This window comes from Pleurodeles waltl, chromosome 10 (assembly GCF_031143425.1).
Source record: "Pleurodeles waltl isolate 20211129_DDA chromosome 10, aPleWal1.hap1.20221129, whole genome shotgun sequence".
In the NCBI taxonomy this organism is placed as follows: domain Eukaryota; kingdom Metazoa; phylum Chordata; class Amphibia; order Caudata; family Salamandridae; genus Pleurodeles; species Pleurodeles waltl.
In genome coordinates this window covers 603,494,059-603,566,147 of record NC_090449.1, presented here as the reverse complement: position 1 = coordinate 603,566,147, position 72,089 = coordinate 603,494,059, and the positions used below count along the sequence as shown (strand labels likewise).

Sequence of the window (72,089 nt, the reverse complement as noted above, 5' to 3'; positions counted from 1 at the left end):
CCTTCCACTCCGCCGGCTCCATTCGGAGCCGGCATCCTCATGGAAGGGTGTTTCCCGCTGGGCTGGCGGGCGGCCTTCTGGCGGTCGCCCGCCAGCCCAGCGGGAAACCCAGAATACCTGCGGCGGTCTTTTGACCACGCAGCGGTATTCTGGCTGGCCCCGCCAGGCCGGCGGCTACCGCCGCCGGCCGGGGTCAGAATGACCCCCTAAGTCCTTATTCGATCTTAATGTGGATAGGGCATCCTTCTCTGCTTTTGTGATGTTATATTTCACATACCTCCCATTAGAGATCAAATTCACTATATCTCTCATGACCACCTGTTCGAAAGCCAAAATCTTGTGTGACATTACGTGAGCCAGTGGTGTAAAAGTAGAAGGTGTCCTTAAACCCGTCACAGAATAGGGGGAGTGTGACACAGTTCTATTAAAAAAGTACCTCAGTCTGACCTTCCGAAATAATTTATGTAATTCAATTTTCAGATTAAAAGAGTTTGGTAAATTGGTGGGGACAAAAGATAATCCTTTCGATAGTTTCTGTTCCTCTGCCGGTGACAGTTGATAAATTGATAAATTAACCCCCGGATTCGGTGCATTCACACCTGTAATGCTGTCTCCGTGTTTGTATTTCTCCATGTTCTTCCTGCTGGAAGCGCACCTATCTCCTGCCTCTGTAGCGTCCCCTGTTCCAAACCCGTTCTCTGGAAAAACCCTTGTCCCATGGTCGCCATCCTCCTCTGGGTTGGGTCCATTGTGTTGGACCTAAAAAAGGTCCAGAAGTTAAATCTAACTGATGAAACTCCTGATCTCGGGGGGCTGTACTTGTACTAGGTTGCTCATTGTCACTTTCTCCTTCACTGGTACCCGAGGACTCAGAGAAGATTGTGTACCGCCTAGGTCCACCCCACCCTCTCGTAGAGTATCTACCTCTTGAGTCTTGTTTGTAATATTCCTCCATCAGATATGGATAAGTCAGCTTCTCATCATAAAAACTGATATCTCTAGCCAATTTATCAAGCTTGTAAGCTTGAGTATTGATTTCAAAATCCTTCATCGTCCTATCCAGACGATCCAATGCCTCTTTTGCATTAACCAAAGCCTTATTATCTAGAATCTCCTTCATCAGGTCAGCTATTTCCTTCACCAATTTTTGTACCTCTTCTAATGCCGTTTCCACTCCCAATACCATCCAGTGTCGAGAACAATTATTGGCTACAAAAATAAAACTCTGTTTAAATTTTGGATTATCCACAAAGATTGCTTGTTCATTCCTAACTTGCAATCCTAATGGAATGGTATTGGGTTGCAAATGTTTAGAAAATGAATGTCCATGTAAACGGGTTCGTACCAATTTCTTCTCAAGTCTCTCTAGTTTATTAATCATTTCACTCAATGATAGATCAGTAGTTGATAGAGCATTTCTTAAAAATTCTATACCCGTTTCGCCCTGAATCAATCTAATAATATAGTCCTCGCTATATGATAATGTTTCTTTATCAAATGCCATAATGTAGAAACATTTTTTAAACTGTCAGCCATTCATAAATATAAAACAGACCCTTCGCAGATCAGCACATGCTCTGAGAATATAATATAAACCACAGAGGGTAACCCAAATAACCCCAGGGGGCTGGGTAGGAACTCGTTACAAAAACTACAATGCCCTCATAGGAGACCAAGTTAACAACAAAAACATTCCTTCACACTAACAACCAGCATGGGTACATAATCAATTAGAACAATTACTTTATTATTATATATACAAGCAATAAATCTAAATTACATAAACATCACTCCAAAGGAAGCCCCTATCAAAACACCCCAAAACTGAAGGACAGAAAAAAGTGCAAAGATCAAGTGCTTGTGATCAGATGAAGGAAAAAGGATATAATGAATCTCACAACAATCCATATACCATACACTAAAAAGCAGCCTGTTGGTTCATCTTTTTCTGCATTGAACCAATCTTAAATTCAAAAAGCATTAAATTCCCATTTTAGTCCTTCACCAACACTACAAACAGTAACCAAATCCAGGCTGGAGCATCATCGTCGACGTTTCGACCCCCTTTTGCTCTTGGGCCAATTCTGAGATCCTCAATAGGTCTTCTTCAGGACTAACCGATAGGGACCCCTAAAATAATCCTGAAGAATCAATCAATCCAACTAAAAATCACACCACTATGCTACAACGAATCACCATACATACTTACCCATTATTTCAAATCAAATCAAGCAACAACAATCTTCTCCAAATTTACTTCAAATCAAACCAAATCTAAAAATCCAATAAAAAAACAACTCAATTAGTCACCTCATCAACCCCTTCTACAAAATAACCTACAACAATATTTCCCGCAAACTCTTACTCAACATTTATAACATTACCTTTTCGCTCCTTAAATGATACTCACACGAAGTACATCCGATGTATCACTCGTTCAATATTCGTTTTCGCTTTCAAAAAAATCTAAAATAAACTCATTGACTAAATCATGCTTTTCACCAAATAAGTTCACCTCTCCTCTTATGGGTCTCAAAAAAACAAAGCCCTCATCTAAATTCACTATTCATTCCTGTCCATTAAATAGTCTATAGCCTTCAAAGACATTGCATTTAGCACTCACAACTTTCAGATTACCGCTGGACCGCTAATGTCCTCTTCGTATCTTTTCACAGGGCTGCTTTCCCCAAACAAAAGACGTGGCATGTTAAAGACCGCGCTTTTATAATCTACATCAGCGAGTCCTATTTCCGGCATCTCCAGGCATTTTAGGAATGCTGAACATACTGCCTTCGTCAGTTTCGCCTGTCTCAGGTGCCCGTTAGGGGAAACAGCAACCAAAGGGAATCGCTCCACCTTCCGGCACATTAAGTAAATAACACAAATGCGCTGCTCTAGCTCAAATACATTATACTCACTTGAATTACAAACCACAAGCCGGTCATTAAATCAATCCCAACAGACTTCAACAATCCGGAATCCTGTCAAATCCATTGTACAGCTCCCTCGGTACAGTAATTATCAGGTAATGGCTCTCCCCCATTGAGGAATTCTTCATCTCCTAATTAAGAACATAATATCACCAAGTCCATAATTCATTCACAGGGCTATAAGAACAACTAGGGCTATTACATGGGTTCTATAAACCTAATTCTACATTTCTCTATGTTAGTCTTATTCATACCCATCTATCTGACTAATTATTATATTTGTAAACTCGTATTTCTCTCAATTAACCATTAACCAAGCTAGCTGTCTGCCTGACTATTTCCTCATATTCGTTAAGGCCCTCACTGACCGAGTCCAAAAGATGAATCCACTTGCATTCTCTCACATTCAAAACATTTGTCACATTGCCATCTCGTTGATTAGAAACGATCTTATCAATCACCAGCCAGCTTAAGGAGACCACTGGATAGTTCAATGCAGTAAAATGATCCACCAAAGGTGCACCTTGTATTTTACATCTGAAACGGCTACAATGCAGTAAAATCTGTACCTTCGCTTTCTGTTTAGTCTGCCCAACATATATCATTCGTATGTTCTATGAATGTCACAGAAACATTTTTGTACTGAAATGTTTTCATCTCCAAACATTATGTGCATGCTTTGCATGACTCACATTTAAAATGGTACCTAAAAGAGACTTTGATAACCTGACTAGACAAGCTGCTTAACTGGTTTTGACAGATTTCTGCCGAATTTTTAACAAGGAGGATCCTGATGTTGTGAATGAACTTAAAAAAAAAAAAAGAAACAACAATTAGGAGGGATTGAAGATTGAAGCTGAAAGTTGAAGATTTTTGAATTTTTTTTTTTTGTTTGTTCTGTTTTGATTTTAGCTGCATAGCCATATTTTGTTTACTTCTACTTTTTGGTTCTTCACCGACCATGGGAAACTTTAGCAACCAACACACTAAAAATAGTCGTTGTAAATGTATAGGTATTGGTTTGCCAATTGTTTGTGTAATAGTATATGTTTGATATTTATTGTGAGTGTGACTGTTTTTGAGACAAATTAAGTCAACCATACTGCAGAGACACTCACAACTGTTAGTTCTTTAGAGTCAGCTACTATTCCTTCAGAAATAGATAGGTTTAAAATAGATGATAAATACTTACACCAAGAGAAAGAACTTTCTTCTATTGTCTTTTATCGCTTATTGCATGAGTATGTTGATGTGATGGATGCAAAAGAATGTTATGATTCTACACAGATTCCAGCCTCCGTTCAGGAGGAAATTGCTTATCATAGTTTACCTCTTACTTATGCTATAGGTTGTAGTCTTTTACTAACACAATTCTATGACCAATAATATATTCAATATTTTCATTTGAATATGGATGTTGTGTTTTCTTTTGTACATATTGTTAAGGATCTTAGTAAGATAACTAGGGATCACAACACAGAGATAGGGAGGGGTTTCTTTGAACCTGCATTAACATTTGGAACTGCTTTTGATCATCTCAATAATCCCACCTGTTTACTTACACCTGTAGAGAAAAAGTTTCTAGATAACACAGAAGACAGGAGAAAAGTAATCAAAGCTAAAATAGATAAGGGAATAATTCACCGTAGACCTGAGATTGATCATGCTTACACTGACATCACTAAACAAAGGAAGTTAGCATCAGATTTACAACAAGTAGGGAAACTTTGTATATATAGGCTGAAAGTTACTTGGATAGAATATATGTGGGTATGAGTGAATGTAGACATGTGTTTTTGCTTCAGAGTAAATGGAATTTCATGCTGAATAGTTAGGACCCTCCAGTGCCTGGTATATACTATATTTGTGGGGAAAAAATGCTTATTATCGTCTTCCTAGAGGATGGTATGTTATTTGGGAATAGTCTTTCTGGAAATGTATCAGCTGGAAGACTTATGTAAGTTTCCTAAATTTACTGAAATTCAAATGAGACACAAGTGAGAATCAGTTTCTGGCATTGTGGGTGACATATTTGGAGAAATAATTCCTTCAGTGAGAGTTGTTCTGAATTCAATGAAAATACAGAAGTTGTCTAAAGTCGTGGATAACATGTTAATGGATTATTCAGAAGATATTCTCCTCTTAGATACTGAAAGGGCTGCTAGAAGAGCTATGGTTCTTCAGAACTGCCTTGCGTTCGACATCCACTTGGCGAAAGAGGGCAGAGTTTGCAAATTACTTGGTCAGCATCACTGTTGCTCATACATATCGGACAATTCTGAATTAGTTAAAGGTTTGACTAACAATTTAACAAAAGATAAAACAGAACTAAAAGAATTAACTGAAACTAAGGTCTAGGAAAAAGTTGGCAAAGTAATTGCTTCAGTGGGAAATTGGCTTGGCAACCTTGGAGAAGGTATTATATTAAATTAGTCAATTGGATTTCAATTATTGTATTTTGTCTAATTGTAATTTGGGAAATATATAAAATATTTCAAATAATCAGAAGAAAAAGATTTGAAAAGAATCAGAGGAGGGTAGATGTTCAGATGGAGAGATTTTATGGGAAAAATTCAAGAAGAAAGAAAACTTATGAAAGGGTGAAAGAATCAAAATTCTAGATTTTGAAATGAAATAAATACATTTATTTTAGTGTTTGTGTGATGACATATAAAGTCATCAGAGGAGGGATTGTGGAAGGATAAATTATATTGATGAAATGTTGAGTTTTTACGTAATCATATTTACAGACTAATGTGTGGATTAATTTGATAATAATATTACGCTAATGAAAATATGACTAAATCAATGGCCACCATCTTATGTAAGCCTTATATTTTGATCATGCTAACTTAAGGTAATGAAATTAGTCTGTCTTTACAAGAGAGTGTGTTTATTGACTAAAACAAACAATAGAAATAAATGTGTATTTAGTGACCTATGCTGGACTGAAGTTGAAGCAGATGCAAGGTCATTGTGTAATGCAAGCTGTATAAAATGTTTCTAATGTGTTCCATAGCCTAACTGACTTCATTGCTTAGGGATATATTTCTAACTTGTATGTTTTTCCTCAAGGTAAAAGAGGCAATGGGGAAAACAATTTTGTTATCGTTCTTCCTGTGGCTTCGTATTTTTGGTGGAGTGGAAACAAAGGATCCACAGATTAGGTGCGAGAAAAGGAAGTCCAGAATATAAAATGTATTAGTTTAGATTTTGTCAATTGAATAACAGCAAATAGAAAGGCTTGGAGTAAACTAAATGTATAATTTTGATACCTGTTAATGTTCTAATTGGTCATAACTTTCTCACCCTATGCTTTAACCAATCATTTTCATTTAACAATTTTAATTTAATGTTCAGTCGCCATTGTTCAGTGTGCATTTTCCTCATTTATTCCTGAGTTCAGTTCATTTCTTGAAGTGATTTTTTCTATCGCTTATGAAGCAGCTTAACATTTAAATGGTTTAGTGTATCTTATAGTCCAAATTCTAAACCATTACCCCTATCCTTAATCTGTTTTTATTCTGATATTGATGCCTTATACTGTCCCACTGACGTAGTAGATGTTGTTACTGATTTCTGTAGCATTGGGTAAAGTATGTAATGTGAATTATTTGTCTTTTGTTTTTCAGGTACCAGCTGCAAGGGTTTATATACTGCTTCTTATGTATGTATTTTGATAGAACCTTAGCTAAATGTTTTCTAAATTTGTGTTACTAAAACTTTTACATGAAGCCCAACATGTCAATGCTAATTAGTGGTTAGTGAGGGAGACATTTCTCACATGCTCATGATTTGTTTTTGCTATTTCCTTGGCTTATCATAATTCAGATGTCTTCAATTTCTCTTGCTCAAATTCTATTGCTATGGTTTTGTGTTAACTTTTCTGTTTGCACAGATTAAACTCAGATATATACAGAATCAGCTTTGTTATTCCTCTATATGTGTCATTTGTGTTTGAGAATTATTTTCATGACTTTAGCGTTGTTAATATAGGGAAATAAAATTGTTAACTTCTTAGTAAACTGGTGTGGTTATTGAGGTTGAACTGTTTTACATATGTTATTTGCGATGTTAATGACGTATTTCGAATGACATCCCCTCAAAATAAATTCGGTTCAGTTCATTGACCTAGTGTGTGAAACCTACTATGTTGTCTAAAATATAGCTAGGATTTCTCTGTGTCAACAAAAGCAATCTCTTAATAATCTCAAGGGTTGCTCCTGATTTCCAGGAGTAAGTAACACCTGCATCCTTGTGAATCAGTCCCATTGTTTCTCTACAACCCTGACCTCTTGCAAAATCTATCCAGAGATGTTTCCTTATACAACATAAAATAAACACAAGACTTTATAAAAACCCGTAGGTCGGGTGTCAGGAGTACACCCAGACTCCCTTCCCAGTATGTCCATCCCCCATTGGCCAACAATGAGGAGGGCATAAAAGGAACCTCTGATTCTTGCACGTGAGTCTTCCTTTTTTGTGGGGGGCGAAGGAGAAACCCTTCCACTTCAGTCCCTGAGGACCTTCTTGCCTGTGTGCCCCAGTAGGTCAGCAATCCCTACAGGATGCAGTGAGGAGTAACAGGTGAGTGTTCTCCCCTGTTTCTAGTGGGAAGGCTGTAGGCAGCCTCCCCTGTTTTGAGCGAGGCATCTCTGGACAGGAGAAAGTCTCCCCTTTTTAATTTCTTCTCTGAAATTTGAGATGCACCAGAAACGTTTTTCATGAATTTCCCTATCAGGAGACTGCTGGCAGAGCATACTTAGGGGCATATTTATACTCTGTTTGCGCCGCATTTGCGTCGTTTTTTTTTACGCAAATCCGTCGCAAAACTAACTCCATATATATACTTTGGCGTTAGACCCGTCTAGCGCCAAAGATCTTGGAGTTTGCGTCATTTTTTAGCGTGGACACCTTCCTTGCGTTAATGACATGCAAGGTAGGCGTTCCCTTCCAAAAAATGACTCCGAGGCATGTGCACCGTATTTACACTCCTGGGCAAAAATGACGCCCGGGAGTGGGCGGGTAAAAAAAAATGACGTCCAGCCGCTTTTGCGTAATTTTTTAACGCCTGGTCAGGGCAGGCGTTAAGGGACCTGTGGGCTCGGAAGGAGCCCAGAGGTGCCCTCCCATGCCCCCAGGGACACCCCCTGCCACCCTTGCCCACACCAGGAGGACGCCCAAGGATGGAGGGACCCATCCCAGGGAACTTAAGGTAAGTTCAGGTAAGTATTTTTTTTTTTTTTTTGTGGCATAGGGGGGCATGATTTGTGCCCCCCTACATGCCACTATGCCCAATGACCATGCCCAGGGGACATAAGTCCCCTGGGCATGGCCATTGGGCAAGGGGGCATGACTCCTGTCTGTGCAAAGACAGGAGTCATTTCAATGGGGGTTGGGAGTCAAAACAAATGGCGCAAATCGGGTTGAGGCGAAAATTTTGCCTCAGCCTGACTTGCCCCATTTTTTGACGCCCACGCTCCATTTTCCCCTACGCCGGCGCTGCCTGGTGTAAGTCATTTTCTTTTACGCACACCAGTCAGCTCCGCCGGCTAACGTCATTCCATAAATAAGGCGCCCGCATGGCGCTTTGGAATCGCGTTAGCCGGCGTTAAGTTTTTTGACGCACAACTGCGTTGGCGCAGTTGTGCGCCAAAAAGTATAAATACGGCCCTTACTTTCTCTGTGGGAAATTGAGGGAAGCTACCTTTGTAGTAAAAAAACTCCCTGTATGTATGTAGTTGTGTCTACTTTTATAGCATAAACCAAGCTGTATTGCAACACAGCAATACAGAACAGGTGTGAGGTTACAAGAAATGGTGAGCAACTGTCCTCAAGAGGGCTTCCATTGACCTTGCTTTGATCCGTTACTGTGGCAGGCACTTGGCCCAGCAACACAAGTGGGGCAGCATGATTATAGGGACCACTGGGGTAACACTAGGTGGTAGGACGTTTGTGGATTTCTGATGATTCCAGAATATTCCATTACAGAAATTTAAGAAAATGCATGATTTTAGGCATTGTGGCTTGTAGAGCATTGTAGGTAAGGAAACAGTGTGGAATCCACACAAGGAACATCACACTGAAATCCCCGGGTGTCTACTTTTCAAAAAGGTCTGTGTTTTGGTAGGTTTCCTTGGGTGGCAGATGAGCCCGACCCCAAAGACCACAGCTACTCCTATCACTGATGTCTCCATATAGCAATTTAGAGCCTTTTGTGCTGCAATCTCTTGGCCCATTCACACAAGTGAGGTACTGTAGTTAGGGGAATGCTGGGCAGAAGGACATTTATAAATCTCTACTGATTTCAGGACTTTCCAACACAGAAATGTGAGCAAAATATAAGTTTTTACCCAAACTTTGAAGTTTGCAAGGGCATCTGGGTAAGAAAATCTCTTGAGATCCAAGCAAGCAAGCAACACCACTCTGGCCTCCCCTGTTTGTCCTAGTCTTGATAAATGTGCAGGTTGAGTAGGTTGTCCTAGGTGTCTGGTAAGCTAGGTCTCAAAATCCACAGTTAGCCAAATTGCAAAAAAGCATTGGTGTTCAGTGGAAAAGGTTGATGTGTCCATGTTGCCTTTTGGGCCCTTTCCTGTCACCAGCACTAGGCCTACCCCCACAAGTGGGGTACCATTTTTATCAAACGGGCTTGTGGCAACACTGTGCAATAGGCATTTGGTGGCTTCCCACAGATCCCAGAACTTTCCATCCCAGAAATGTGAGGACAATATGTGTTTTTAGCCAAAGTTTAAGGTTTGCAAGGGCTTCTCAATAGGAAAACCAAGTGGAAGCCACTAAAGTCACCCTACCCTGGATTTCCCTGGGTGTCTAGTTTTCAAAAATGTTCAGGTGTGCTAGGTTTCTCTAGGTGTGGGCTGAGCTGGGGTCAAAAATCCATAGCTACCTACATTGCAAAAAAGGGTCAGCGTTCAGTGGAAAAATGTGATATGTCCATGTTGGACCCTTTCCTGTTGTGGGCACTATCCTTTCCCTCACAAGTGAGGTACCATTTTGTGTCAGGAGACATGTGGGAAGACACAGTAGTAGAATATTTGTTATTACCAATTGGAATTTCCTTATTTGTGCTTTCCAAATTCTTGCAAACATGTAAGAAAAAGACATTTTGAAAAAAGCCCTCCGAATTAAATGCTAGTAGGTATACATTTACAAATCATCACTGCTCCTAAACTAAATGTAGTGTACATTTAGAAATACTTAGGTTTCTTTCATACCCATTTTTCACTCTTTATATTTTACCATATGAGTTTCTATAATGGTACACAATGAAGAACCAATGTAAGGTGCATCTCAGTTTTTGGCTCTATGTACCGCGGGCATTTGTACAACCTACAAACTCTATGTATCTCCACAACAAGAAGGGTCTGACAGACGTACTGGTGTATAGTTTTTGTAAATAAGCTTTTGTGACAAGAACTTACAGATGAAAGCATTGTCACAAATGACTTCAGACTGTTGTCTACTTTTCAGAAATCTATAGCTTTCCGGCATCACCCATGGGTTTCACATCTACTACAATCTCGAGTATTTTGAAAGCACAAAAATAGGAAATATGGGTTAAGTCTTACAAAAATGGCAAAACAGTGGTAAACAATTTTTTTTTTTTGATTCAGCTCTACTTGTTCCTGGCAGCTGGGAAGATGATGATTTTAGCCCAGCAAACCTTTTCCTGATGCCATTTTTAGGGAGAACATACTTTTTTAGCAGAGCACGTTTTCCCCCAAAACCCAAATTCAGCTATATTTTGACTATTTCCTTTGTCCCCTCCAGGGGAATCCACAAACCCTGCATCCCTTTAGAATCCCCATGATGTTGAAAGAAAGGACACTTATTTGGCATGGATACCTTGTGTGAAGAAAATGTTATGGAGGCCTAAGCACAGATGTCTCAGCACTGAGGTGAAAAAGACACTGCAGTGCTTGGGTTAATCAACACCACATAATGATCTATGTTCTGCTACACTGTTCATAATGAGTAGTTTACTAATTATAGTAAACAGTGCTGAAACATTTTTTAAATTTTTTGCGGTGGTGTGAACTCCCTGGGCCATTTGAATATTTGCTCCCTCCCTATGAAAGTGACACAATTTAAAGTAACATTTTCATTCTCTATTTACCGTGCTCATTGATTTATCTAACAAAAACCATGGTTAATTACATATTCTTAAGTGATACACAAATATCTGCAGTCTACTAAGATGCTCCTATAAAGGTATATTTTTCTGTCTGAAATATTAATTTGCATCAGTGGTTGGACCCCACACGATAACTTAAAACGTCTCTGAAGTGATGTGGAAAAGTGAAGTACATAGTCAGAAGTTATTGTGCTTTACAGTGAAAAAAATGTATTTGCTTTAAACTGAAAACTGAAAAAATGTTATACAACTTGTAGTCTTTTTATCATGGACTTCAAAATTTCCATAATCTAAGTGGAAATTAATTAGTCCCCGCACAACCACTCTCCTCTAGGAGACCAGTAGCCAGCTAAACAATTTTCTCAAGGTTCTTAAAATTCTGCAGAAGCCCCGAGCACGTTTCCTGGCTTGAGTTTTCATGAAGGGTTTATTGTCAACCCAGAAGACCAGGCTTTTAACTGCTGAGGCGGGTGGGGGATTCTCCCCAAGGTAGTATGGTCACAAACGTTTCATGGCTTCAGATGACTAATGCTTCCGTATTTTTGCCGTTCAGTTTTAGGTTACTACAGGACATCCAGTATGTTACTTGTTTGAGATAGGAGTTCAGTTGGTTGGAGGATTTCCCTATTTCTGGAGCAAGTGGTATTACGATCTGAGTGTCATCTGCATCGGATGCTAGTGCAAGGATGTGTGATCACACAATATCAACTAAGGGGGGCACATAAAGATAAAATAATATGGGGCTAAGAGAAGAAGGGCCATGTGGGACCCCGCATTTTAAGCAGTGACTGACAGAAAACAGGGCTTCTTCGTAGACCTGGAAGCTCCTAGCCATTTTAGTGCAGCCCCAGGGATTCAGACCTCCTTCATCCTCTGAATAAGGGCAGGATGGGAGACCGTATCAGAGGCCGTGCTCTAGTTTAGCATTATCTTAGCTGCTGAGCCACCTTGATTCAAGATTGACCTAAGTTTTTCTGTGGCTGCTAGCAGGGCAGTTTTGGTACTGCTGTCCGGTATGAAGCCTGTTAGGGTGGGATGGAGAATGGCTTGTGTCTCACATATTGTTCTAAAGCTTTGATTGCTATTGGGAGTAAGAAGAAAGGTCTATCATTTTCAGCACATAGTGGGTCTGCTGTGGGCTCTTTAATAAGGGTTTCATGATTATGTGTTTCCACATGTGGGGCATTACCAATATCCAAGGAATGATTGAAAAAAGTCCATTAAGATGGGCAGGACTGCATTGTCCTGTTTCCTCAATATGCATGGGGGTGAAGGATCAAGAGGCATGATTTTATGGCCTTAGAGTTTCTTCAGTGATGTCTTTTCTTATGGCAGGAAACACAGTCAGTTTGGCTAAGGTCAGAGAACCTGCGTGTGGGGACCGACTAGGATCCTGATTTTTTGCCAGGGAGCAAGGAACTCAGCAATTGTATTGTACTTTTTCATAAATCTGGCTCACACCCTAGAAAATGTGGGTATATTTTGCAACATTTGGCTTTCGAACCAAAAACCTGAATGTACTTACATTTTTGGTGTGTGTTCATGTGAGAAAGTGGATTGTTGGTTGGTGGAAGGGGGTGAACTGTGTTCAAGCAACAGCTACAATCCTTGTCAGGGTGAACCAAAAAAAACACTAAATTCACCTGTGTTTAACCCACTAGAGCTTGGCACACAAGTTGTCAGGTTTTACTTAGAGGCAATGTGTAAAGTATTTATGCAGCATACAAGCAGTAGTAAAGTGAAAGAACAATACAAGAAAAATCACCCACCAATTCACCCACAAAAATAGAGTACATTTGAATAAATTATTGACTGCAAAATGACAAAAACCCAACCAATAGACCCGGAGTTATGAATTAAAATTTTCTTTAGTAAAAACTGGCACCTAAAAGATCAGAGGCCAACTGCGGACATCTAGACATGCGAGACCAGCTCAAAGTCAAAGAATATGGACAACCATGATGGAGCACACATCGGATACAAGAAATGGATTGTAAACTGTCATCTTTTATCTTCTGACTTCAAAGACATTTTGAAGAACATTTTCTGAGGAGGTAGAGTTCAGTGGGGCAAGGTTGCAGGCGGTGTCTGAGGAGGAAGTGATGTCATTGGGGAGCCACTGGACGAAGCTGCAGTGAAGATTTCTACATTCAGATTTAGGCCCTCATTTCAAACAAGTTGAAACCGCAACGCGGCCGCCAATGCGGCCGCACTCCCGCGGTGTCTATTTGGAGATCCCCGCTGGGCCGGCGGGCGAAAACCTAGTTTCCGCCCGCCGGCCCAGGGGGGATCTCGGCCGCAACACGGAAGCCGGCTCCAAATGGAGCCGGCGGTGCGACGGGTGCAGTTGCCCTCGTTGCACTTTTCACTGTCTGCCCCACGACTCCCCTTTCCACCAGCCTTTTCATGGCAGTTCATACCGCCATGAAAAGGCTGGCGGGATGGGGACTCGTAATCCCCTGGGCAGCGCTGCCCTGGGGGATTACAACCGCCGGGACCAATGTGGCGGGAAACCGCCGGGACCAATGTGGCGGGAAACCGCCGGTCCCGGCCGTGCGACCGCGGCACTTCCGCCGCGGTCGTAATCCCATGTGAAGCACCACTAGCCTATTGGCAGTGCTTCCTTCAAAACAGCCCTGGCGGTCTTTGACCGCCAGGGTTGTAATGAGGGCCTTAGTCACTTTTTTGTAAGACGAAAACCTTCAGTGGGACGAACATGGATACAATAGCCAACAAGAGTTCCTGGGGGCCAGATATCTGTTCGCCATGGGACCACTGAACAGGATTTTACTGCTGCAGAGAAGGATGTAGCAGGAGCTACCGCAATGTCAGGCCAACAGGCGATGCACCTTTGGCGGATAGACGAGCATGTTGGTTCAGGTCTTCCCCCTCTTCTCAGACCAGTTTTTAGACAATTGTTTTTCAATTCCCAAGTTTTGAATTTTGTCCATCTGGGCACCTTCAACACCACAACCAAGGATCCAGGACTGGAGGAGCATCACTTGAGGGTTCAGGAATCATCCCGGCTGGGTCCAGGTGCGGGTTTAGGATGGTGGGAGCCTGTATGTCCTTGTGGCACTAAACAGGAGGCCAGCAAACTAGCCCTTGGTGTCATTTGGGTAGTTCTGAGTTCAAGTGCTGAAGCAGGGTGCAAGCAGCAGAGAAAGTCTCTGAGTGTTCAAGGCAGATTCCAGGTAGCAAAGCAGTCCTTCCAAGTGCAGCAAAGCACCCTTGTGGAGAACACAGCAGAAACCAGTCCTCTGAGAGTCCTTCTGCAGGTCCAGAAAGTGAACTGAAGAGTGGGTGTGAGGGTCTCTTTTCATACCTGGTGCCTTCTTTGAAATAGTAGAATTTTCTAGAGGTTTCTCTTTGAAGTGCTTGGAATTTTATGACTCTCCTTCCATAGCTTCAAGCTGGTGCTGGGACAATGCAGTGGTGACAAGTCCTGTGTGTGAAGGCAGAGCACAGCCTATTCAGTTACAAGTGCCCAACCCCCCCACCCCCCCCCCCCCCATCATGCCAGCAGATGGCCCATTCAGGCACATCTAATCCCTTTATTGTGTGACTGTTTGGGAGAAATTCACAAAGTCCAGCTGCCAACTACACACATTAATGTGACCTAGGAACGGCTGAAGGCACTGACTAGCAATGGGTAGGAAAATGCCAACTTTTTAAAAGTGGCACTTTCAAAATTGTAACCTAAAATCCAACTTTGCCATTATGGAGGATTTTTAATTCCAGTTTCATAAATACCAAACATGAAATACTTACCTGCTCCCAATCAAAACTTTGTGCTTATTAAAGGTAATCTGGCTACACAATGTAATCCTATGGAACAGGTAGACCTCACATCAGTGGAAATTAAATGTATGTTTTTTTCACTACCAGGACATTTAAGACTTTAAAATACATGTCCAACCTTTTAAGTACAAGGCACCCTGCCCTATTAGTCTGTCTAGGGCCTACCTCAGGGGTGACCTATATGCAATAAAAAGGGAGTTTTGGACGTGGCAAAGTGGTTATTTTGCCAGCTTGAATTGGTTGTTAAAAACTGCATACAGCCTTGCAAAGGCAGACCTGGGACATGTGTTACATTGGTGGAAATGGTGGGATCATAGATACAGTGATGTTTCATAATTACATATAAATAATTCGATACCATAGTCGACATTGCTTTAGCTTCTCCCTGATTGGCTACTCTCTGCTTTCCAAAATTCACTCTCATTCTACCTAACTCTCTGCGCCTGTGTCCCTACCTGCAAGGATTGAGCTGGTGTTCAGTAACCTGGAGAGCTATGCTGCTGCAGAGCGCAGGAAATTCTGCAAGGACAGGGGGCTTCCAGCCAAGAGGCTTCAAGAATGAGGAGCTCCCAAACACCCTCAAAGCCTTTGAGGAGACCCACTAGATCCTAGGTGCATCAGAGGATGAAGAGGAGTCAATGGCTGAGACCACAGACCTGGACACAGGTCTGGAGCTGCAGGACCTAGAGGATAAGAATAACTCACCCCCAGCAGAGGAGCCCTCGTTCACAAAGCTTGTAAATAGACATTTTGGCGCTCATTACAACCCTGGTGGTCGGCTATAAATTGGCAGTAATACCGCCAACAGGCCGGCTGTATTAAATATGAAATCATGACCACGGCGGAAACCGCTCATACAGAAAGCCACTTTATCACAACGACCGACAGGGCAAAACCAATAGGCACCACAGCGGTAACCGCCTACAGCCAGGCGGAAAACAATGTTCTGCCCACTGTATTATGAGACACCAATCCGCCACCTTTTCCGGGGCGGTACCAACAACATCAAAAGCATGGCGGAAACAGATTTCAGAAGTCAAAGGACTCACCTGTGGAGACTCAAGGAACAACCACGCCGCCATGGAGCACAAGTTGCATGTGTTCCCATGCTCTTCTACCTTGTGATCCACTACGAACACCAACACCGGCGAAGACAACCATGGTGAGTACTGCCGCCTAGCACACAAGGGAGGGAGGGAGGAAAAAGAGAATGACACACACACGCAACACCCCCACCCCCAACACCATACACACAAACAGATGCAGTAACACTACATATTCACCCCGTACCCCTCAGAAATAATGCAAGGACAAAAGGAATTGATTAAAGTGAGTGTAATAAGATAAAATGGTATAAATACATGCATCCAAATCAAAAAGTATATACATATTTACAAATGTAGGGACACTGCTCAGTCCTCAATGTCCGTGGGCCACAGGGCCACATCACATAGTCCAAGGCCCCACCTTACTCCTGCAACAACACGGAGAGAACACTGCAGGGGCATCAGGTCGGAAATAGCCAGGCACCTCAGGGGGACGGGGAATGGGGGGGCACCTCAGCCGAAAGATGGTACAACGCCACTGGTCTTGGAGGGGACAACATGCCCTGTGCATGATCCTGGGGAGTACAAGGCCACAGTCCTTCAAGTGGGTGATTTGCCCACTGGCTCTGGAAGGGGCAACATGCCCTGTGCATGATCCTGGGGAGTGCAAGGCCACAGTCTTTCAAGTGGGGGATTTGCCCACTGGCTCTGGAGGGGGCAACATGCCCTGTGCATGATCCTGGGGAGTTCAAGGCCACAGTCTTTCAAGTGGGTGATTTGCCCACTACTTGGTCCTGGGGAGTGCAAGGCCACAGTCTCTCAAGTGGGTGACTTCTTCCGTTGGTTATGGAGGGGGCATTGTGCCCAGTGAGCTTCATCCTATGGAGGATGGGGTTAGTGGATGGCTTCTCCATTGGTTCTGGAGGGGGCATTGTGCCCAGTGAGCTTCATCCTGGGGAGGATGGGGTGAGTGGATGGCTTCTTCACTGGTTCTAGAGGGGGCATTGTGTCTAGTGAGCTTCATCCTGGGGAGAATGGGGTGAGTGGATGGCTTCTCCACTGGTTCTGGAGGGGGCATTGTGCCCAGTGAGCTTCATCCTGGGGAGGATGGGGTGAGTGGATGGCTTCTTCTACTGGTTCTGGAAGGGGCAGCATGGGGGGGAGAGACAAAGGATACACTTGGTCAATGGCTGCAACAACACCACTGTTGACGTACACAACACACTCACACACAGGGAACAGCCCAACGCACTAGGCAATGCACTACCAGTCATAATGCTAGTCACCATGTGCCCAGCGTCTCATGTCCTCCCACTGTTTCCGACAGTGGGTGCTCCGCCTGCCATAGACCCCCAGGGTCCGCACGTCCTAGGCGATGGCATGCCATATACCCTTCTTTTGATGGGCTCTGATCTGCAGGAAAATAGACACAGGGAAAGGTATTAGTCCGACCGTCCTGCCTGTTACACTCATGGTCCACCATGCCCCTTCCCATCCCCATTAGCACAGACATGGCCCACCATACATGCTGCACGCGGCCCAGGGCCCAGCCACCAACCACCCCCACACGAGGCCTTCACACACAGCACTACATGCATTCACGCCCCATGCATTGTACTCATAGTGTACTCACCTTTTGGTCTGGAGGCTCATACAGCAGTCGGTACTGGGGTAGGACCCCATCCACCAGTCGCTGCAACTCCGCCGAGGTGAAGGCAGGGGCCCTTTCCCAAGTCACACAAGCCATGGTTGGTTCCAGACACAGGTCACAGCAGCACTTGCAGTTTAGGTCCTCTCCTGTTAAAGGTCAGGTAGCAAGTGAGTGCACATCTAGAAAATGGCGGTCACGTCCACCGCGGTGCATACCGTCACCGCCGACGTACATCACCATTGGCCACTGTACCCCATAGAGCCCAATGATAACCAATGAGGAGTTTGCACAGCAGTTCTTGACCGCCTCCCGCAACGGCGCACAACGTCAGCGGAATTACCTTATTTCCACCTATCCCTCCATACAGGACAGGCAGACACAATTTCAAGGGGGGTGCAGGCCATGGATCCTAACTGCGTCACAGTACACAAATGTACCATTTGGTCATCTCCAACAAATTACTGTTACAATCACAACATGCATGGAACTTTAGTGGTTGGAATGTAGAGATAATGACTAGCTGCTCACTCTTTTGCCTCCTAGATTGCAACCGCTGCGGATGAATAGGAGATGGAGACATCCCCCAGTGTACAGACCCCTGGTGGACTTGGCAACAATGGAGGACAGGCACATTATCCTCACCTATAGACTTGACAGGGCCACAATCACGGAGCTGTGTGCCCAATTGGAGCCTGACGTAATCTCTGCTATCCGTAATCCCACCGGGATCCCCCCTCTTGTGCAAGTGCTATCAGTGCTCCATTTCCTGGCAACTGACTCCTTCCAAGTGACAGTGGGCTTGGCAGCAGGAATGTCTCAGCCAATGTTCTCAATAGTGCTGACCAGAGTGTTGTTTGCCCCGATTAAATACATGTGCAGCTGCATCGTTTTCCCCCAGGTGGAGGTTTTGGCCACAATGAAAGCTGATTTCTATGCAAAGGGACATATCCCCAACATTATTGGGGCTATTGATGGAACACATATTGCATTTGCCCCCCCCCAGGCAAAATGAAAAGGTGTTCAGAAATCAGAAGAGCTTTCACTCCATTAATGTGCAGATGGTGTACCTGGTGGACCAGTACATCTCCCACGTCAATGCTAAGTATCCTGGGTCTGTGCATGATGCTTTTATTCTGAGGAATAGCAGCATCCCAAATGTGATGGCCCAACTCCGGAGGCACAGGGTGTGGCTAATAGGTGAGCCCTGGTTCCCACCCCGTATATGTTGGTGTATGGGTATGGTGTGGGCCCTAAGGGTTAATGTGTGTCCAACAGTTGTCCCTCGATATTTGCAGGTGACTCTGGTTACCCCAACCTCTCATGGCTAATCACAGGACAAGGGCTGAGGAACGTTACAATGAGGCACATGGACGAACAAGAAGGATTATAGAGAGGACCTTTGGCCTCCTGAAGGCCAGATTTCATTGCCTCCATCTGACAGGTAGATCCCTGTGCTACTCACCCATGAAGGTCTGCCAGATCATTGTGGCATGCTGTATGTTGCACAACCTTGCCTTGTGTCGCCAGGTGCCTTTTCTGCAGGGAGAGGAGGCTGGAGATGGCCGTGTGGCAGCAGTAGATCCCGTGGACAGTAAAGATGAGGAGGCAGAGGATGAGGATGAGGACAACAGAAGTGCAATTATACGTCAATTCTTCCAATGAGACACAGTTAAGACAGTGTTGATACACATATAATTGACAGTTTGATGTGTGACATTATCACTGGCAGACTGTGTATTCCTACTTCTATGCCCACTCACTGTACCTTTTGGCATCTCTTTTTTCAGATGTTGGTTTCCCACTATTGCTCCTGGTGTGTTCAGTGCAGCAAACTACAGGTCTTTCCAATGTAAACATTACTGTACAGTTGAATTGCAATGTTTAAACATTGTTAAACAAATACATACTTGAATCATTTGACATACTCCATACTTGTATTTTTTCAAAGGGTGTTTATTGAGGTGCTAAGAAGGAGAGGGGCAAGTGCAATGGGCCGGGTGATGATGGAGGAAAGTCCAGGTTAGAGTCAGGTCTATTTGTATCACAGGTGCATTGTCCATTGGGCATAGGAAGGGGAGCAATGGCAGTTTAAGGTGGACAGGGTGACAGAGTGGGACACAAGGGTGACACTCAGGAGAGTCTTATTTCCTGGCGGGGGTCTTGGCAATAGTCTCTGGCTTCTGCATGGATCGCAGGGAACGTTTGCAGGGTGGTTCACCTTCTGCAGGGGAAGGGGTGCTGGTGACCTGTTGTTCCTGTGACGGGGCCTCCTGTCCACTAGCGGCAGTGGAGGTGGAGGGCTGTTCGGTGGTTAGGCTAGTGTCAGGGGCCTGGTGGTATGCCACTGCCTCCCTCATAGTTTTGGCCATGTCTGCCAGCACCCCTGCAATGGAGACCAGGGTGGTATAGATGTCCTTCAAGTCCTCCCTGATCCCCAGGTACTGTCCCACCTGCAGCCGCATGTTCTCCTGCAACTTGTCCACTATCTGGCCCAGCGTATCTTGGGAATGTTGGTATGCTCCCAGGATCGCAGTGAGTGCCTCCTGGAGAGTCGGTTCCCTAGGCCTGTCCTCCCCCGTCACATAGCAGTCCTCCCAGCTTCCTTGTTGTCCTGTGCCTCTGTCCCCTGAACTGTGTGCCCACTGACCCCAGGTCCCTGATCGCCCTGTGTTTGTGGGGTGGCCTGGGGTCCCTGTAGTGGTGGACACACTGCTGATTGACGTGTCCTTGGGACAGAGGTATGGGCCCGCTGGGTGGGTGCAGTGGTGGTGTTTGCTGAGGGGGGAGACTCTGTGGTGGTGTGAGAGTGTGCCTGGGTAACCGACTGTCCGGAGATCCCTGATGGGCCAGGTTGGTCATCCAGATCCAGGCGACCAGAGCTGTTGTCATCACTGTGGGCCTCTTAAGTGGGGGGACTGGATGTTGCTGGCACCTCTTCGCCGGTGACATTGGGTAGGTTACCTGTGGGGATGTAAATGCAGTGTTATTGTTTCTGCGTGTGACATATTGTGCATGGGTGTGTTGCCCTCTATGGTTGTTATTGCCCTGACAGCTTTGCCTTGTGTTAGTTGTTATTTGGTGGGCTAGGTGATTGTCTCTAGTGTCCATGCAGGTCTGTGAGGGGTGTCCATGCACTGGTGTTGCATGCAGGGCTTGGCATTGGAATAAGTGAGATGTGATGGTGGGGTGTGTGGGTAGTGGTGGAGTGATGGGAGTGAGGGTGAGGGTATGTGATGGCATGCAGGTAAGGGGGGTGATAGTAGTATAGAGTTGACTTATCAGAGTCCAGTCCTCCTCCTTCTCCGGCCAGGCCCTCAGGATGCATGATTGCCAAAACTTGCTCCTCCCATGTTGTTAGTTGTGGGGGAGGGGGTGGGGGTCCACCGCCAGTCTTCTGTACTGCGAGCTGATGTCTTGCTGCAATGGAACGTACCTTCCCCTGTAGGCCGTTCCACCTCTTCCCGATGTCATCCCTTGTTCTGGGGTGCTGTCCCACGGCGTTGACCCTGTCCCCGATTCTCCGCCATAGCTCCATCTTCCTGGCAATGGATATCTGCTGCACCTTTGATCCAAATAGCTGAGGCTCTACCCGGAGGATTTCCTCCACCATGACCCTCAGCTCCTCCTCAGAGAATCTGGGGTTTCGTTGTGGTGCCATGGGTGTAGTGTGAGTGGGGTGAGGGAAGGTGTGTGGGGTGATATGTTGGGGTGTGTGATGTGAGGTGCTTGTGCGGTGTATAGGTTATGGTGGTAGGTGGGTCTGGTTGTGTGAGTGGTCTTGCTGTCTCTCTCTGGTGGCAGTTGTTTGTATTGGTAAAGGGTTGTGGGTAATGTGGGTGGGTGTTTTATATTGGTGTGGGTGTGTGGGTGTTGTGTGTGTATGTGTGTCAGGTGTGTGTAGTTTGAATTGTCCAATGTGGTGTTGTTTTGTTTGAGTATGTATATTTTGAGCGTGGTGGTATGTACCGCCAATGGTTTACCATCATTAAATGTCCACCGTGGTGATTCATGGGTCATAATGTTGTGGGCATTGTTCTGTTGGCGTAACGGTGTGGGTTTGGATACCGCCACTTTATCACTGACCTTTGGGCTGGCGGACTTGTGTGTGTGGCTGTATAGGGACGGATTGGTATGTGTGTGTCATAATATGGTTGGCGGTTGTACGCCGCTGCGGCGTTATGTTGGCGGCACTCTGCATGGCGGTAAGCGGGATTTACCACCAATGTCATAATGAGGGCCTAAATTCTTTCAATCTTGGTTATGGATGTGACATGGCTGTATCCTTGTCCTAGTTCTTTTTCATTATTCAATTAGAACCTACATTGGGTGCACAATAACAATACATGTAGGCTTGCATCCAATTCAGGCCCTTCTATACACCGTTGACTTGGTCTTTATGGCTCAAACTGCTAATGGTCTTAAAATCTGGTTGATTCGGTTGTTTTGTTAAAGAATCAGCTTGACCACGTGTAAAAATCTTTAAAAATCATTTTCTATGGTGGTTGGTCCCAAATCCACTAAGGGGAGGTGTCTTAAAATTAAGGATATGGTTTTCAAGAGGGTGAATTCTAGTACTTAGCTCAGTTGTATTCATGGTTTCCTGAACTGGAACCATTTAATGTCCAGCAAGAGACAACAATTGTTAAAGTCAATATGCACAGTTTGCGACTTCACCTCCCGATTGGGCTTGAAACAATTCTCAATATTTATAACAGCAAGTGTGTCTTAATTGCCAGCTGTGCAGAAGGTACTGAGTAGCTTTGCTAAAGCTGCTACTATTCAAATAGAGCACAATAGATTATGTACGTGTTTGCATGCCCTCGACCAAAGCAGATCATTTTATATTTGACATGAAGAGCTTGATTTACCCTTTTTGGAAGACATTATAAAATGACGTCCTCTCCTCCCATGGGTTTCTTTATGAGTTAAGTCTGAAACACATCCTAATAGGACTGACTTGCTTTGTCAGGAGTAAATATCATATTATAGTTAAAATATATCAAATCACTCTGCTGTGAACTTGGAAGACCTGAGTTACTTACCCGAGTTCTATAAAAAAACAGACTTCCTATGGTTCAACTCTGCCTTTTCCAACATGTTAATATGTGCTTAAGGACAAAAGAAAACTGTTGAAACCCACTGTCGATTACATGGCCTTGTAAAAATTACACTGGGAGTGAAGCCCTACCTCAACTTTGTATTTAATGTACAGCATAAATTTCAAATTATTCATTTTAGTCTAAGAATTTTTGATTTTATTCTGGCTTTAGGGGATCAAATGAAACACTGCCTGGTGATTGTTCTTCTTTTTAATCTGCCATGCACTTAACCCTGTTATATACATATTATTCATCTAGTCACCAACTTCATTCGATTCCTATTTTTAATGCCTCTCAAGTTCAATCAAGCTAACACTGAATTTGTATATCTCCAAACATTGTTTGATGTATTAGCTTGCTCGGTCTTTTGGTTAGATTTTCAAAAGATGAAAGATGATTTTTATATCTGGCATGCTATTCATGAGTAACCTCATCTGTATTTATTACGCTTTTATCATGTTTTAACGTATTGTATTTAAATTGTTTAAAATTTTAAAAATTTAAAGTCACTTATTTATGTATTTTAATTTTTTACATTTGTGTCTAGGCAATCGTTTTTCTATATGACATTCACTATGCTAAATAAAGATAGACTTAGAGCTCTGAATATTGATAAATCTTCTGGGATTGAAACTTGATCCAACCCCAAAATCAGTTTGTAACATTTGTCAACCCATCTTATATTTGGGTTATCTGCTTTGTCTTTATTTATTCTTGGTGGCTTTTCAATATTTTCCATCCCCTCCGGAACACCCAATATTTGTAAATTTGTTGTTCTTGAACAATTTTCCAGGGCTTCACATTTCCCTTCAAACTGCTTGATTTTTGCCTTGTGCTTAATGTAGCTTTGCACTTGTGACCCGAGTTTGGAAGCCTATTTTTGTGATTATATTTTCTTCTATGCTTTGCTTTTTATATATTCCAAGTTTGCCATATTTCCTCTGATTTTTTTCACCTCTTGGAGTTTATTCTTTAATAGGGTTTTAGCAGAGGGTTCTAATAGCACTTTACTTGCTGTGTTTCTTCAAATTCGGGAGGCCTGCTTTAGTATTGTTTGATGTGTTGATGCAAGCACCAGTGATTGTATGGCTTGTAAATGGATAGGTGATACCAGTTAATGTATATCTAATATTTTATGTTCTTCATATGACTCAAGATCACTGGTACAAATAAAATGAGTCAAATGATTCAAGATCCTGCATCTTGACCTTTGGTTCAGCAGATATGAGGCATAGTTAGTTGGCTAAAGGTTCTTCCTTCCAACATTCCTTCTGCATGTTAGTTGCCTCATTCTATCTCATTAGCTTTTTCTAGCTGAATTTGTGGAGGATCAGTCTGATGTGATTAATCAGGTTCATTTTACAGATTCCTATCCTTATCTCTGCCACTGTGTTTTATGGTACTATACTAACTAATATTTCTGTGATCCCTTTTATGCTCCCTATTTACTTATGGAAAGGAATCTAATATCATTTCATTTTCTTTGTCTCCTAAATCTGAGCCCTTTACCATGTTGTTTATGTTTTCACTTTTTTTTCTGTTTAATGTCTTTAATGTCCTGGTGGTCACCTTCTTTTTAGATGTTGTTTGTTTTATAACAATTAAATGGGCGCTCTCTTTCCTGGGAGTTGCTTATAACTCTGGTCATAGGGTTCACTGGGATCATCAACTAGCTAAAGCTGATTGATAGAATCAGTCTAACATTCTTTCCCCATGTGAGAGGAGGACTTTTTTGCATGGTTAGCCCCCCCACTGTTTACCTGATTTTGATGTTTCCTAGAAGTTGTAGTGCCCAGGGCCCCTGCCAACCAGGTTCCCTGGGCCAGAACTCTTTCCCCAAATCTGTTGTGATGCTTGGCACAATTGAATACATGCTTAAATATCACTGCAAGTTGCTAGTAAATGGGTACCCCAGTACCCAGGGCATGAGATATTAAAAGTAGGCCCCTGAGGGCAGCAGCACTGATTGTGCCACTGTGTAGGGCCCTGCACCCAGATGCACCCAGCATTGCCATTGCAGGCTGAGTGTACTGGGGCAAATCTAAAAAGACAAACTTGACATGGCACAATCGCTGTGTGCCCTGTCCACCCTACACTGCATATGTTATGGGTAAATCACCCCTCTAGCAGGCCTTCAAGCCCTAAGGCAGGGTGCAACATACTGTATGTGAGGGCATAGTTGCCTGAGCAATTTGCCCCAACTCTGTCCTTGCCAAACCTGGGACATAGTGAGTGAACAGAGCAGCCATTTTAAGTACATGTACTGGACACTGGTCAACCACGAGTTCCCCAGCTAAATGATGGCCACTCTGTACCCTGGGTTCTTTGGTATCAAACAACTCAGAATGTTAAATCCAAATTGGTGTCAGTATTGGATTTAACTCTAACAATACCCAGGGGTCACCTTACAGGTGCCCCCTGCAAAAGCTAACCTAACTGACATAGTTGCTGACTGATTTCATCCAGCATGCCACTTCAGACAGCCAATTTACAAACCAGGTGGAGAGCCCTGGCTCTCTGGTTTTTAAAACAATGCCCTTCCTGGGTGGAGGAGCTAACACCCCCTCCCTCAGGAATGTGTACTGTCGGGGCTGTGAGCTTCAAAGAGCTACCACTCTTGAATCTCGAGCCCCCAGGCCAGAGACTAGCAGCAGATGGCTTCCCCTTTGTCAACCCCCAGTTTTGGTGGGAGCAAAGGTGGGAAACCACACAAAAGGGTAGGAGGTGGGGTCTCACTGAGCATGCACCAACCCCTAGGGGCTTGCAGGCGAAGTAGACGTCCCATTCATTTTCTTCCATGTTGGATGGCAGGAAAATAGCCAATGAGGTTTAATGAAGTGACCCTTCCCACAGAAAGTGGTCACTATAGTGAGTGTAGCCGCCCAAGGGTAAGTGTCCCATTGGACACTACCAGGTTCCCCCTAAAACGCCCATTAAATTCAGTAGGGGGATCCCCTAGACCAAGAAACTAGATTCATCAGGAAGAAAAGAAGACATTCAGGTAATATAGTTCTAATGGTTAACGTTCCCAAGTTAACCACATTGACACGCAAGGAAGGGGCAGACTCTATCAAAAACAAGGCAATCCATTGGATTCGCCATGTTAGAGGCTGCCGATCCATAATACGCGAGGACCTAATTAATGTAGTACGACGGCCAGACCCGGGAACTCACTTCGACATCCTAAAACTGACACTCAAGGACGGGACCATGGTGAATAACCTGGTGGCCTTAGATGCAAGAACAAGCCCACCAGCACACTCACGCATCCAGTTTAAATACCCCAGGCCACCTATGCACCACAAGGAGTGCTCGAGTTACCACCCAGCAGAAAACTTATCCACTCTTGGTAAAAATGATTGACTCACCTAAAATCTATGTAGGCAAACCTTGCAACTTTCTAACATCCATCACCCCCAGATCTACCTTTTACCCCACCACTGTTTGTCCATGTATTCTCTCCCCTACCCATGACACTAAGACCACTGCCAGTCCACTGAGCAATCATGACAACGATGCACCTTCCATCTTGCAGGCGCATTGCCCACCAAACCAAGTGCTGCTGGCTAGGCCTGCAAGCACTTCCCGGATCAGGACCAGGTCAGTTCCAACAGAGGAACAACACCAACCACCCCAGGCCCCACGGGTAAACATTGGTATCAACCCACTTCTGCTCACTCAACCACATCTGCCAGACCTACCCCCGACAGCCAACCATGCAAACCCCACGCATTTAGACAGGATAGTTCAGCCACAAACTGGGGTTCGACTTGTTTCATGGAACGTGGCAGGTTTGAAATCTATTCTTCCCCTTCCATCCTTCTCCTCCTTTATTGACGAACATGACATATGTCTCCTCCAAGAGACATGGTCACTCGACCCACTTTTTCGAACAGGCTATACAAACTTCCACATCCCCGCTGTGGCCAGCACGAGAGGCAGGCCCTCAGGGGGTCTGACCATCTGGATCAAAACATCACTTAGCTGCCATATTTCACAGCTACCTACCGACTCTCCCGACCTGTTAGGCCTTCGCCTATCCTTTGGGCCTGACTCTGTGGTGAACATCTTTAATATCTACACTCGAGGGGTGGGGGGGGGTCAAGTCTCCAAAACCCTCTGCGCCCTCGTAGCCCTCTTACAAAACTATCCCCGCCATCACAAAACCATTGTGGCTGGGGACTTCAACGTCACATTCGAACCCCTTGACTGGGACGATCTCAGGTCCACCAACGAGGAGGATCAAGCCTGGTCTATCCCCGCCCTGTCAATCCCACCCATCAAGAGATGGACGCAGGTCGCTATCCAGGTCAAATCACTGACTATGGAGTTCGGGCTCAGGGCGTTAAATGGCAGAACCAAATCAGACACCAATGGCAGTCACACGTTCAACAAAACCAACCACACCAGCAGAATCGACTATTGTCTATTCGATATAAGACTATGGCCTCTAGTCATCGACATGACGATCACTGAAAGGACTGAAAGTGATCACAACCCTCTCTCTGTCCACACATTAGCTCTAGGTAATTTCCCAACCACGTCTAACTCCCCAGCAGTAGCACCCGAGGGTATTAGCCTGGCCAACAATAAACGACACTTAAAATGGGACAAGGTCGTGGCTCGGCCCGCACTCATCAACGCTGCCAATAACGCCCTAAAATCCACACTAATGGGCCTAGAGGCAGGTCCTGCAATTCCCTACCAGGAAATAAGCTTAATTCACACCTCCTGCTTTAGGGATATCGCAGCCCACTTCTCAGTACCCCCAGCCCATTACGACAAACGACCCATAGGTAGGCACCGCTGGTTCAATAAAACGTGTCGGTCCCTAAACAAGCGCTTAGTTCAAACCATTAAATCCAAGGACCCCACCGCCATCCGCGTAGCTAGGAAGTCCTATAAATCTGCAATACGCATAGCCAAGCGTGACCAAGATAAAAAATGGTGGACAGCACTCAGTGACGCTGCGCGCGAGAGGAACCATAGTCTGTTCTGGTCCCTGGCAGCGCGAGGCCCAGAAACCAGTGGTTTGGACATCACAACCAATATTGCCCCGAAAGACTGGGTAGTTCACTTTAGTAGCCTGTACTCCCCTGATCATGATAGCCCCATCCCTGTTTGCACGGGCCCCCACCTAAATCACTCATTAGCACCCACCACCGCAGGACACCTGTTGTTTTCCCAAAGTGACATAACCTATTCTCTAAGCACCTTAAAACGCGGCAGGGCCCCTGGATCAGACTGCGTCCCAGCAGACCTGTTCTCAACAGACCTAGCATCCTGGTCAAGATACCTCACCATTATAGCTAACGCAATAGCATCTGGGGCGCCAATCCCCGAGTCCTGGAAAGCGGCTATTGTTATTCCAATCTTTAAAAAGGGCGACAGATCACTTCCTTGCAACTATAGACCTATTAGCCTAATTGACTGTGTCCAAAAAGTCTTCTGCCACTGCCTCCTAGGAAAGATCGAAGAATGGATGACTGAACGCGATATCCTTAGCCCCCTCCAAGCCGGTTTTCGGAAGAAAATTTCCACCACTGATCAAGCCCTCAGATTCCTAATATTATATTGGAAAACAGTGCTCATTGGTAAATGCAGCCTTTATGTAGCTTTTGTGGACCTCAAATCTGCTTTTGACCTAGTACCTCGCAACAAACTATGGTACACTCTCTTTCGGATGGGAATCCCGGAGCACATTCTTGCCATTTTGATACGACTCCACGAGGACAACTACGCACAAGTTAGGTGGGGCAACAAGGGCCAATTAACTGATAGAATCCACGTTTCCCGGGGTGTGCGGCAAGGGTGCGTACTTGCCCCGACCCTCTTTTCCCTGTATATCAATGAAATCGTCCCCTCCCTCCTCAGACTGCAGGCTGACGCACCTTCACTTGGCACACAAAAAATCCCAGTCTTACTCTTTGCCAATGACACTCTTCTGATATCCAAGACCCCTAGTGGTCTAAGGAAACTCCTTGCGTGCTTCGAGCATTTCTGCTCATCACAGGGACTCGAAATCAACGCCTCGAAAACAAAACTAATGAGTCCCCTATCCCCACAGATCTTTTAAAGGGAAGTTTACTTTAGAGGGCTCCACACTTGAGAAGGTGGGCATTTTCAGCTACCTGGGCATAACATTCACCGACAACATGTCTTGGAAGTCACACATAGGAAAACAAGCCCTAAAACTAAAACAAACAATAGGGGTACTACTAAAAGATTTCCACCTCTCACACACAAAACCAATTCGCCCAGCATTACAGTTATACGAAGCCCAGGCTATTTCCTCAGCGCTCTACGGGGCTGAACTATGGGGCTATACCAAAACCCAAGACTTAACCACTGCTGAAAACAACTTCCTAAGAAACCTTGTGTCCCTTCCGTTAAGCACCCCACTGTTCCTCCTTTTCAAGGACCTCGGTATCAAACGCATTGGACACAAAGCCCGCCTGCGACCTCTGGTGTACTGGCGGCGTCTCTGGACCACTCCGGAGCACGACATCTTCACTGAAGCTCTACAGGTCATCCTAAAAGCCGACCATCTTCACAGAATCCCCTGGCTACGATGCATCAAGGGTTCACTGTACTCACTTGGGCTCGATGATCTCTGGAACTCACCAACCACGTCAGTCTTCCCCTCGAAAAGCGAACTAAAGAAACTATACTGGCAAATGGCAAATTATGAAGACACAAGGGCTGCACTACACACTACACTATCTTGTGACTTTGCCAACCTAAAAGAGTCATGCAAGTACGAAGCTTTTTGGGACCTAATTACGGCCCCAAGGGAAAGGAAACTGTACTTCCAGCTCTGCATTGGAACACTCCCATTAAGACTTTTCACCAGTAGCTGGTCACACAATGAATCAACCGTATGCCCAGCTTGCAAAGCCCCCGTCGAGAATCTCCCTCACGTCCTTTTCGCCTGCCCTGCGTACACCGCCCCCCGAAGGAAATGGCTGGCCCCGGCATGCAGACTACTGGGAGTCTGCAGCTCTGCGCTAGCCCTGCGAATCGTCAGATGAGACACTAGGCCAACGCTAGTGATCGCCGTCGCCAAATTCCTCGGAGCTAGTTGGCTTGTTAGAGGGAAAACCCTTCTGGATAAAGATTCCAAATAAGACTGTCCCATCGTCCTGTGCAGCACATTTTATCCCATTTTTATTCCATTTTATCCCATTTTTAATTTCACTTTTTTCCATTTTCTCTTATCTTTTACTCCCTTTTATCATTATATATTTACTTGTAATTATCATTATGTGAATTTATTTGTATTTATTACTGCTTGCGCTTTTTTGGCTCTTGTAGCCGCAATAAAGCTCTTTTGAAATTGAAAAGAAGACAGCTCCAAAGAACCCAACAGGGTTAGAACAGAGGACCTGCTGTACCAGAAGAGGCTCCAAGACTCCTGCTTGCTGCACCAGTCTGGACAAACGCAGCTGCGGAGGAGATGACCACTGGGCCAAACTCAAAAGACCCGAGAACCTCTAGGCTTTGCAAATAGAGATCTCCCTCCTGAGTGGAGGCACCACTCAAAAAATCAAAGAAACTTACAAGGAACCAGCAAGCCGGTGAGGGTCACTTCACCGACTGGATGAGATCTTCGTAACCAGAAGTTGCAGCCGGACCTAATGATACACCAACTACATCCCGGGCAAGACCTGCAAGTGTGCCAACTTTGGTGGCACAGCACCCTCCCATGGCCGAATTGCGATAATAACCCAGGTACTGGTCACAGCAGCACATCGGACACCACCAAAAACACTTCACCCAGAGCTGAAACTGGACCAGGAGTAAGCCCAAGTCAAGGGACTTCAGTGACACCCTTGACATCCCACCAGACCACCCTCGTCCTCCTGCAAGCACCTCAGAAGAAAACTTACCTCCAGCTCCAAAAGGTTCCATTGTGCACAGCAACAAAGATCTCCAACTCGCACTGCATCCAGCCCCCCAGAACCCTGTATCACAGAATCTGCTGTGTGCCCTGGGTCCCTAACCCCTTGTGACCTCGACAGCCCAAGGGTATCCCAAGGCACCACCTTTACAACTGCAAACCAGTTCCCTTTCCAGGTGGCCCCTCCAAGTGGCCCTGTGCCAAGAGACATTCTAGCTTTGTTCCCGCTGGAACGGGGAGCTGCCGGAGGCTCTCCAGCTGGCACAGTGTGCCCACCAACTGCTTTGACCATACTACAAAAGAAGAATCTGGTAACCCAATTGTACGATTTTTTATGTATTTTTAAAAGTGACTGCTATTGGATTCCCATGGTGTGTAATTATGCACAGAAAGAATACACTTTATGAAAACTTTGAAAAGTCATATCTCAAAAAGTACTTAATGTATCTTAAAAATCTTGGTCTTAAAATGTAGATAAAATTCTGAAGTATGGTTATAAATTCTGGTCTTGAGTTATTCATTGAGTGCGTGTGGTGCATGATTGGATTTCTGAGTACAACAAATGTTTAGCACATCTACTGGATTCGCCTAACTCCTCGACCAGATACCTTGAAAATTGGAGCATTAGGTGTTCTAATTTTTACCTCTGGAAACCACTGTGTGGTTGCCTGGCCCCCCTGCACAGTGTGACTAGTTTTGCACGCTACATAGAGGGCCAGCCTCCTACACCCCATGAGTGACTCAGCCTTTGTTGTGGATATTTCTGATGTATTACTCTGCATGACACTCTATGTAGGTAATTGGGTCTTCATATTAATTTCTGTCTGCTTGCTGAAAGTAGGATCAGCTACTTTAGATGTATATTTGCTCATGTCCACAGATCAGTGTCCTTGTCCTTTCTCTTGTAACATTTGTAAAGGTGAGATGGATGACACTGAGTTCAGGACTGTTGAATGTTTACATTTGGAGGCCTCTGCTTGCTGAACTTTGATATTTTGCTTTATGTTGCTTAACAGTTTTTTCTAGATATAGTTTTTTTTTTTGACCTCACTGATCTAGATCCACTTAATTGTACAGTAACTGCCTTAGTCCCATATGTCAGCTTTCCGAGGGGAGGGGTCCAAAAGCAAGTCTTTTCTCATGCAGCTTTATTTTCTTTAAACACTTTGGGGCATATTTATGATTGCCCTACCGCCACCTTGCACCACATTTGTGTCATTTTTATTTACGCAAATGTGGCGGTTAGTTGGCATTTCCCACACACCATATTTACAAAATGGTGCAATGCAAGCATTGCACCACTTTGTAAACCCTTGCGCCACATTATGCCTGTGCCAGGCATAATGTATGCAAGGGGGGCATTTCCACATAGTAAGCCCAGAAAAATGGAGCAGTGAAATTTACTAGATTTCACTTCGACATTTTTAGCGTCATTATTAATGCCTGCCTCAGGCAGGCGTTAAGATGACGCTCCCATTGAAAACAGTGGGCCTCCCTGTGCTTTGCTACATTAGCGCCATTAATTATGACACTAATATGGACATGACCACCATGGTGCACTGTATTGCAAATACGGTGCACACATTGTGTCGTTAGGGGGGTGCAATGGGTCGCTAGAAAAGTGGCCCATTATGAATGATGCACCAATTTTCCATAAATATGCCCCTTTTTATCTTATCCCCCTCTCTGGATTCATTCCTCCTTTGTTGATTCTTTAGATTGATTGTTTTAGATTCTCCTTATTCCTGTTGGTTGCCTCAAGCTGTCCCCTCACTCCTCAATGTACAGTCTTATGTCAGTTTACACTTTTTGTGAACCCTGTACATGTCAGAAAGTCCAACAATTACTCATATTCTCAGAAATATTCAACAACAGCATTTTTAGTTTGTTGTGGAGGCAGGAAGGCTTGTTACTTATTTGTCCTGCTCCGATACAGAGGCCACAAAATTTCAGATATAATGTCGCAACAGTGTTTCCATAAGCAAAGAGCAGCTGTTTTAAAGTTACTTAGAACTACTGAGAGATGTGGTGGGTGTATATGAAGAATTTAACGTTTCTCCTCATCCCAGATAGGTACAGTAGTCAGGTAGGGATAGAACCACTGTAATCCTGTGCCAGTACTGCTCAGCAGCAGAAGATAATGCTCCCCACACAGCGGGGTTGTTTCTCCAAAGCTGCTAATGGATGACCGCCATCTTGCCTGAGGTGCTGACTGCTGCCGTTATTTGCTTGTGGCTTGGTATTTGCAGTCTTCCAGTCACTAGTCTGCCATTCATTCCCCTTGATAGCTCCAAGCCACCAAATGACCACAGAGACTGCTCATGGCTTTCCATGCCCACTACTGTGCAACACTTGTGCACCTTCTGTCATTCTCAAAGAGAACCCCTTTCTACTCTTGACAGGTCCACTGTACTACAATTCACCAGATGAGTAAGGGCATGCACTCTGCTCCATTAACAGTTCTCTGTTGATAGTTCAGAGTCATTTGGCACTGAGGAGGAGTAAGCAGAAGGCAGGGATTAAGCATCAAGCTGACTAACAGCCATGCTCTCAGCCGCCATCTTGCAACCTGTGTTAACAATACTGTGGATACATATGCAAACGTTTCTTTAAGTAAATGTCCACAAACTTGATCATAGATCTAAATACTGAATATACCCTTGATAATACGGCTGCATCAGTGGATTTGAAGTGAAAGTACTGGTAGGTACTGTTTTTAGTGCACATACAAATAGAGTTCTCTCTACATCATGTTACCAACATCAACTCTGTGATATATGGTGGTGGTGTGGGCCTTTGGAAGCACCCTGCAGCATAAATTACTCACACACTGATAGTTAGTCATTGACCATGAGGACAACCTCTTCAGCCTTTTATTAACTCCCTTATTTCATCATGGGGCATACTATATGCTACAAAACCACAGGGAAATTTACTGACAAGCCCCTCCCTGATCATATATCATGGGCTAGCCAGTGATGAACTTAACATTCCTACCCAAACAAAAACAAAAAAATGCACACATAATACAGCAAAAAAAAACACTGCTGGGCAGCACAAAAAAACCCAGAAAAATTACAAAACTTAGCAGTTAGGCCACCACAAATTCCTGCAGTCAAGTTGAGCATAGTGGTCGAGGACGTCAATTATATTTCTCCATTCCTCATCGTGGTGGCAGAGGAACATTCATCCGTGATTCAGGCACCTCCTGAACAAGTGCTCCAGATTGCCCAGAGTCCTGCATTTCCAATGCGGCCAGAGGCGATGACTGACAGTCAGTTACATTCAAAGGTAGACCCAGAGATGGGGGTCGAACATCAGGATGATCTGCAATGATTTCTCCATCAGTTTTAAACCGAACTCACTAGCCTCTTCCTGGTCATGACAAGGCGCACAAAATAACTTAACAAATGATATGTTCCTCGTAATGGTTTCCTGACCTTTAACAGTTTTCACCATTGTGCCCTTTATGGCGCTCACCACCCATGGGTCTTTTTCAAAAAGCAGCATAAACTTGCTCCCACATGTCTGTTTTCCACAAGAATAGAGTCCCCAACATGGATCTTTCTCCTCTTTGCCCTCCTTTTCCTCGAGACGCTATTATTTTGGACCTTCCTCCATGAGAGTGCCTCAGCCACCCTGTCATGAACTTCGAAAGAATCAGTTACATGAAGAATGGTGTCTCCTACCATCCGATTCATACTCAAAGAGCTAGGTGTCATTCCGGTGGTGACATGAAGGATGAGTCAGTATTCACATAAAAAGGCATATATGGCACAGTCCACATTTTAACCACTTGCCACAGCAACTCGCAACACTTTGTTAAGGGTCCTCATGAATCGTTCTGGTTCTCCATTCGCCTATGGCCTCTGAGGAGTGATTTTCTTGTGAGTGATACCCCGAGACTTCAGATATTCAACAAACCCCTGACTACAGAAAGGTGGTCCATTGTCAGTTCGAATTTCATGCAATAACCCATGCGCTGCCATGATCTTTTCCAGACGGGGAATGGTTTGGGAGGTGGTGATGGATTCTAAGATTTCAACATTTGGATATTTAGAGAAATCATCAATCACCACAAACATGTGAAGGCAGTCAGACAAACTCCCAAAATCGGCACTGGCTCTGAACCACGGTATGGGATGAATTGTCTCTGTGATTATCGGTGAGGGAGCTTCAGGCGGGCCAACAGCCTGACACATTGAGCCTTGACGCCCTGGTTTTTCAACCTGGTCATCCAGTTCAGGGAATCACACTTTACTCCTTAATCTTGATTTCATCTTAACAACTCCTTGGTATGAGGAATGAGCCAACTCCACCATTTGCTGCTGTAAGGATGCGGGAATCATAAGCCTTAGACATCTCAGTACACATCCTTTTGAGGACAAGGCTAACTCATGTCTAAATTTGTGTAACGAGGATAGCATCTGCTGGGCCTCCAGAGTTCTTTGAGCCACACGCTGTAGAATGTTATGCTAGTTCCCAGAGGCCACCACTGACATGACCAGTTGAAGACACTCGTCATCTGCTGTGGCTGTCTTAATTGTGTATAAAGAAATAGGCAATGGCCTTGACCTTTCCACCACCAAACGCACATATTCCTCCACATCATCAGCAATAGCAATTTCACAAGAGGGGGCAGGCCTTGTATGCTTAGACAAAAAGTCCGCTGGATTGAGAGAGCCAGGTCGGTAGACTCAGTGAAATGGTAGTCCTTCAACTGTAGGATCCACTTCTCAATCCTTGGAGGAGGTTTAGATGAGGTTCCATTGAAAAGGGTTATGAGTGGTTTATGATTCATATGAACAACGAATGGCTGACCATATAGATAGAGATGAAAATGGTGACAACCCCAGTGGACCGCAATAGCCTCCTTTTCAATTTGGGAATATCACTGTTCAGTGTCTGTCAGGGCACAACTAGCATAAGCCATGGCAGCCCACTCTCCATTCTCTTGCTTCTGAGCCAACACAGCCCCTCGACCAGTAGGGCTGGCATCAACCGACAACTCTGACTCTTTGTTGGGATCAAAATATATCAATGTGGTGTGCTCTGAGAGAGCCAATTTGGTGGTTTGAAATGAGGCTTCTTGTTCAGGCCCCCACCCCCATACAGCATTTGATTTAATCAGGTCTCGGAGCGGGGCTGTCAAAGCTGTGATATTTTTGATGAAACGTCTGCAATAATTGATATTGCCCAAATATTGGTGGGTGCAGGCGCTGACTGAATATCCTGTACCTTGGTGGGATCAGGCATTACTCCCTCTCCAGAGAAACGATATCCAAAGAATGCAACTTCCATCCGTAAGAATTCACATTTGTCTCGATGAAGTGTGAGACCACTCTCTTGCAGTCGCTTAAAGGTTGCTCTCAAACATTGAAGGTGTAGTTCTATGGTAGAGGTATGTACCAGGATGTCATTTCTGACATTGATGACTCCTGACAGACCTGCAAGCACCCTTCTAATAGTGTCCTGAAACACCTCTGTGGCACTGGATATCCCGAAACTCAGGAGTTTGTACCTTCGCAGGCCAACATGGGTGGAGAAAGTTGTGATGACTCTGGAGACAGGATCCAACAGTAGTTGGTGATACACAGCATGCAGATCCATTTTGGAGAACCACTTGGATCCAGTCACCTCTGCAACAGTGTCAAATGTTGCTCCCGCTTGATGGCAACATAGGGCAAAAGTATGTCGACACAGATCCCGACCTTGCCAGGCTGCTTGGATTTTAGAATCACAATCGGTGATACCCAGGATGTGGGACCTTCCACCCTCTCAATAATGTCGGCTTGCTCAAGCTTTCTGAGTTCAGTTTTCATCTTAGGGCGCACATGGAATGCTACTCTTTGATGATTTAAGGCAACCGGCTGAACAGATTTGTCCATATGCAGGCGTATCAAATGGTCTTTCAAGCAACCAATCCCTTCAAAAAGCGGTTTAAACTCAGCTATAATATTATCAACAGTCCCAAGGTGTACACTAAAGGCAAAAGAGATGAGATTACGTTGTTCAGCCATTTTGCAGCTCAGCAGCATTTCAGACCCAGTCCTGGTCACATATATTTTGGTGCGCATTAAATTCTCATCATGAGAGATATCTGTTGTGAAAATGCCTGCCAACAGTAATGGTTGAGAGGACGCAAAAGCATACACCCAAGTGGATCTTGGCCGCAGCTGATGCTGTATGGGAAGAGTCTGCAGTACTGATTGCGCTAATATGTTAATGGATGCACCAGTGTTGATCAAAGCAGGAACCATATGATCTGCGAGAAGTACAGTGCACCTCAGTATGCGTCTCCGAGGGCACCCTCCCGGCTGCATGGCATGTACAATGTAGACAGCTCTGTCCTCCTCATCATCATCCATGTCATCTTCCTACCCCATGGTCATTGGGTGTTGTACAAGGTTGATTGTTTTGGGTTTTTGCACCTTCCAATGTGCAGATGAATGGAACACTTTGGTAAAATGGTTCATTTTATTATGGTTTGAACATTTCTTACCTTGAGCAGGGCAAGGACCTTGATGAGAAAACGGCCTAACATACATGTAACATGCTCGTGAGCTTGTGGCAGATTTTTGCCTAGTCTTCTTTTTGTCCGCTGCCACCGAAGTGACCGCATTTAAAGGTTCCACTTTGATCTGGGTCTGCAGAGCGGATTCCATATGTGCTGCATGCACTTCTGACAGCTCTTTGGAGCGGCCCATCGTGAGAATATTCGCCATGGACATGCCAGGTACAAGTTGGATGTTTTCTCACAGCTTGACAGATGCACAGCCTTGTATAAATTGTGCGTCGCTCTCATTATCTACATCAGGCAATGTACAGGTGCTTGCAAGTTCTTTTAGCCTAGCATAGAAGGTGTCAACTCAGTCTTCAGGAAGTTGTCTAACTTGCCTTAAAAAAAACATCTCATAGGCGGTCATTCTGACCGTGGCGGTCGGCGGTCGCCGCCAGCCAAGCGGTTCCCGCCGAAAGACCGCACCGCGGTCAAAAGACCGCGGCGGCCATTCTGGCTTTCCCGCTGGGCCGGCGGGCCACCGCCAGAAGACCGCCGGCCGGCCCAGCGGGACAGCCCCTTCAACAATGAAGCCGGCTCGGAATGGAGCCGGCGGAGTTGAAGGGGTGCGACGGGTGCAGTGGCACCCGTCGCGATTTTCACTGTCTGCTAAGCAGACAGTGAAAATCTTTGTGGGGCCCTGTTAGGGGGCCCCTGCACTACCCATGCCAGTGGCATGGGCAGTGCAGGGGCCCCCAGGGGCCCCACGGCACCCGTTCCCGCCATCCTTTTCCGGCCGCGGCTTTACCGCCGCGGTCAGAATGGCCCAGGAAGCACCGCCAGCCTGTTGGCGGTGCTTCCGCCGCACTCCGCCATGGCGGTCATGGACCGCCAAGGTCAGACTGCCCCCCATAGTCTGGATTCGCTAGAGATTCAAAAAGAGCCGCCAAAGTCCTTTTAAGTGACTGATAAGTGAAAGGTGGGCCTTTTTCCACTACTGACTTTCCCAGTTTATGAATCACTGTATCTCCCAAGTGTAGAAGCATGGGGCGGCGTCTATCATTGTCTAATGCCACTGCAGAGAAGTAGGTTTCCAGCTTATCTACCCATTCTTTCCATCGGGCAGCTTGTGCAGAAGGAGGACCCGGCTCAAGAGCAGGGATGGACGACATTGTGCAGTCAAAATTGAAGAACAGTTATTGGTGGCAGACAAAAATCACATATGCTATGCCTCTTTATTATTTGTTTTCTAGGAATAGCTGTATGCACCTTCCCCAGGACTGGATATGACGAAGCTATAAAGCAGAGTAAAAGCCCTGAGTTCCTTTATGTCTATGGAGTTTTTTAGTGGCCACCATGGGTTAATCACTTATGTTTCTGTGCTCCTGACACCATTTTATTTTGATTTGGAAGTATTTTCACTGTGGAAGTGATAACAAGTACCTTCCCCAACTGGAATTGTCATTGCTGATTCCGTTGTCTCTGGGGATGAATTTCCAGCCACGTAGGCTGCTGGGGTGGGCCCGCTACAGCCAGCCTCAACCCGCAGGGAGTGTCCAACAATTATCAGCTGTAAGAGCCCTCCCCCAATTGCCAAGACACAATCGCTCTTCCTGAGCATTGCCCTGGAACACAGGGAGAGGAACACACCGATGTTGCTTAGATGCATGTGCAGACCAGCCGGCTCACTGCACCTCCTCACTCGCGTCGTCCCAGCACAACATGGGTGAGAGCATAGAGTCATCTCTCCAACGAGCGTGCAGACGCTGTCAACTCACCACACTAGACTCTGCTACCACACGCCCGCCTCGGGCGTGCATCGTTGATCAAAAGCCCTCAGCTGAGCTCCCGGCAAGAATGGGGGCGGGCACACCACCCGATGCAGGGTCCGCCGACCTCCGGAGACAGTCCACTCCAGAAGGAAGAGGTTGCAGAGAAACAGGTACGGGTCAGTTCGGGAGACGAGTAGACGGGGCAGCACTGTGTGTTTAAGACACGTGGGGACACAACCACTCCCCCGTCACCAATTTGTGTTATATGGGGGTGGCGTAGGCCTTTGGAAGTACCCTGCAGCATAAATCACTCACCCTGATAGTCACTGGCCACGAGCACAGCCTCCTTGGCCTTTTATTAAATCCTGTATTTCGTCACGGGCATACTATATGCTACAAAACCACAGGGCAATTTACTGACAAGCCCCTCCCCGATCATATATCATGGGCTAGCACATGATGAACATAACAAACTGCTTGTGCTATCATTTTCACCATTTGTTGCTATATTTCAAAAACAAGATTATTTTGTGATTGAATATAACTTCTCTCTTGAATTAATGTATGCATGTGCTGTGTACACCAATCTCTATACATGATTACAGCTCAGACCTCTCGTAAATGTAACTAGCGCTATTGTCACTACTTAATGTTTCAAAAGCATGCCATGCTTGGCTTCTGAAAATTGAGCTTATGATTCCAAAATGAAAAGGCAGAAACTTTGATGTTAACATTTGATGACACAACTATCTTAATTCTACAATCTATTTAAGGGTGACATTTGAAAGATAATTCATCCAAACTTTGAGAGACTTACTGTGATGTTTCCTTGATGCCAAATGACGTTTTCTGCTGTCACTGTTTTTCATGACTGGTGGAGACAATTTATCATCTACATTGTTTAAACCTCTTATGACATTTTTTGTGCTGCTTTTGGAGACCCAAGCAAGTAGGATTGGTAGTGACCGTTCTACTGCATGAGCAGTCAAACCAGTTTACCTATGATGTCTTCGACCTCAGCTGGCGAGAACTGTGTAACCTTCTATTTTTCTACAATGCTATTTCCTGTAGATTTTAAATCATAAACTATGACTAAAAGACAATGAATTTGGGAGGAACATGATGGGAAAACTTAATCAATTGGAATCTAGGCGTGATGCGATATGAAAAACACATGTATGAGGTCATATGAAATGTAATTTCTAGATTCTGTAGCCTGCCTCAAATATCTAGGGTGTTAACCACATGAAATTGCGCTGAAAATGCAGTTTAGCCACTTTTTTGGAAAGTGTGACATAAAACGTGTTTTCTTTTAAAAAGTGCTGAGTTGTATTAAAAAAAAAACGACGGTATATTTCTTTAAGACAAACCCAGTAGGCTGTACAATTTCTGAAAAAATGCAGATATTTTCTTAATGGCAAACATACTCCTATCTTAACGTGTCCTTTAATGGAAGAGAATGTATATGAATTTTACAGACAGTTTCATGTATTTGAGCTATTAAATATAATGGTGAAGAACAACATTGTTATCAGGATATTAAAAATTCGATTTGGGTACAAAATAAATGAAAAGTTGTCATCGATGGTGGTAATATAATTTTACGCGATAGCTCAGATGCTTTCAAGAAATCAGACATGTGTTCAAGATATACACCTGATGCAGCTGCCCTAAGCTGGTTCAGGACTGTGCTGTCAAATTCTGTTGTATTTGTATTGCTATACAGATCTATCATGTTCACAGGTTCATGGTTCGCTATAAACCTACAGTGCTTCGCAGAAATACGTATGTAAGTATGTATGCATGTGGTATTTATATAGTGCAAACCAGGCCAAAAGGCAACAGAGTGCTGTAAAGTGTAAAAGACAAGCAGAAAGGGAACGAATAATGGGAGAGGTAGTTGGGTTGTGGACTGATAATGTATTGTATAAGGTGCAGCAGAGTTGCTGCAGTCCCAAAGGATGTGAGGGTGTTGTTTCATGTCCTGGTTGCATAGATCTAAAATTACTGCTGCCTAATTTTGTCTGTTTTACACTTCTTATTCGGCAGTCTTATGGTTTCCTGGCTGCAGGGTTCCAAGAATCACCAGAGATGGCAAACTTATCTGCAAGATGAGTGGGGATGCTGGTCGTGACGGCTTTGTAATTAATACAGCTGGTTTTGAAAGTGGTGCGTGCCTGCATGGGAAGTCAATGAATTTCCATCAGGTTGGGACTGTGCTTAGCTTATTAAAAATTAAGTACCCGGGCCATCTTCAGGAGGCCACTGCAGCTTGTACCATCTATTGCTCCTGCCAGCGTCGGCAAAGACTGAAACAACACAACTACTTACCATCACACCCTACAAGTGTGAAAGTTCAGACTATTCCGGAGCCCCAAAGCTAAAAGCCCGACTTGGGTGACAGGTATTAGTCACTTTTCATGACTATTAAATTAATAAACACATGTTGTTGTGCTCATCTCTAACTTAGATAGACAGGGCCACCACATGGCAGACTTTCAACAGTGCCTGTGTTGACAATTGGGTGCCAATGTGAACACCTTGACTCACTGGCTCAAATTAGGCACTGGGTTGGGGGTGATGTGATCACATTTCTTCAAGCCCTGGATGAGATATCCTGCAGGATGCCCTTAAGGGGTGTCAGTGTGGAGTCTGGGAGGCCATGGAGCAGGGAATTACCATGAGGGCTTGAACAGTAGTTCTGCAGTTGCTTTCTAGAAGAAAATGTTTTACTTTTTGGTAGAAGAGAGAGATGGTACCAGGCTGTCTTTGTTCTTTTGATAATGTGTTCTGCTAGAGCGAGGTTGCTGTCCAGGGTGAATCGGAGTGACTTGGTCTTGAGTGAAACTGTGGTTCAAAACTACTAAGGTTTATGTAATTGAGCCAGGTTTGTACTGTTTCTTGTTGTTGGGGAATATCAGGAAGTCTTAGTTGGGACTGAGCTTCAGATCGATGCTATACATCCAAGTCTGAATGATGAGTAGGCAGCAGCTGAGACATGGAATGTCTGAAGCATAGGAGACGTTAAGCAAAGATGAGCCTAATCATATTGTTGAGTCTGGATGCTATTATCTATGAGTAGAACACCAAACCGCTTCATGTAGAGGTTGAAAATGACAGGAGACATTATAGAACCCTGAGGTATCCTCAGGTGGTGGGGATCTTTTGGGACCTGGAGGTGTCTATGTGAACAAACTAGTGTTGATTGGAAAAGTAGGAGGAGAGCCAGTAAAAGACATCGTAGCAAAATCGAGACACTGGTGGGTATGAGGGTAGGGTGGTCAACTGTATCAAAGGCAGCTAAAAGATCTATCAAGTGTCAGAGGTCATCTTTATCTGTGCTGACGAGGGCAATGTCTACAATGTGCAACATAGCAGTCCCCGTGCTACAGCTTGATCTAAAGGCAGACTGGTAGCCAATCAGGAGATGGCTACTGTTGATGTGATATTAGAGTTGAACGTAGACTGTTTTTTCAATGATCTTGCAGATAAATAGTAGGTGAGTGATGGGCCTGTAGTTGGCGAGGTCATCAGGGTATATGACAGGTTTCTTTAAAGAGTGGAGAATTTGGCCTGTCTTGAGAGCTTTTGGGAAGATTCCTTGAGTAAAGGAGACATTGACAATGGTGTGTAGGGGTGGGAGGGCATCCCCAGAGAGAGATTTGATGAAGGACGAGGGGCCATCTTTATAAGCAGCAGTTTTGAGGGTGATGAGTTTGTTGTGGTATCTGCAAGAAGTATGGCTTTGAAGACTGACAATGGCGGGAATTAGACGGAAACAAGTAGATGTAATAGATGAAGCAGGCTTTGTGTTGTCGATGTGCTGTAGGATCTTCTGTATTTTTTTCACTAAAGATGATGTTGATGGCATTGCATTGATCTGAGGAATGAGCAATAAGCTGGTCAGGCAGGGGGTTAATGCAGTGCTTAATTGTCTTGAAAAGCATTCTGCTTATGTTGGTTGCTTCAGTGATGCAGTTGGTATAGTACTTTGTTTACTATGATATATTGGTTGTTTGTTAAGTATTTTTTTATGACTTTCAACAATAAAATAGAAAAAGGATCTCATCTCCTTCAAATTCTCTGGGCAGTGACAAAGGTTTAAGACATCTTTATTCCTTGCATTCAAAGTAGTTGAAAGGTTGCATAACTACATGAAAAAGTACATGGAGAGATCTATTTTAAGCTTCTGCCATTTGGCCAATGGAACTCTCCCTGTTAGTCAGAAACTTGGAACTCCCAGTTAACTGCTTGTCATAGTGACATTTAATGCTATGCTTCTACTTTTGTCCCAATAACTTGACATAATTTGTTGTTTTTTGTTTCATGTGCATTACACTGAATCTATTCAGGTGACGCTTTGGCCTAAGGAAGAAAGAATTTCCTTAACACAGGAAACCAAAGGGAAACATGATTCTTTGTCCATGTTTAGTTCTTCAGGCCCAGATTTATTGTGATTTTTCATCAGGGGGCTGTCTCACTTTTGAGGCCCTGCCCTGAAGCAAAATCACTTTTGGCATTTACTAATCCATGCAAAGCCACTATGTGTAGCTTTGCGTAGTTTGGTAAGTATAAAGCAATGAAAGGCAGTGCATAGCACTGCCTTCTGTTACTTTCGCCCTCATTATGACATTGGCGGTAAATGCCGCTTACCGCCGCATGGCCACCAACATACCGCCGCAGTGGGGAATATCCGTTCGCCATATTATGACACACACACCAAATACTGCCACATACATGAATCCGCCAGCCCAAAGGTCAGTGTTAAAGTGTTGGTACGAACACCCATACCGTTACGCCAACAAAACATTGCCCACAACATTATGACCCCCGAATCTCCACGGCAGACATTCAATGGCGGTAAACCATTGGCGGTACACACCGGCCACCCAAATACAAAACAACACAACATTGGCCTAAACGAAAATCACACACCTGACACTGATACACACACCACACACCCCCACAGCACTATAAAACACACACCCACATTACCCACAACCCTTCACGAACACCAATAATCGTCACAAGACTAAGACGAAGACCACTGAGACAACTGCACACACACACCACAAACACCCATCCATCTGTCACGCACCCCACATCCCACACCCCACCACATCACTCAACACCCTCTGCACAATGCACACCACACAACACTTATGTCCCCACTAAGGCACCCCTGTTTCACTGATGAGGAGTTGCAGGTCATGGTGGAGGAAATAGTCAGGGTAGAGCCACAGTTGTTTGGAGCACAGGTACTGCAAATATACAATGCTAGGAAGATGGAGCTATGGCGGAGAATCGTGAACAGGGTGAACACCGTGGGACAGCATCCAAGAACAAGGGACGATATCAGGAAAAGGTTGAATGACCTATGGGGGAAGGTACGTTCTATAGCAGCAAGGCACCAGCTCGCCATCCAGAGGAGTGGCGGTGGACCCCCACCTCCTCCTCCACAGCTCACAGCATGGGAGGAGCAAGTCTTGGCAATCCTGGGGGACTCACTGGAGTAGCCGGAGGACTGGACACTGGTAAGTCAATATTTACTACTTACCAACCCCCATACCTGCATGCCATCATACCCGCTCACCCTCACTCCCATCACTCTACTCCACCCCACACAATGCACCTCCATATCTGACTAACCCCAATGCCAAGCCCTGCATGCTAATCCAATGCATGGACAGCCTTCCCAGCCCTGCATGTACACCCATCATCAAAGCATGCAAGGCATGAAGAACTAATAATCCCACAATACATCACCATACACAAACATAGGTGGCAGGGCAACAGCAACAATAGAGGGGAAGCTAGAGATGTACAATATGTCACAGACATGTAGCATAATACATCACTTACATCCCCACAAGTGCCCCAGCCAATGTCAGCGGCAAGGAGGTGCCACAACTATCCAGTCCCCCAACAGAAGATGTCCCCAGTGATGACAGTAACTCTGGACTTCAGAATCTGGATGAGCTACCTGGCCCATCATAAACCACTGGTCAGTCAGCCACCTCAACCCACTCACAGTCCACCACAGAGCCTCCCCATCAGTATCCAATACCACAGCACCCACCCAACGTCCCCATACCTCTGATCCCAGGACACGTCAATCAGCAGTGTGCCCACCTGTACAGGGACCCCAGTCCACACCTCACCCCCAAGATAATCAGGGACCTGGGGACAGTGGCAGTGGGCACACCGTTCAGGGGATGGAGGCACAGGGGAGCAGGGACATTGGGAGGACCGCTGTGTGCCAGGGGGAGGACAGGCCCAGGGAACCAACTCTCCAGGAGGCACTCACTAATGTCCTGGGTGCTTACCAACAATCCCAGGAGAAGATGGGCCAGATCCTTACCAACATGCAGGAGAACAAGCGGCTGCAGGAGGACCACCATCAGGAGATCAGGGAGGATTTGCAGGCCCTCAACACCGCCATGGTCTCCATAGCAGGGGTGCTGGCAGATATGGCCAACATCATGATGGAATGGACAGCACACCAGCGGGCCCCAACCACTAGCCAGTCTACTGACCAGCCCACCACTTCCATTGCAGCTAGTGGTCAGGAGGCCCTGCCACAGGACCCAGAGACCACCAGCACCTCTCTCCCTGCAGAAGATGAACCACCCCGCAAACGTTCCCTGCAACCCAGACAGAATCCAGAGACACTTACCAAGACCACCACCACGAAATGAGACCCTCCTGAAAGTCCCCCTTGTGTCCCACCCTGTCACCTTGTCCACTCAGAACTGCCTTTGCACCCCTTCCTATGGCCCCTTGGACACTGCACCTGTGCTACAAACAGACTGGAACAATACCCTGGCCTCAACTCATTACATTGCACTTTTTGGTCAATTATTTGCACTACAGTAAACAGCCTTGAACACAACTTGATAATATGATGAAAATGTACATTTATGGAAACAGTCACATCTTGTGCAAATGATCTAAACACTGTGATAGCATACAATTAATGACCAGTAGCTGTCTGTAGTCATCACATCAGTACGCAGTTGTTATATCACCAACATCTGCAAAATGAGAAGCCATAGGTGACAAGAAGCTGAGATGCAAAGGAGGTGAATGCCATCCTGCTACAGCCACACAGAAAACATCACTATTCAGAGGAATGGTTCCACTGTCTCACCTGTGTGTCATTGGAAGTATTGACGTATAACTGATGTTCTGTTGTCCACATCCTCATCCTCTGCCTCCTCATCCTCACTGTCCTCGGGGTCCACTGCTGCCACAGGGACATTTCCAGTCTACTCCTCCTGCAGATAAGGCACATGTCGTCTGAGGGCCAGGTTGTGCAACATGCAGCATGCCACTACTATCTGGTAGACCTTCTCGGGTGAGTAACATAGGGATCCACCTTTCAGATGGAGGCATCTAAACCTGGCCTTCAGGAGGCCGAAGGTCCTTTCAATAATTCTCCTGGCTCGCCCATATGCATCATTATAACGATTCTCAGCCCTTGTCCTGGCATTCCTCAAAGGGGTCAGGAGCCACAATAGGTTTGGGCAGCTAGAGTCACCTGCAAGTATTGGGGGACAAACATTAGCCTTACACTATGGAATGGGGTTAACACCAGAAGGCATACACTGGCATCCATTGGGTGGGGAGTCACCAATTAGCCACACCCTGTGCCTCTGTAGTTGTGCCATCACATTTGAGATGCTGTTATTCCTCTGGATGAAGGCGTCATGCACCGACCCAGTATACTTGGCAGTGACGTGGGAGATGTTCTGGTCCGCCAGGCACACAATTCGCACATTGAGTGAGTGGAACCTCTTCTGATTCCTGAACACGTGTTCATTCTGGCGGGGTGGACAAACGCAATACGTGTACCATCAATCCCCCCAATAATATTGGGTATATGTCCCATTGCATAGAATCCTGCCTTCACAGTGGCCAAATCTTCCACCTGGGGGGAAGCAATGTAGCTGCACATGTGTTTGACCAAGGCAGACGAAACCCTTGCCAGCACGATTGAGAACATTGGCTGTGACATTCCTGCTGCCAAGCCCACTGTCACTAGGAAAAAAACAGTTGCCAGGAAATGGAGCACTGATAGAACCTGCACAAGAGGGGGGATCCCAGTGGGATGACGGATAGCTGCTATCAGATCAGGCTCCAATTGGGCACACAGCTCTGTAATTGTGACCCTCTCCAGTCTATAGGTGATTATTATGTGCCTGTCCTTCAGTGTAGCCAAGTCCACAAGGGATCTGTATACAGGGGCTTGTCTCTTCCTCCTATTCATCTGTAGTGGTAGGTATCTGAGGGACACAAGAGTGAGTAGGCCATCACAATTTGAACAATGGAACCACCACCTCAGTGTACATTGAGCATTGATGGGATGGGACAGTGGGAATGTCAATGTATGTGCAAATTGTAGCAATGACACAGTTATGAATTATCTGAATGTAGTCCACCACCATGAAATGGTGACTACCTGTCCTGTATCTAGGGACAGGTGGAAGTGAGGTAACTCCGCCAACATTGGGCATCATGGCGGAAGGCGGTCTTGCACTGCCGTGCAATTCCTCATTGGCTAATATGGGGCTCTCTGGAGTAGTGGCCAATGGGGATCAGCGGCAGCGGTAACGGTGTACACCGCTGTGGACATGTCTGCCATTTTCTATCTAAATCCTCACTTGATTCCTGACTTTCCACAGGATAATACTTACACTTCATGTGCTGCTATGACCTGTGTCTGGATCTTGCCATGGCCCATGTAACCGGGGAAAGGGCCCCTGCCTTCACTTCGGAGGAATTGGAGCGCGTGGTGGATGGGGTCCTACCCCAGTACGGACAGCTGTATGGGCCTCCAGACCAACAAATGACTACACCTTGGGCACGATGCATGTGACAAGTTTGCATCGAGATGTGTGTGCAAGCATCGTGTCATCTGGGGGGATGGAATGTCTGGTGGTAGTATACATGGTTGGCGCTGGGTGATGTGTGTGCCAGTGGAGATGGAAATGGGATTTGTGGGCCATATGTGTGACAGGCTGGATTGTATGTGTAATGGTGTCCTCCTGTCTGTGTTTCCTCTGTAGGTCAGCGCCCATCAGAAGAAGGGATTGTGGTGTGCCATCACCAAGGACGTGCGGACCCTGGAGGTCTACAGGAGTCAGAGCACCCACTGAAGGAAAAGGTGGGAGGACCTGACACGCTGGGCCCGGAAGACCGCAGAGGCCCAGCTGGGGATGGCCTCCCAACGAGGGCGGGGTTGCCCGTTGGAAACTGACTCCCCTGATGGCCCGCACACTGGTGGTGGCCTACCCAGAGCTGGATGGGTGCTTAAGGCCATCACAGAAGCCACAAAGGGGTGAGTACAGTGCGTGTAACAACTATAATTGGTAGGTGGCATGGGATCCTGGTGGTGGGTGTCAGTTAGTGGGTGCCATATGTGTGACAGGCTAGATTGTCTGTGTAATGGTGTCCTCATGTCTGTGTTTCCTCTGTAGGTCAGCGCCCATCAGAAGAAGGGATTGTGGCGTGCCATCACCAAGGAAGTGCGGACCCTGGAGGTCTACAGCAGTCGGAGCACCCACTGAAGGAAGAGGTGGGAGGACCTGAGACGATCGGCCCGGAAGACTGCGGAGGCCAAGCTGGGAATGGCCTCCCGACGAGGGTGGGGTTGCCCGTCCGAAACTGACCCCCCTGATGGCCCGCATACTGGTGGTGGCCTACCCAGAGCTGGATGGGCGCATAAGGCCATCACAGCAGCCACTAAGGGGTGAATGGAGTGGGCGTTACAACTATAATTGGTAGGTGGCATGGGATCCTGGTGGTGGGTGTCAGTTAGTGGGTGCCACTTAATGACAGCTCAGACATTGCGGCGTGATGCAGCTCAAGGATAATGGGTGTATTGCAAAATCTGGTAACCTAGCTAGGTTGCATTCCAAGTCAGACAGGGCTTAGTGACTCCCAGGAGAGGTGCAGTTGGCAGTGGTTGGCTCACATCTTGCTGTGGTAAAAAAAGCCAATGGAATGCCAGTGCAATGATGATAATGTGTATGCCATCTGCGGTGTTGGTGCTGTAATTGACCCAGTGCTCCCTTTCTCTCTGCGCCCTTTTTTCTTGTGTCATCCTGTCCATGTGTGCATTAGCATCATCTGGCAGAGGAGCAGAAGCACCTGCGACAGAGGGAGATGCATCCCTGTGGACCCAGGAGGCAGAGTCCACCGAAGCCAAGGGAACCGGTGGGACAGAGGGTGAGGGGAGCACCACGGCGGAGATAGGAGGTGACAACACTGACTCTGATTCCTCCTCCGATGGAAGCTCCCTGGTGGTGGTGGACACCTCTGGGACCACCTCAGCTACATATACAGCCGCCACCCCTGTACCAGTACCGCCCTCTCAGTAGCTCCTCACTGAGTTGCCTGTGCCCGTTCTCCCAGGAGGGTGGCCATTGCCTTCACCCCAGGCACCTCAGGCCCTGCCCTAGTCAGCCTTGCTGCCCTTAGTGAGGAGGCTATTGACCTCCTGAGATCCATCTTTGTAGGGCAGTCAACCATTGTGAATGCCATCCAGGGGCTGGCATCCCAGATGCAGCAATGCAATGCATTCCTGGATGTCATTCACAGTGGATTGGCGGCCCAATAGAGATCGTTTCAGGCTCTGGCCTCCTCTCTGATGACAGTCATTGACCCTGTTCCTACCATCCCCCCTCCAACTACCACTTCAAGGTCCCAGTCTCCTCAACCCCAACCCATCCCATGCACACATACAGACATGCATGCACACAAAACATCACACAAGAGTGGCACAGACAAATACAGGCAGCACACTCAGGCCACAAACACTCACACACACAACATCCACTGCCTCCACTGTCTCCCATCCTCCTCCTCCCTCACAGTCACATCCTCACTCACACCTGCATGCACTGCATCAACAGCCACCACCACCATCACCACACCAAGCAGCACACACACCTCACTTGCAGACAACTCCACAACATCCATCCACGCGTCCCCTGTGTCCTCTCCCACCCTGTCTGCCCCATCCTAAGAGACACAAACGCAGGCACTTAGGCCCATATTTATACTTTTTGATGCGCAACTGCGTCAACGCAGTTGTGCGTCAAAACTTTTAACGCCGGCTAACGCCATTCCAAAGCGCCATGCGGGTGCCTTATTTATTGGATGACGTTAGCCGGCGCTGCGGACTGGTGTGCGTCAAAAAAAATGACTCACACCAGGCAGCGCCGGCGTAGGGGAAAATGGAGCTTGGGCGTCAAAAAATGGGGCAAGTCAGGTCTGAGGCAAAATTTTGGCCTCAATCCGATTTGCGCCATTTTTTTTGACGCCCAACCCCCATTGAAATGACTCCTGTCTTAGCAAAGACAGGAGTCATGCCCCCTTGCCCAATGGCCATGCCCAGGGGACGTATGTCCCCTGGGCATGGCCATTGGGCATAGTGGCATGTAGGGGGGCACAAATCAGGCCCCCCCTATGCCACAAAAAAAATACGAAAAAAAATACTTACCTGAACGTACCTTAACTTCCCTGGGATGGGTCCCTCCATCCTTGGGTGTCCAGTTGGGGTGGGCAAGGGGGTGTCCCTGGGGGCATGGGAGGGCACCTCTGGGCTCCTTCTGAGCCCACAGGTCCCTTAACGCCTGCCCTGACCCAGGCGTTAAAAAACGGCGCCCATCAGGCTGGGCGCCGTTTTTTAAGGCCTGCCCCCTCCTGTTCGTCAAAATGACATCACAGTATAAATATGGGGCACAGGCCTTAAAGTCATTTTTTGGAAGGGAACGCCTACCTTGCATATAATTAACGCAAGGCTGGTTCCCCCTTCTAAAAAATGACGCACATGGTGGAACTTTGACACCCGCGGGGTCGGGCGTCAAAGTATAAATATGGGGCAGTGTTTGCGCCGAATGTGCGTCAAAAGTTTTGACGCACATTCGGTGCAAACAGAGTATAAATATGCCCCTTAGACTCCCAACAGCCATCCACCTCACATCAGCACACTGCCCATGCACCCAAATCCAGCAACCACTCCCTCAACCTCCACTCCCATCCCTCATCCCGCCCCACCGTCCCTAAGAAGCTTTTCCTTGCCCAACTTGACCTGTTCCCTCCCCCTCCAAATCTTCCCCCGTGCTACCCATAAGAGCAGGGTCACAAGGACCCAGCCCAGCACCTCAGCCAAATAGTCCACGGGGACAGTGGAAGCAAGAAAGGGAAGGATCCCACTCCACCACCCAAGAAAGGAAAGGATCCCACTTTACCACCACCCAAGAGAGGGAAGGATCCCACTTTACCACCACCCAAGAGAGGGAAGGATCCCACTCCACTACCCAAGAGAGGGGAGGATCCCACTCCACCACCCAAGAGAGGGAAGGATCCCATTCTACCACCCAAGAGAGGGAAGGATCCCACTCCACCACCCAAGAAAGGGAAGGTTCCCACTCCACCAACTAAGAGAGGCAAGAGGCCCCCTCCAACAGCAGTGCGGCAAGGAGCCCTCACCTCCAGCTGGGACACAGCAGCCCTCACCTCCAGCTGGGACGCAGCAGCCCTCACCTCCAGCTCGGACCCAGCAGCCATCAACTCCAGCTGGGTCACAGCAGCCCTCACCTCTTGCTGGGACAAAGCAGCCCTCACCTCCAGCAGAGTGCATGTAGCCCACCCTCAAGGGACTGTTGTACAAGGAGCCCCCTTCAGAACCAGTGGGCAAGTTCCCCACCTCAGAGACTGTGACCCTACACTCCCCCATCAAAGGATAATGGGCATGGAGCCCCCTCCTGGACCAGTGGGCAAGTTCCCCACCTCAGAGACTGTGACCTTGCACTCCGCAGCAAATGATAATGGGCCTGGGGCCCCCTCCAGAACCAGTGGGCAAGTTCCCCACCTCAGAGACTGTGACCTTGCACTCCCCAGCAAAGGATAATGGGTTTGAAGCCCCTCCAGAACCAGTGGGCAAGCTCCCCACTTCAGCTGAGCTGCCCCCAACCCTCCACACCGAGGTGCCTGGCCATTTCCAACATGATGCCCCTGCATAGTGTAGTGTGGATTTCATCAGGGAACAACCTGGGGCTTAGACTGTGCCTTGTAGCCATGTGGACCTTTTGTACTTTGGACTGGCCATTGGCCCTTTCTGAACATTTACTCAAAATTCTCTTATCACATGGACAATATGGTGACTGTTGGCATCAAATTACAATATCAGTTATGTCTAAATGTTGTCCTTGCATTATTATGAGGTGTGTCCTGTGAGATTGTTTTCCTCTGCAGCTGGTTGTGTGTATGGTGTGTGTGTGTGTATGTGTGTGTTGTGCATGTGTGTGTGTGTCACTCTCCTTTTCCTCCCTCCCCCCCTTGTGTGCTAGGCAGCTGTACTCACCGTCATTGTCTTCATCGGCATTGGTGTTCCAGGTGGAGCATGGTGTAGAGGAGCGTCGGGCAGACTTGAATTTCCGGTTCCATGGGGCCATTGATCTTCTCTGTGTCTCTGATGGTGAGTCTTTCGTCTTCTGTGTTCTGTTTCCGGCAGGCTATTGATGGTGTTGGTACCACCTCGAAATCGTGGCGGTTTGCCATGTCATAATATAGTGGGCGGTACCTTGTCTTCCTCCTGGCTGTTGATGGCTGCCGCTGTGGTCAGTGGTGTTAACACCCTGGTGGTTGGTGTGGTGCATTGTTTGTCTATGGGAGTCATCACCGCCATGGTCATAATTTGGTGGTAATTACTACCACTTTAACAGTTACCGCCATTGTCATAATGACCACCTTTGTATCTCGTAGGTGTTACATGGGTAGAGCATGGACGTTCTGTTGTGTCTACTGCAGTGTAGAACCATGATCCTTATGTGCTCCATGTGATGCCATGAGTCTAACATGGTAGCAGCAAAACTGTTTGTGAGGAGAGAAAAGTGCTGTGCTGGGCTCTATGCTATATGTTAATGGACTAAAGAAGATTCAAGCTTCAAGTGGTGTCAGAAGTACTTCTTAAGATTGGTGACGAGATACTGTGAGGGTCAGCACGTCCACCAACACCCCTCAAAGAGAAAAGCTGCCTAAGCCCTACCTGTCTGTTATTCGTTTGAATGGACATCTGTTTCCCTATTGGTGTGTGTCGGCCAATGGCCAACACACGCACATCTTCTCTGGTGCGGGGCATGACCATTGGCCAACAACAGCGAGGGGTTTTAATTTAAAACCCCTGGGGAGACACAGTTGTTTTCCCCACTGGAGCACCATGTCTCAAAGACATTGAGAAAGGATAGTTATCCAAAAAGTGTCTGTTGTTTGCTACAAGTGTGGTTTAATAAATAGATTTCGCTAAGCAACATTGTCTTATGTATACCCCTTGTGAGTGCCCGACTTTGACTCAGAGAAACGAAGATATTGGTTAGGCAGTCCTCACCAGTCGGAACACGCACCATGTCAGAGGTGCAGCAGAGGTTTGGTGCCGAGTGAAACGTATATATGTGTATATATATAATATTATATACACATATATATAAAGAGAGAGAGAGACTATTTAGAGGGAGAGAGATTTCTCTCTCGCTCATATATATTTATATCTATATATATATATATACACATGTATATATTTTATATACATGTGTGTGTATATCTATATGTATATATATATATATATATATTTTATATATATATATATATATATATATATATATATATATATATATATATATATATATATATGTAGAGAGATTACTTTTGTTTTTGCCAATGCATGTGTGATTTCCCTGTGAGCTGTGATTGTCCCTCATGGAAACCACACACACATATAAAAGAAGTGATCTCTTTATATATACATATGGAGAGAGAGAGAGAGAGAGACACTCCCTATATATTTATGTATAGGATATATATATATATATATATATGTATAGGAAATATAAGGAAATATATGTGTATAGCATATATATATATATATATATATATATATATATATATATATATATATATATCTTTTAGGCAGCAAAATAAATGTCAAGATAACTCTTGTGATTATGTTCCTGCTAGAGAAAGAGATTGGACTTTTGTGGCAGTTTTGACGCCATAAAGTAATGTCTGCTGCAAAGAACAGATCTGTATTTTATATGAATAGCTGAGTGGATTAGTGAAGCTAGCCATTACCTGCGCTTCAAAACAAATGAAATGTATGTGCATGGTGGGCTATGGAGAGATGAAGGGCACTTTTGCTGGCTGATAGTGAGGGAATCCGAGGAGGAGGCCATGGGAGTGGGAGCACAAAATATGGATGTTGTACTGGGCGCCACCAGCGCTAAAGGCTGTGATAATGGGTGTGTGGCAAGGTGAAGTAATAGTGTGTCTTTTTTGGGGGGGAGGTTTCAGTGTCTTCAGAGAACTAGCTGATTGAGGAAAGAAGCGAAGGTAAGGTGACTGACATTTACTGTTGCACACATCACATACACCCCAGCAAATTTGTGACCATATCTGCCTTCTACATAGGCTAGTGTTTTAGAGGAACAGTTTAGCCAGTAGCAGAGATGGGATCTTGTTGGATGACTGCTGCTCAAGCCCTAATTTGGGTTATAGGGCACATCTCTGAGGCAGGATCAGAGACTGAGATAGCAGAATCTGAGACAGCTTCTGAGGGAGAGGACAATGGAACAGAATCTGTGAGTGATTTTTCAGTCGCCAGAGTCCCATCCGACAATGAGGTGAAAAGTTCTCAGCGCCCAGGAAGCAGGGAATTTTTTTCCACAACTTAGGAATCGAGGGTCATAATTTATATGAGAGCCTTGGTGAGATCACCCTTGGGCATAAGGAGGGACAGCCTAGGGATGTCTTTAAGATGTCACTTATGGTGTTGGAACAACATTTTGGCACGTGCATTAATGTTGTTATATTAACTACATAGAACTTAGATTTATGTAGGGTGTCCCTAATTCAGTCAAGAGAGATGAAAGGGAAGAAAGCCCAAGAAGATACAGATTAGAAACACAGAACTCCAGACTTATGCAGGGTGTGTCTAATGCAGTTAAAAAGAGGTCAAAATCGAGATAAACCTAGAAGATACAGAATAAAAAAACAGAACTCAGATTTATGCAGGGTTTGTCTAATGCAGTTAAATGAGATCAAAATCAAGACAAACCTAGAGAATACTGATTACAAACAGAACTTAAAAGCAATTAACAATCAATGTTTTTATAAAGAGTACAGTCCATTTACAAATAACTTTGGTCGATCGGGCTTACTTTCCGTCTGCGGCAGAGGAAGAAGGTAAAGCCATTGTTATAAATCAGCTTTTTAGTCAGCTACAAAAGAAAGCCATAATAGTGCAGTTGAATTAAAAAAAAAACTCATCCCTTGCACATTGCTCCGCTAGAACTAGAGATAAAATAATGGGGTGGTTAATTAGAGCCTGAACTCAATAGCATATCGTTGGCACTGGGTGCTTGAAGCGACTGAATGTTCCCTGGGTGGGCCTATAACGGTAGCTACAAACAGTAAAGAAAGCATTCTGACTGATTGCCTAGATCCATTCATTACATTTCAGATACTAATCAAAACTAAGCACCAGCCTACATTATGATACTTATATGTTAGCAATGCTCTATTGGTATATTGTTGCCTTCCATATCTGTCACCAAATGGACCAAATATCAGGGCACCAAGAAGAAATCCCAGCAAGAAAATGGACTGTGAGATGTCATACTGTTCCTTTTTGTCAGATACCAAGCCAAACTGAAGAAAGGAGGAAATAAACATTGTAAATGTAGCTCACATTCTGTCATTTCAAATAACCAGGTTGCACCTCTGTACACAAAACCTATCAATGCATGTAAATTATATTACACTGAATTATCGTTTTTGAAACAGTGAAAAATCGCTGTGATATTTTTTTTCAAATGCAATCCAAAAAGGCTTAAATTTGCATTACTGCTCTTTAACATAAAATAAAAATCTGTCATACATGTATAAACCTATGCATAACTTCCCCCCCTTCATGTGTAGCTGTAACATCGATGTGTATCTCCCGAATAATCATTTCTAAAACATGGATGTTTGTGATCTTAGCTTAAAAACCTGTCTCTAGTGGTTTTATTACAGATTATTTGTGGTCTCATGACAGTTCTGTAGTAACGAAATTACATCACTAACTAACTTTTCAGCTGTTTCTTTTCAATTATTTTAACATAAAAATCAGGGTACATTGCCAGAATAATACTGAAGAAATAGCTTGCTCAAAAATATTGTGGCCACATTATCAAGTACCAAAACATTGAGAAGGCAAGCATGCATTGGTAAGTATAGGATTTCTATAATTTACTTCACATATTTGTACTTTAATGATATAAATATCATTGAGACGTGGATATCACATTACAAATTTTAAATCTACACCTAGCTGCACATAATTATCAACATTCAATTTTTTATTGTTATCTAGGTCACAAAGTACTTATTATATTTACTAATTCAGGGCCTGGTTTAGATTTTGGAGGATGGAATACTCCCTCTGCCCACCCTATTAACCCCTTCACTGCCAGGCCTTTTCCCCCTCCTGTGCCAGGCCTTTTTTTGCCTATTTGGAATAGTTCTCGCTTAGGCCTCATAACTTTTTGTCCACATAAGCTACCCACGCCAAATTTGTGTCCTTTTTTTAAAACATCCTAGGGATTCTAGAGGTACCCAGACTTTGTGGGTTCCCCTGAAGGAGGCCAAGAAATTAGCCAAAGACAGTGAACATTTCTTTTTTTACAAACAAATTGGAAAAAGGGGCTGCAGAAGAAGGCTTGTGTAGTTTTCCCTCAAAATGGCATCAACAAAGGGTTTGCGGTGCTAAAATCACCAGCTTTCCAGCTTTCAGGAACAGACAGACTTGAATCAGAAAACCCATTTTTTCAACACAATTTTGGCATTTTACTGGGACATACCCCATTTTAAAGATTTTTTGTGCTTTCAGCCTCCTTCCAGTCAGTGACAGAAATGGGCATGAAACCAATGCTGGATCCCAGAAACCGGAACATTTCTAAAAAGTAGACAAAATTCTGAATTCAGCAAGGGGTCATTTGTGTAGATCCTACAAGGGTTTCCTACAGAAAATAACAACTGAAAAAACAATATATTGAAATTGAGGTGAAAAAAACCAGCAATTTTTCTCTACGTTTTACTCTGTAACTTTTTCCTTCAATGTCAGATTTTTTAAAGCAATATACCGTTACGTCTGCTGGACTCTTCTGGTTGTGGGGATATATATGGCTTGTAGGTTCATCAAGAACCCTAGGTACCCAGAGCCAATAAATGAACTGCACCCTGCAGTGGGTTTTCATTCTATACCGGGTATACAGCAATTCATTTGCTGAAGTATAAAGAGTGAAAAATAGCTATCAAGAAAACCTTTGTATTTCCAAAATGGGCACAAGATAAGGTGTTGAGGAGCAGTTGTTATTTCTACATCTCTGAATTCCGGGGTGCCCATACTAGCATGTGAATTACAGGGCATTTCTCAAATAGACGTCTTTTTTACACACTCTCTTATATTTGAAAGGAAAAAATGTGGAGAAAGACAAGGGGCAATAACACTTGTTTTGCTATTCTATGTTCCCCCAAGTCTCCCGATAAAATGATACCTCACTTGTGTGGGTAGGCCTAGCGCCCGCGACAGGAAATTCCCCAAAACACAACGTGGACACATCCCATTTTTTGACAGAAAACAGAGGTGTTTTTTGCAAAGTGCCTACCTGTAGATTTTGGCCTCTAGCTCAGCCGGCACCTAGGGAAACCTACCAAACCTCTGCATTTGTGAAAGCTAGAGACCTAGGGGAATCCAAGATGGGGTGACTTGTGGGGCTCTGACCAGGTTCTGTTACCCAGAATCCTTTGCAAACCTCAAAATTTGGCTAAAAAAACACATTTTCCTCACATTTCGGTGACAGAAAGTTATGGAATCTGAGAGGAGCCACAAATTTCCTTCCACCCAGCGTTCCCCCAAGTCTCCCGATAAAAATGATACCTCACTTGTGTGGGTAGGCCTAGCGCCCACGACGGGAAATGCCCCAAAACACAACCTGGACACATCACATTTTTTGACAGAAAACAGAGGTGTTTTTTGCAAAGTGCCTACATGTATATTTTGGCCTCTAGCTCAGCCGGCACCTAGGTAAACCTACCAAACCTGTGCATTTGTGAAAACTAGAGACCTAGGGGAATCCAAGATAGGGTGACTTCTGGGGCTCTGACCAGGTTCTGTTACCCAGAATTCTTTGCAAACCTCAAAATTTGGCAAAAAAAACAAGTTTTCCTCACATTTCGGTGACAGAAAGTTCTGGAATCTGAGAGGAGCCACAAATTTCCTTCCACCCAGCGTTCCCCCAAGTCTCCCTATAAAAATGGTACGTCACTTGTGTGGGTCGGCCTAGCGACCGCGAAAGGAAATGCCGAAAAACACAACATGGACACATCACATTTTTCCACAGAAAACAGAGGTGTTTTTTACAAAGTGCCTACCTGTGGATTTTGGCCTCTAACTCAGCCGGCCCCATGGGGGCAGAAATGGCCTAAAATAAATTTACCCCCCCAAACTGCCCCCTGGGAGCGACCCTTGCCTACGGGGTCGCTCCCCTTGCGTGACATTAGCGCAAAAAAAAAAAGCCCCGGTGCCTAGTGGCATAAATTTGCCCCCACACCCCCCAAACCCCCCCCCCCCCCCCCCCCCGGGAGCGACCCTTGCCTACGGGGTCGCTCCCCTTGCGTGACATTGGCGCAAACAACAAAAATCCCCGGTGCCTAGTGGTTTCTGCCCCCCTTGGGGGCCCACCCGGGAGCAACCCTTGCCTACGGGGTCGCTTCCCTTGCGTGACATTGGCGCAAAAAAAAGAGCCCCGTGCCTAGTGGTTTCCGACCTAAAATCGTCCGATCTGCCCCCAAAGGCGGCAGAAATGGCCTAAATACAATTTACCCCTCCAGGGGACCGACCCTTGCCTAATGGGTTGCTCCCCATCTCTAAAAAAACAAACAAAAAAAAACACCAATTTCTTTTTAGCCCTGGCGCCTACAGGTTTCTGCCCCCCCTGGGGCCAGATCGGCCTAATAACAAAAGGCCGATCTGCCCCCAGGGAGGGCAGAACTGGCCTGAAATAAATTTGCCCCCCCACCCCCCCAACCCCACCCGGGAGCAACCCTTGCCTACGGGGTCGCTCCCCGTGCGTGACATTGGCGCAAAAAAAAGAGCCCCGGTGCCTAGTGGTTTCTGCCCCCTTTGGGGGCAGATTGACCTAAGATCGGCCGATCTGCCCCCAAAGGCGGCAGAAATGGCCTAAATACAATTTGCCCCTCCAGTGGAGCGACCGTTGCCTAAGGGGTCCCTCACCATCTGTAAAACAACAACAAACAAAAAAATCCCCAGTGCCTAGTGGTTTCTGCCCCCCTTGGGGGCAGATTGGCCTAATTAAAATAGGCTGATCTGCCTCCCAGGGGGCAGAAATGGCCTAAAATAAATTTGCCCCCCAGGGGAACGACCCCTGCCTAAGGGGTCGCTCCCCTTGCGTGAAATTCATGAAGAAAAAAAAAACTCCCTGGTGTCTAGTGGTTTCTGTCCCCCTTGGGGGCAGATTGGCCTCATAAAAATAAACAAAACAAAAAAAAAAAAGATCCCTGGTGCCTAGAGGTTTCTGCCCCCTCTGGGAGCAGATCGGCCTAATAGTAGGTCGATCTGCCCCCAGGGGGGGCAGAAAAGGCCTTAAAAATAATGCCCCCCCGGGAGCGACCCTTGCCCAAGGGGTCGCTCCCTTATGCCTTATGCCAATTTCCCCCCCAAAAAAAAACTCCCTGGTGTCTATTGGTTTCTGTCCCCCTTGGAGGCAGATTGGCCTCATAAAAATAGGCCAATCTGCCCCCAAGGGGGCTGAAATGGCCTAAATTTAATTTGCCCCCTAGGGGAGCGACCCTTGCCTAAGGGATGCTGAAGTCGCAGTGGGGGGGGGGGGAGGGGGTTGGGGTGTCAGGGGTGGAAGGGGAAGGGATTCCCCTTCCATCCACAGCTGGGGTGTGTGGGTGGGGGGCCCATGGGGGGAGCGCTAGCGCTCCCCCCCGGTTCCCGGGTGCAGGACGAGGTGATCTCGTCCAAGGCACCCAGGAACTGGTGCCTTGGACGAGATCACCTTGTCCAAGGCACAGAAGGGGTTAAAAGTGCCATAGAATATAATGGACTTGTACTGCAGTGAATGGGATATCTGTCACATTTGTGACGGGGAATACCATTCGCGAAACGCTTAATCAGACCTTATTCATGATCCAGCCACTGTCATACTCTTTGAGGAAATAACAGTAAGATAAAAAAATACAATAGCATAGTTAACATTAAATTCATTCCCAGCACACCAAAATTACTAACTGAATCACTGAAAGTTTAACAAACTAAGCAACCCACTTAGTTACTCAGTTTCTTCTCTCCGCTTTCTCTATAATTACTCATTTAGCGGCTGTTGACTTTCCTTTCTTTTGACTTTTTCTTATCGCATTACTCATCCACCTTACCTAAACCTTAACATTCAATTTTTTTCCAGTCATATTAGTTGGTTTTTCTTGAGGTGTAGAACCAAATGCTATAGCATACCTGTAGCCAAGCCTTAATAAGAATACATTTCACCTGGTAAATATGTGCCGTAACAGCTCCATGCATTGATGGGTCATATGGTCCAGGCCTGATTTATGGGCTCAGTGAGTAAGGAAAGTTAATGCACTATGATGTTAATAAGAATTAATGGCCCAGGTCTGCATGGAAATGTAATTGAGGATAGTATTAATACGCCTGAACCACCGCAGGGCTCGATGAACCTACATGTTCCCTGACAATAATCAGCCTCAATGAGCATCACTGTCTTCATTCTCAATCGCCCTAGCCAGCCTCACTGAGCATCAATGCGGCCAAGCATTAGGGAGCATCAATACTGACCTTATGTGGTGATGAACATCAATGTTGCCAGGAAGTTATATCGCTTAATAGATCTAGGCAGAAACGTATGCCAATGGTCCTATGCATTAATGTCCCCATGCATTAATGACCATCAATGGCGGCAAGTAGTAATGATACTCAGGGCCTCATTATGACCCCTGGCGGCGGCGGTAAGCTGGCGGTAACACAGCCAACAGGCCGGCGCTGTTCCGCCAGCTATTATGACCGTGGCGCATTAGCCACGGCCATACCGCCGGCCTCCCCAACAGACCGCCAGCCTTCCGCTTGGCGGTCATAATCCCCAGGGCGATTATGGGCCTCATTACGACCCTGGCGGCCGGCGGTAAACTGGCAGTAGCACTGCCAACAGGCTGGCGGTGTTCCGCCAGCTATTATGACTGTGGCGCATTAGCCACGGCCATACAGCCGGCCCCTCCAACATACCGCAGGGCTTCCGCCTGGCAGTCATAATCCCCATGGCAGCAGTGCTCCAGCCTGTCCATGGTGGTAAACACCACCATGGAAAGGCTGGCTGTAAGGGGGACTCTGGGTGCCCCTGGGGGCCCCAGCACTGCCCATGCACTTGGCATGGGTAGTGCAGGGGCCCCCAGGCACAGCCCATCGCACATTTCACTGCCCGAATTTCGGACAGTGAAATGCGCGACGGGTGCAGCTGCATCAGCTGCACATCAACATTTTGCCGGCTCTATTATGAGACGGCTGCAATGTTGATGTGACTTTTCCGCTGGGCCAGCGGACGGAAACACTGTTACCATCCGCTGGCGAAGCGTAAAAGTCATAATAGGGAGCCAGATATACCGTCAGCACCCGCGGTATACTGGCGTCCGCAGCTTCAGCAGTCTTTTGGAAAGCCCGCCAAAGTTGTAATGAGGGCCTATGAGTCCCCAACCGCTAGCCTGTCCACAACGGTAAACACCGCCATGGAAAGGCTGGTGGTAAGGGGGACTTGGCATGGGCAGTGCAGGGGCCCTCAGGCACAGCCCCATCGCTCATTTCACTCCCCAAATTTCGGGCAGTGAAATGCGCGATGAGTGCAGCTGCACCCGCTGCACATCAACATTGCCGCCGGCTCTATTATGAGCCGGCTGCAATGTTGATGTGACTTTTCTGCTGGGCCAGCGGACGGAAGCACTGTTACTGTCCGCAGGCCCAGTGGAAAAGTCATAATAGGGAGCCAGATATACCACCAGCACTGGCGGTATACTGGCGCCTGCAGCTTTGGCGGACTTTTGGAAAGACCGCCGAAGTTGTAATGAAGGCCTTAGTGGTCATAGTAAGTACTAAAGTGTTTTAAGTTGCCTTAACAGTAAGGATCATCAATGGGCCCAGGAACTAAAGAGCATCACAAGACCTCATAGTACTGAGCAGTAATGTCCTTTCACTATGATGATCATCCCACACTGATAGTTCTTTAAAAGGAGAGGTGAGATTTATCAATTTCTCTGTGGCCCTGGTACCCACACAAAGCATTGGGAGTTCACAAATGGAGTGGAGAACAATATGTTTTTAGTTTTTTAAATCAGTCTCGGCGTTCAAGAACACCAGTAAAGACCTGCATAAATACACACACATGCATATTCACTAAAAACATTTTGTGGGGGAAGTTGGTGGGCTACATATATACATTTATTTTATTAACAGTTTTATGTAGTGCAAATCAGATTTAACAGGCAACAGGACAAGACTACAGGTCACACGAGTGCTCACTAAATGTTCAATAAACGTAAAAGATAAAAGAAATGAATAACATAACATAATATGAAGTAGTCAAAAGACTGATTACATAGAATACAAATAAAAATACTAGGCCTGGGTGGAATGCGTGGAGTCATGTTACACAGAACTCCACGCAGTGGAAAAAAAACTCTGGTGTCCTACGCGGAGTTCTGCGGGCGGGCAGAGTTCCTTGTTGCTCCCATTTGCATTGCGTTTTATGTCAAACACAAAGTACATACTCACAGTCAAAATTGCACACACACAGCACCACGCAGTTCGCATGGCCACAGCTATCTTGTTTTTCACTCTGTATATGGTAATGGGCCTGTTATTTTCATCCTTTGATAATCTTTTCAATCCTCCACCCTTGTTATTCATCTACCCCCCATTTTTACTTATTGTATTAGTGTGTCTTTTTGTGCCAGTGTATTTGTACTTTTTTCACTTTTTGTGCTTTTTGTGACTTTTTGTATTTTTGTTTATTTTTCCCTTTACTTCTGTAGTTATTTCTTCCTTCCTTCACCTCTGTTTCTTTTCCTCACTCCACTATCCAGCACCATGGCAGAGCGGTGCCTGTGAACAGGCGAGTGGCAGAGCCAGGCCTCCCCAGACAGCCAGCAGCAGCCGCCTACTTTGTAGGCAATGATGCCGCCAAGGGGTGCAGCCCTATCCCATTTTTTGTGAGGAAGAGGTGGCATCGCTGGTTTTCTATGTGCAGCGCCACCTCCCCTCCATGCTGGCGGAGGGAAGCAGGCCTGGGAGCGGTTACCCCCTGTGGGAGCGTCAACTGCATTGGGCTGTGGTGTGCAGGTGTGTGTCGGGGCACCACTCAGGTCCAGCGCACCACCCAGCAGCTGATGCATCACTAGACAGATATTATCAGCCGCAAGACGGACCTGCTTGACCTGCTAGGCTTCGAGAGTCCAAGGCTCATGAGTATTAACCCCAATATTGTGTTTGTGTTCTACAATGCTAACTTGTTTTCCGAATAGCATGCTGCTCACACTCAGATGTAAGTTACATTTAGTTTAATTTAAGAATATTATTTATTTTGTCATCCAGTTAGAGCTAGCCAGGTGCTCAGCGCTACATCATCGTACTTGTAGGCACTCACTTTGGCTGATTATTTAAGAATCCATTGTAATGCAGACTCCTCTGTCCTCCTGTCACCATAGTGAATTAGTGATATCAGTTAGATAACGTTCTCTGTGATTTCCTTTATGTAGCTCATACAGTCCCAAGAAATTTCACAGTGATGTGTAGTACTAGTATGCATCTATTCATTGCAAAAAAGAGAGACTGAGTTGGTCCATCTTCGTGGTTGAGAAATGAGAATAGAATCAAAGATCATTCATTGCAATGGATTAGTTCCACATGTAGTTTTTGTTAAGGAAATTTGGAATAGGGATTTTAGGATTATAGCCAACTCAATGATAGTCGATCACATTAGTACCATAGGCAAACTGATATAAGTATAATGTTACTGCATGTGTCTGTTATATAATAATTTTGTGGAGATTAGCTGTACCACTAATCTAAGTCTAAGTTTTTTTATCTTCTTTACTTCTTACATCAGCACCCTAGGGCAAGAAGAGGGGCACCAATGAGGCGGGTCTGGCAGAAGCTGGGGAGGCGCCGACCACCAATGCCAATGCTAAGGGCTCTGCTCATCCCAGTAAGTCCTACTATTTAATATTATTATTATTTCCCTAACTTTTACCTCTGTACATTATTATGCTACTTTTAATTTTGCCTTGTTAATTTTTTATACTGTCTTCTTGTTTCCAACTCCCCTATCCAATTTTTGTTTAATTCCTGTTATTCATGCCTCATCTATTTTTTTCTGTCTTTCATTGACCATTTTTAGTCCACCCCTTCATTGCACCTCAGTGATTCTGAGTGATCTTTATCACAGGTTATAGCTCTGCCCCTTTATTGCGCAAAGTTTTTGGTTGGCCCGACTACCTGCCTTTTCTAACATTGTGAACCAACAAAATGCCCACAGTGATATTTTTGATAGAAGATACTGCAGTGCTAACTGAACTGTATTGATGTATTGCGGTTGCATTTTTTAAATTAAAAAATTAACAGGAAGTGTACCTGGCATCTAAAAACTGTACAATGTACTTTTCTAGCCACACCGGCCACCAGTGGAGTCGGCTGAAGTTCCGCTGAAGGAGTAGATGGAGCACAAGGAAAAGTGACGGCAGAAATGGGTGGTGGTAAGTCACATTGCTTGCTTATTGACAATTAATATTACTCACTAGATACAAGGGTGTTGTAGTGATTGTGATTGGACCCCCCCCCTATGTTACAGCTACAGCAGTGGTTGGGTTACTTATGGCATCTTCTATCTGCAACTCAGCAAAAGCACACTTATTGTATGCTAAAAAATAAGTGATGGCTTTATCGAAACAGAAAGAACAGAAGGTTAAAATAAAGGATGGGTGAAATGAGTGAAAGGAAAGGAAGCGGGCCTGGGTGAAATGATGCATGGGTGAGTAACTATTGGGTAAATAGATGGATGGGTGAAAGGATGATTGAAGGAAAGGGTGGATAGTGGATACTGAATGAATGGATAATGGATTGTGAATTTTGGTGAAACACTGGATGGGAGAAAGTAAAGCTTCTGTAGAGGGGCATGCTGCACACCTATTTTGCTTACTTTGTGTTTTATGCTAATCAAAGCTATGTTCAAAGTATGGGGGGTATTTCACTTTGTGTACTAATCCCTTGACTCACTATATTTGTCATACAAGGCAGATATGTATCCCACCCATCATCATCATTCATCTAACCCCTTCCATCCCATGGCATTTCCCTACCCATGACCAACGAAGTGCAGTATGCTTCAATTTGTGCCTGCAGTGTTGGCTGTGCAATGTGCATCTGCTTCAGTTAATGCACCATTTACAAAGTTTTAAGTGCATTGTAAACCGAACACACAAGGTGTGCTGTTTTTCCTTCGCCCACTCAGTCACCTCTTAATACTTCACTCCTTTATTCTTTCCCAAGTTCTTCCAATACAGCCTAACAAACAAATTGAAAAAAACATTCTTGGCATGTGTCACATTTTTATGGCTTTGTGAAGTGTTTCCAAAATATATTTCATGGTTTCCCATAACAGATTTATTTTATGCCTGTTCAGATTTATCCCTTTAGACTTTGGTCTATACAGTGACTGAATAAGCCAAAGCTTAGGCACACGATGAATCGATGATCAGTGTAACACCTCTCTTCTGTAGCAAAAGCTCTCCCTATCCACCTAAACCCTCTACCTCACTCTGCAGTACAGTAAGTCAAGTTTCCTTTCCTTACTCCCCAGCAAATTAATTTGTTGGAAAGAATTTGTGGTCGTGGTTGAGGCCAGTGAGTAAAGTGGGACTAGTGAGTGCCTGATTTGATTTCAAGTTTGGCATAAAGAATACTCTGTGATGATTGTGCCAAATGCAAGCTATATAGCCCGTTTCTTTCCCTGTAGTGCAGTGCATTATTTTCCCCACCATCTACTTACAAAAGACAGGATGAATAGATCCACATTGTATTTATGACATGTGTGACATATCTTATTTATTCATCTGCCTCTTTGGAGTCAGGGTAGAAACTAAGTGAAATAGGTTTGGGGAAGAGCAAGGCCATTGGAATTTAAAATAGATAATGGTCAACTACAGCTCTCCCAGGTGCAGATAGTAGCAAAGTTCTGAAAGTGCTGGGTAGCATGCCTCCATTAATTTGGCACAACTTGTGCTCTATAGTGCATAATGCCTTACTCATAAAGGATAGGTAATTCATTTTTATTTTTCCACTAAAAGTGTCTGTTTATTTACTAGAAAAGCCTTTAAAAGAAACAAATCACTGTCTTTTTAATCGGGTGTTATTCTGCCTTCATTCTTTTCTACTAGACAGTCAGTGCTTTTTAAGTGAGGCATGTGTGGGTAAACAAATAAAATTGGCCATGTCACTCTCCTAATCATAATCACATAAAATTCCAATGTTTCTAGGTGGCTAGCAGTGTATTCTACTGTGCCACCCACTACCTACTTTTGAAAAAGTGTTTGTTGAGAGCAGAGTTTACATTTTGTCTTCTTTATTTTTGTTTTTCTCAATATAGCTATTCCTGCTGGATGACTACCAAACAGGCAAGGGGTAGCTGCCTATAAGGTGACAGAGACTGGAGAACATTCAGGCTGAATACCAGTGGCTGGTGGTCCTGGAGAAGAAAGAGGCTGAAATAGCTGCCTCGGACCCAGGGCCCAACTCAGCAGCGCACAAGCCCCATCCTCCTGGCTAACTACATCGCCAGCACCACCGCCAGCTGTCAGGATCCCTGACTGCACCTGCTGCTCCCACTCTGACATGGCATTTCTCCACAGTATCCTGCAGCGGATGGACTGGGTGGAGAGCCGCCTCTCTAGGATCAAGCAGAACCTGGACCAGCTCCGGACCCATACATACAGTGCCCACTTCTGAGTCCTTTTTTATATTTTATTTTGGTGGGAGGGACTTGTGGGTAGTGAGGGTGGGGAAGGAGTTGGGAATGGGTTTTCAAAAACTTTTCATATTGGACTTTTTTAAAACTTTTTGGCGACAGGGCTATTTGTTTTGGGAGAGGGGTGGGCGTTTTGTGGGTGGAAAGGGTAGGTTTTTGTATTTGTTTAAAAAAAAAAAGGGGGATCATTTATTTTACTTGATTTATGCTTCAAATTTTTATTTTGGTATTTTAGTTTGCACTGCTGTCTTTTAGTGTAGCCTGTTTTTTGAATATGCGAAAAAAGTGCATATCATTTACTTATACCCTTGCTTTTTTGCCTTCTGCAACTATATTGACCACTAGGGGATGATTGCCATTGCCTATTTTGCCTTCAAAAACCTAGATACACATTGACAACTTCTTCTTTAGTGGGAGTTAATTACTAACTAAATAAAATAACTTCAGACCATAGTTCTTCTCTTACCTCAATAGATGAAGCGAGGGAGTCTTCTTTACTGCAGCGTTTTTCTCACAGTGGCATCTTAAGGGGGTGATAGGTAGTAGTAGTAGCAGGCTAGCATGCTAACAGGGAAGACAGAAGGTGCCACTACCACCAATGCGAACTCCAACTGCAGGATTAATCAAAGGGTTATCCATCAATGTCAACTAGATTGAAAGAAAACAGAGAGTTAGTGGGTCATATTATATCATAACTTTAGGAAGACTGAAACTAGACTACGACAATGACACACAACAAAGAAGACCTGATATGATAATAACTAGCAATATCAACTTTTTCTCTGCAATGGTCGTGAGCAAGTATTTAAAACTAAATTTAGGAAATGAAATCATGAAGTCAGGAGAAGTGGGCCCAGAGTCAAGGGTGTTATTTTGCAGCCTTGCATTACAAGTGAAGCCATAGCTTAGGCTCTCAACCAAGGCAAATGCTTCTGAGTTTTCGATCACACCTCCAAGTGCGATGCTTTCGGACACCTTCTTTAGCTGGTCCTGTAGCTGATGCAACAACAGGATAGCTTGGCCCTTCTTGCTAACTTCCGGTGTCAAAACCTTAAAAGGGAGCAGCATCTGTATCAGGCATTTGACTAGGCCCCATTTGTCCGCATCCATGGTCATAGCTTCCCAATTGCATCCCCTCCTCTTTGATTGACATAGTCGTTGATCTTTCTGTACTGTACAAACAGACGTTGCAACATATAATAGGTTGAGTTCCAACATGTTGGCACCTCCTGTATCAGCGCTTTAACTGGTACTATGTTACCACGCTGAAAAATCCACAACGATCTTTTGGGCTTTAAAAGAATGTCTGAAATTAGTGCAGATTTGTCTGTAGGTGGTCAGCATGTTGCTGTGCCTCTTTTTGACAAAGACTTGCACAACCAGGTTGATGCAGAGCGCCAAACACAGGACCCTGAAATAGCCACCGTCTACCATGGCCTGAATATGTTCCTGCCTTTGTCTATGGCAACAAATCCAGTTCGAAGTCCTCTGGGACGCAGCCATTCACACACCTTGCTATTAAATTCGTCCAAGATGTTTGCAGCTGTTTGTGATTTCTCCATGGCAAACATAGTCATTGCTGCATGCCGTCAATGCTCTTAAAACGTTCTTCTGGACCACGACCTGTAAACAGCTTTTGCTTTACCCCCACAAAATAGATTCAGAATGCAGTGATATGCATGGAATCAGCCGCCTGACAACTGTTCCACATGTCTGTTGTCAGTTGGCTAGTGTGGTCAACACTTGGCTGCAAAGCTTGTCCAACCAATTGCAACACTTCATGATGCTGTGCTGGAACAGCAACTCTGACAAAATAGGTCCGATTTGGATCCCTCCATTTAAATGGCTGCCACAAACTCTAAGAATCCCAATCATTTCACAAACGAAAAAAGGATGAAGTTCAGCACCATTGGGTGGTTGCAGTCAAAGGGCCCCTCCTGCCAAAACATGCCCATAATTGTAGCCTGGATTTTCATCTTTTGTGGGGCCACTGAAGCAGGCAACTTTTGAGATGTAGGTGGAGGTAGACTCAATGTGCGTTGTGGTGCAGGAACCATATGCCGTGCTGTCTTCATCTGACTCTGAGTGTACCTGTGCCATTGTGAGGTTGCTGAGGCAGGTGATTCTGGTGTACTGCTGGGGACAGGGCTGGTTTGTGTAAGGATGCCACCCTCTTCTTCCTCACATTCTACCGTGATTTGAGCAGTAGGAGCTGATGTTTCCTGGCTATCATTCCCTTCACCACTGCGACTACGTTCAGCCATTTTTTAAGGTATTCCTCCCATCGGATTGTGTGATTTTTTTGATATGAGTCGTCTGACCTCCAGTACCATAATGTTAACCAGGCTCACCCAAACTAACACTTGTATGGCAAATGGAGCATATTGCAATGTTTTCCTCCTGTTTGCCAATCATAAAAAAAGTCCCAAACTGGGGAGAAGTACTTTCTTATTAGGCCACCGCCATTGCCTGAAGAAGAGCCGGAGGTTCATGGGTGTGTTGATTGCCTCACTGCAGTGCATACTACTACTAAGTTATGGGTTGGTGCAGATCTCTGATGGGGGTTTACAAATATGGAAGCTGACAGTGCTGCCTTTGCTACATCTCTTGGAACAGGTTGGATAGTAATGTCAGACTCCTCGGTGCCAGCTTCCACAATGACTGGTTTGTCATGATCATCATCCTCCTCATCATCATCCCCTTCTATGATCCTAAGACTTCCTGGAGCTTTTCTTTTCCCTTGCCTCTCCTGGCGTCTCCTGGACTTTGCTAGGGTCCAATCCATGTCCCTATCATCATCATCAGAAGTGGTGCTCGGAGAAGATGGTGGAGTAGTACGCTTCCTTTTTCTTGCTGGAGATCTGGGAGCTATTGATTTCAAAATAGGAGGTTTTTGCTCAGCAGGAAGTTTGAGCCCCTGTTCTGCTCCAACTTCAGGAAGATTTACTATTGCTGGCTGAGGTTGCTGTCCACTTTGCTTTGTTTCCTGAAAAGATTGGGTACTACTTTGCCAAAGGGACACATCCAATTCAACGTCACTGCTTGCCATTGTTGCCATGATTGCAGTAGCTGCCTCATTGACAGACATTGTCTTGGACTTAGGTTGGGGTGGTGCTGTTGAAGATGGGGTGCTGCTCCCAGGATCCTCCCTGGAGGCCAGGGTGGCAAGCACACGTCTCCAGAAAAAGGTTTCAGTTGGCACACAACAGTTGGAAAGCTGCTTCTTCTCCGAGGCCACTTTCTTGGGAGCAACTTTCTTTTGGGCCATCTTAAGGTCTAAGTTGGCAGTGGCACTAAGATGAACAAGAGGGATAGTTTGGAGGACCAAAGTAACTGTAAGGCCTTCTTTTTGGCATTGCTGCAGTTATGTGAGGTCTCTTATCTTATGCAATTAAAAACAACCAAGCAGTTAGTGAAACATGGCATTGCCATAGGTTGAAATAGTACAGACAAATGCAGTCTTAGTGCAGTCGGTTACTTATGTAATAAATACCAATTTAATCAAACATTGTAAAGTCAAACAACACCATCACACCATAACATTTCATTTCAAATCAGGCAGCACAACATGCAGATATAGCTCTTTGCTTTATATCCATCAGATTTGAAGGAGACGCCTGGGGTAGTCAGAGAGAGGTGTGTGGGTAAATTGAATAATCCTTTAAAAAAACCTATGGCCGCAAGGTGGTCCAGGGGAAATGGAATAATCATTAAAAAAATGAATTATACTGCTGATTTGTCTGCAATGCTCTGCAGCCAGGATGTCCAGGAGGAAATGGAATTATTATACACCTGTATAATAATACACATTCTGTATAGTATACACATTCTACACGAAAGCTGTAGTGCAGCTGTGCATCTTTGGTGGATGGACGGAGGACTGGATGTGGATGGATGGACCAAGGCAAAGTGCATAATTAAATAAAATTAAAAATAAAAATTACAAAATATTTGTAATTGTTTTTTACAAAATAAAAAACAATTAAAATACAAAAACAAGTAATTGAAATTACAAATTAAAATAAAAACTAAAATAGAAATACAAATTGAAAATTAAAATAAAAACTGGAATAAAAAATGAATAAAAATAATAGAATAAAAATTAGAATAAAAAATTAAAATAGAAAAAAAAATATAAACTTAAAATAAATAAATGATCAATAATTAGCGATGTTTGTATGTAAGTCAATAGCAAAGACACACTGTCTGGATGTACAAAATGACTGCCAACCACATAGTAAAACAATAACAAGGATCAAAAAGGCATTGCAAACATTAAACACATGCAAGACTATGGCAGAAGGACACTGGCTGGATGGACAAAATTGGCGCCAGCCACATGGTTAAACAACAGCAACAAGGAACAAGGAAGCATTGGGATCAAAGAAAGAATACATGCAAGCCTATGGGAAAGGAACACTGGCTGCTTGCACAAAATGGCTGCCAGCCACATGGGCAACCAACAATAAGGAGCAAGGAGGCATAGTAAACAAAGAACACATGGGAAGCCTATGGCAAAGGGACACTGGCTGGATATACAAAATGGCCACCAGCCACACGGTCAAACAACACCAACAAGGAGCAAGGAGGCATGCGAAACAAAGAAAGAACACATGAAAGCCTATGGTAAAGGAACACTGGCTGCATGCACAAAATGGCTGCCAACCACATGGTCAAACAACAACAAACAAGGAGCAAGGAGGCAAGGGGAACAAAGAAAGAACACATACAAGCCTATGGCAAAGGAACACTGGCTGCTTGCACACAATGGCTGCCAGCCACATGGGAAACCAGCAAGGAGGCATAGTAAACAAAGAACACATGGGAAGCCTATGGCAAAGGGACACTGGCTGGATGTACAAAATGGCCACCAGCCACATGGTCAAACAACACCAACAAGGAGCAAGGAGGCATGCAGAACAAAGAAAGAACACATGAAAACCTATGGTAAAGGAACACTGGCTGCATGCACAAAATGGCTGCCAACCACATGGTCAAACAACAACAAGGAGCAAGGAGACATGGGGAACAAATAAAGAACACATGCAAGTCTATGGCATGCACATGCACCAAATGGCTGCCAGCCACATG

The 72,089-nt window shown here is 45.3% G+C and overlaps 1 long non-coding RNA gene across 1 annotated transcript; it reads left to right on the top strand.

Annotated features, from left to right (window-relative positions):
* The first annotated feature begins 38,709 nt into the window (after positions 1 to 38,709).
* On the top strand, positions 38,710 to 67,029 carry LOC138260795 (uncharacterized). Its single transcript, XR_011198995.1, has 4 exons — positions 38,710 to 39,020; positions 64,086 to 64,184; positions 64,645 to 64,731; positions 66,621 to 67,029. It is a non-coding gene; the product is annotated as an uncharacterized lncRNA (long non-coding RNA).
* Positions 67,030 to 72,089: the final 5,060 nt, after the last annotated feature.